The 55,368-nt window shown below is 53.2% G+C and overlaps 1 protein-coding gene and 1 pseudogene across 1 annotated transcript; one reads left to right on the top strand and one right to left on the bottom strand.

Annotated features, from left to right (window-relative positions):
- Positions 1-18,015: 18,015 nt before the first annotated feature.
- LOC132321341 (olfactory receptor 14J1-like) lies at positions 18,016-18,981 on the bottom strand (annotated as a pseudogene).
- A 10,954-nt stretch (positions 18,982-29,935) lies between these two features.
- On the top strand, positions 29,936-49,456 carry LOC132321366 (olfactory receptor 14J1-like). Its single transcript, XM_059834871.1, has 2 exons — positions 29,936-30,351; positions 49,249-49,456. Exons 1-2 carry the CDS (start codon positions 29,936-29,938, stop codon positions 49,454-49,456), a joined length of 624 nt encoding a protein of 207 aa, XP_059690854.1.
- The last annotated feature ends 5,912 nt before the right edge of the window (positions 49,457-55,368 follow it).

The following is a 55,368-nucleotide window of genomic DNA, read 5'->3' as shown; positions in this document are numbered from 1 at the left end:
TCTTTTCCAGCCCCACACACTGTAGTGACTCAGAGCTGCAAAAATCGGGAGGGGGTTTGGTTGCTTTTCCTGCATGGAAAAATCTGCATGACAGGACCCACAGCGCTGGTGTCTCAGCTGAACTTGCATTCTTACCCCCCCTCTTTGTTGTTCAAGCTGCTGGGAAGGCAACAGAAGGCCAAGTGCTTGTGACACTGAGGGTGGAGAGCAATGTTGTGTGGGAGAAGAGACCAGGGAAGGTGCTTGCACTGCAGGGGATGGCAAGGAGGTGCCGAATCCCCCTCCCACTATCTTTCCAGGATCTCCACCTTCTCCCTCTCTGACAATGTCTCTGCTGCCTGGAGCTGTCTCTGGCAGGAACTATTTCTCTGTGCCCAAGTCTCCTCCCTCTCAGTGCTCACAGAGAGAGAGCCCCATCCCACTCACTGTGTGCTCAGCTCTGCCCTGCAAACACCTCCTGGCAGTAGGGAACTGCTCCGGGGGCATCTTGGTCTGTACAGGGGCTAAGGAGCAGCTCAGGTAAGTCCTAAAGAGAATGGGAATCTCTGGGTCTCCTCAAGAGTGGAAAAATAAATTCCCACCGCCCACTTCCCAGCCAGGCAACCAAGAGGACTGATCTCAAAGCACACTGCTTCCCTTTCAAGTCATTCCCCACTTTGACCATCCTCTTGAAAAGTCTCCTTGGAAATGGCCTCAGGGTGATCCCCAGGGGTGCAGGGACCCTCCTCGGAAGGACAGCCTTGGGCACTCCTGGCTGCACATGCAGCTTTGCACCCCTACAGTCATCCCCACGACAAGGAAACCATCATTCCCTGTCCCACTGAGCGTGCAGCTGGGAAGCCCTGCTCAAGAGCACGTCCTCCTCCTCTACACTAGGGAAACTGTGAGAATCCTCCTGCCAGAGCCTACAGACCGTGGGATGAACCAGCTCAAGGAGATCCCTCCAGAAACACGAAGCTCATTGCCCTGCAGCCAGAGACTTACCATGTAGAGGACTGTGAGGATTTCTGCTCGAAGGAGCCCTCATCCTCCTCCCACTGCACACTGCCTTTAAAGTCTCTCTGCCTCCCTCCTCTCCCCTCGCTGCCTTCAGGCAGTGCCCTCAGCCCTGCTGCGCTTTGCAGAGGAGCTGCTCCTGGGCAGAGCTGTCTCTCTGCAGCGCTGCCCGCTTGCCATCAGCTCCCTCCCTCCATCCCAGGAGCCCAGCCCAGCTCAGCAGCAGAGGACCAGCCCAAGGCGGCACTTTCTCTGCCCCCTCTGGGCTCCCTCCAGGTGTCCCTGGGGCTCCAGGGGAACCTGCTGTGAAACAGGCTGAAGGGATCACTCATCTTCCCTCCCACAGCTGGGGAGAGAGACTTCTTTCCAGCAGTGTCACTTCTCCCATCAGAGACACACTTAGGCATGAGAATCCCCGTTCCTTGTCCTATCATTAGACAGGACACCCAGAAACGTACAGGGAGGGATCTCCTCTAACCCTGCTGAGGGAAGGGATTCACCTGAGTCATTCAAGACATCCCATCCTGGGTTTGATGTCCTGAGGCTGGAAGAGGACTTAGCTCGCTCCCAGGCACGCCACAATCCCCCAGGTTATGGGATTTCTCTTGCCCCTGTTCCCCTGTGCACATAGAATAGGCACCTGCATGTGAGCTGTTTGTCTCAGCTCTCACACTAATTAATGGAGATTGAGGGAGTTGTTCAGGTGGGAACATCTGGTGACATCTGAGGTGACACCAGAGCTTGTCCAAGCTATGTGCAGGTGAGTGCAAGCTCTAATGGAGCAATGCTGAGAGACAAGGCAGCATCTGGGGGCATCGTCTTGGAGCCTAGAGGGGAATTCCTTTGGTAGAGGGAAATGACAGCAGATGTTTACAGTTAGGACAACTAAAACCTTCCCTTTCCCTTATGTCCACAGCACCTACAGAGGTAGTCAGCTGCCCAGATGGAGCCAAGTCCCTCTCCTTCTCTTCCCCATCAGCTGTATTTCCTAGATCTCCACTGACTGCAATGGCAGTTGTCTCATGGACATCCCCCAGTGCTTAACCTGGTTCAGGGCAGCTGCTCAATGGCCACACACAGGCCTGGAGTGCTACACGAGATGCCAGGGCTCTCCAGCACAACGGCCTGTGGCTGGCAGGGACAGCACAGGACCTATGGGAAAGCCATTCCCGTTCAGAGGGGATGCGGGACAGACACCCCAGGCAGCGTTGCCGACAGGTTCGCTTCCTTTGTGCAAGCCCAGGTGGCATCTCCGGCAGATTCGGGCTCTGTTGGCCAGCGACTGAATCCCAGCCCTGCAGTGAGGCAAGGTCTGACCCAAGTTCATCCAGCCGATGCAGAGCAGTGCATGAACAGGAAGCCCATCGCACGGGCGGTTCCAATCATTTGGCTGCTCCCAAACTCTCTTGGTGCTTCTTTCAACAAGCCTTTGCTCAGCCCCTTGATGATACAGTCAAGGAAGAGGTGAATGATTGTCACCGTGTTCCTGGATCACAGCGTGTCCAAAGCCAAGGACATTTTCAGCAGCACCTTGTCTTCCTGGAGATCAGCTTCACCTCCACCACAGGCCCTCAGAACCTGCAATCAGGAGAAGGCAGAGGAGAAAGGCTTATTTAAGCAAGCCATGGAAGTCTCCAGATCCATGGCCCCAGGTCTTGTTGGGGACTGTAATGACCCCGACACTCACTGGGAGGGGAGCACAGCAGGATGCAGACTGTGCAGCTGGTGTCTGGGGTCTCTTGGGACCACTTCTTTGCACAGGTGCCAGGCCAACAAAGGTGATCTTTGCCTGAATCTGGTCCTTGCGAAAGAGGCAGTGCTGATGAGGGATGTGAAAACCAGTGTGAGCCTGGGCTGCAGTGACCATGAAATAGTGGGGGAAGAGTTTAGCCTCTTCAGGAGACTTTTAGTGCCAGGCCCATGGGCAGCAGAGCTCCGTACAGCTGGTCTTTCAGGAAAGCATCTTCAAAGCACAAGACATGTCCAGACAAATAAGCAGGAAAACAACCAGCCATTTCAGGAGAGCAGCTTGGCTAAAGAAGGAACTCATTAAGAAGTTCCATAGAAAAACAGAAGCATTCCGGAGGTGGATGCAAGGACTCAGGGACAAATTTAGAAATGGGGATGGCTTTAGGGAAGCCAAAGCTTCCCTGGTGTGGACCCTTGCAAGAGGTTCGAGGGCATCACGTGGAGCTGTTAGTACTTCCAGAAAGAGTTTTAGAAAAAAACAAAGAGAACGTGTGGCCACTGCTGAACTTAGTAAGAGCAGGTGTAGACAGATCTGAGATACTCTATATCCTCTTTGCCTTAGTCTTCCCCAGCAAGGTCTCCCAAGCCTTTGTGCCTTGAGGCAGGACTCTGGAGGAAAAGAACCAGCAGTGGATGTGGATCAAGTCCGGGGTCACTTGAGCAAGCGCAATCCTTTCTGGTCACTGGGGCTGGAGGGGCGGCATCCCAGGGAGCTGAGCGAGCTGGCCTTTGTCACAGGGAGAAAACTCTCCATCACCTCTGAAAGGTCATGGAGACTGGGGAACATCCTGATGACTGGCAGCACCTTTGTACATTGTACGCACCTTTCAAAAATGCCCAAGGGATGAGCAGGGGAACAGAAGGCTGTGCCCCCGAGGACGTCCACTCACGTCCCCTTTCTGGGTGTCTGAAAGGAAGGTGACGGGATTTACCCAGGGAGATTGTGCCTGGCCAGCCTCTTTGCTCTTTCTGAAGAAAGGAGAGGATTGCTGCACGAGGGAGAGCAGTGGTTGTCTTCTACCTGGAGGTCAGCAAGGCTTTCGCCATCATCCCCCACAATATTTGATGTTAGGATATTATGGTCTGCATGGGAGGATAGGTAGATGGGTAAAAACGAGCTGGACAGGTGGGCTCAGAGGTACGTGGTCATCATGTGGTTCTCTGCCTGCAGGCATCTAGCTAGCAGGGTCCTGCTGGGGTCTACCCGGCAACCTGCCCTGTTTAACATCTTTTTGATGACCTGGAGGAGCTGAGAGAGGGATTATTCATAACATTTGTAGCAGAGACCACATTGAGGAGAACCGACACTACACTGGAGGGCAGGGTGGCCATCCCAAGGGACATAGACAGGCTGGAGGGATGGACCAGTAGGAACCTCATGGGGTGACAGCGATGTGGGCAAGCAGGGGTGGTGGATAAAATCTTCAAAGGAAGAGGCAGAGGCATCGGGCAGTGTAGGACAGCCTGTGGTGGGGATGGCCCCGTTGCTGGGGCTGGCACCTCCCAACAGAACTGAAATCCTTGTCCTTTCGACTATGGCTGCTGTCTCTTCCACCGAGGTCCCCAAGAGGGCACCAGGTCCCTACAGCTCCAGCGCTTTCTTGCCTCTTCACCCACCCACTCACTCCATAGAGCCTCAGAGGAGTCCTCCTGCTGTCCTGCACTTGGCATCGCATGCCCCCACATCTCACTGCCCCCAGCAGCAGCCCTGAGCATTCCATATGGAACTGATCCCCATTCCTAGGGGGTCAGGGCTTGAACATCCTGCTTGATCACAGAATAACAGAATCACTAAGGTTGGAAAAGACCTGTAAGAACAGCAGGTCCAACCATCAACCCAACACCACATGCCCACTAAACCATGTCCCGCAGCGCCACATCTACTCGTTCCTTGATGAAATGCATGAAGGCCTTTCACAGTTGCCTCCACATTTGATTTTCCACCTGTAACCAGTGCCTCTGAGTTCCTGCTTCAGCAGTCCCCAGGGATCATCCCTTTTCTGGTCATTCCCTCCATGGCCTCTTCAGGGATGGCCCTCGCTGGGGCCCACTAACACCCTCAGAAACCTGGAGGCTGTGTGCTGACTTTTACTTCTCCAGAGCCTTGTTCAACCTTCCTGCAGTATCTGCAGTTCAGGAACTTGGCACCAGAGGGCTCATTAACATGCAAAACTCACTAACAAGCCAAGGCTCTGCGCATAACTTTCCCTAATTCCTCAGTCCTTGTGGGGTTCATTTGAGAGGTTTGCGGAGTGTAGTCAAAGTGAAAAGTTTTTGATACTCAATATCAGTAAGAAACAATTTCTTCTTTTTCCAATTATTCTTTTTCTGCTTATTCATTAAGTGATGTCAGCAAACTCCAATTCTTATTGACACAGAACACCTCCTGATAGAGTCCTAATACCTATGGAAGTCAAGACCCTGTACGTCAGACACCCTATGGGCAGCCTTTGTCCCTCCCTCCAACCCCACCAGTTCTCTCATCAGCCACCTGGGACTCGCAGCATCTTTCTTCAAATTGGAGCTTTCTCCACTGCAGTCAGTAGCTGCATGTTTCAGCCCATGGACACCAACTCCCACTTGCTTTATTTGGAGAACGAGCTGCACGCAGACACAGAACAATCGTTCTTTATTCCAAAACCCAAAACCAAAAGAAGGCTTGGTTCAATAAAAAATGAAACACACTCCTCTGCTGTACATTAAGTCCACCTGACCTCCTCTGGAGTCCACTTTCCACCGTGGATGGCCTTAGGCCAATAAAAACATATGTGGGAAAGACCTTGGTGTAATAATTGGGTAAGAAGGCTTTGACACTTGTCTGTAAATTCTCATGATTTTTTTACAGGCCATGGCCATGGACCAGCAAGGTAATGACACTTTCTCTCCCTCTATGTAAACACAGATTTATACATCTTGTCCCTTTTGACTGGTAACATTTGGGTTTCCTCAAGTAGCTACTGATTTGGTTCCTATCCACTGATGGCTGTTTTCCTCTCGAGTCCTGCCTTGAGGCACCAAGGCCTGGGAGACCTTGCTGGTGATAGGAGCACATAAAATGTCTCAGGTCTATCTAGACATCCTCTTACTAACTTTAGGAGTGATCCCATATTATCTTTACTTCTTCCTTCAGGTCCCTGAAGTAGTAACAGCTCGTTATGGTGCCCTTGAATTCACTTTCCGGTTTCAACTGAGTTTTGCTATAGACCATTTCTGTGCTTGGAGGACGTTGTACTTGAAAACCAGCTGTACGGAGCTCTGCTGCCCTTCAATGCTGCTGACCATGAGACCCCACTACAACTCCCCACAATAGGCCAAAGTCTGCCCCTCTAAGATCCGGCATCTGCAGTCCCTATTTTCCTTCCTCACTCTCCTCGGGAGTTGGGACCCCACTATTTCAGTGTCACGACAGAAAAGGCTTACGCTGACCTTCAGTTCACTGGCCAGCTCTTCCTTGCTGGCAAGTGTCAGATCCAGGTTGGCATGACCCTTGTTGGCCCATCTGCCAGCGCTGCTAAGACGTTCTCCCAAGACACTCCAGAAGCTGCCTGGACTGTCTGCATGCTGCTGCGTTCCTCTTCCAGAAAATGGCAGGGTCATTCAAGTCCCCAGTGAGGACCAGGCTTCTACATGCCGAGACTTCCTTGGGGTGCTTAGAAAAGTCTATGCCAACTTCCCCACCGTGACTGTGGGTTCCTCGTCTCCCACCACGATGTCACCTTCACTGGCCCCTCCTCTGACCCTCACTCACAAGGGCTCACCCAACTTGTCCCTTGCCCCACAGAGGAGCTCCAGACATCCCAGCAACTTCTTCCCTCTGAGGGAACCCCACCCCAGGTCCTTCCAGCCTGTCTCTCCTGAACAGCCTCTGCCCATCCATTGCAGCACCCCAAGCTGTGTCACTTGTCCCCCCATGCCTTGGCCGTTACTCCACGGATGTCAAAAGCACAGGCTCCAGCTCGTCCTGGCTGTGCCCTGGCTGAGGGCATCAGTGCGCATTTGGGCTGTAGCCCCTCCGGTGTAGCCCCAGGCCAAGCTCTGACTTGTCTTAGGGAAAGCTGGTACCAAGTGTCCAAGACCCCGTCTGTGCAAAGGCTTTGCTTCAGAGCAGAGATGTGCGGGAGTGGACCCCAGATGGAAACATCGAGCTGAAATGGGATGCCAAGAGAGTGAGCAAACCCTGCTGTGCCAAGGCCAGAGAGAAACAAGGCTGGGCAATGCAACCCTGGCAAGAAATGGGTTTTTTGTCAGTGGTGTCTGTGCTGCCCCTGAGGGCCTTTGCCAGAGGTGAAGCTGATCTCCAGGAATGCCAAGGTGCTGCTGACAGGCCCACTGGGAAAACTCTTCCTTGACTATATTATCCAGGGGGAGAGTAAGGGTTGGTGGAGAGAAAAACCAGCAGTTTGGAAGTGTAGGCACACGCGTGGCGACCCCGGTGTGATGAACTTCCTATTCCTGGACTGCCCTACATCGACTGGCTAGAGAAGGGACAGACCTTGCCCCATGGCAGGGGTGGCAATCAGTCTCTTGCACAAAGGCACTGCATCTGTCTGCAATGCTGTCTGGGGAGTCTGACACACACTCGCTCTGAATGGGGATGGCTTTCCTGTGTGGGGCTATTCCTGTCACTGCCAACCGCACGCAGCTGTGTGTGAGAGCTGTGGCATGTCGCGTAACATTACAGGCTTGTAATTGGAATTAAATAGAGTAACTGCCCTGAATTATCCCTATGTGGGGATGTTGTTGAAATCACGCTCGTTATAGTCAACGGAGATCTAGTAAAGCTGGCTCAAAACCTGGCTGATGACAGGTGTGTCAAGGTCCCCTTGGATGGAACCTCCAACAGTGCAGCTTTTAAAGCATGTGTGCCAATGGTCGTCCTGAGTCATGCTGCTTCTAACAAGACCATAATTTCCCCAGTGGGGTCTGTTTTGCCCATGACAGCAACTGGTAAATTAAGTGGTCAATAAATGGCCCTCCTCGGGGTCATGGATAGAGGTGTTACACTGCAGAGGGCCCAGGAGAGTCCCCTCTGCTGCCCCACCATGCCCCAGTACGTCCCACTGGCCTCCAGGTAGGGTATGACCCCTTCACCACTGTGCTCTCAGCCTCATTCTCCACCTGGTGTTTTGCCCATCTGTCTGATCGTCCAGACTGTAAAGGCCTCCCTTGGGTACAAGAATACCGAGGGAGACCATGGCAAAAGTCTTGCTGCAGCTGAGGTAAATGCCATCCACTGGTCTCCCCTCATGCACAAATGCAGTTACTTCATCAGGAAGGCAATCAGGTTGGTGAGGCATGATTTACCCTTGGCAAGTCCATGCTGACTGCTTTTGGACGCATTCCCTGCGTTGCACTTTTGGCCCCTTTCAAAGGTGGGGGCAACGTTGCCTTTCCTCACTTACAAGAGACTCTACCGATCCCATGTCCCTTTCCAAGGGATATTCCAAAGAAATATTGATCTTCCCCTGTAACTTCATTACCGCTTTCCAGCCTGTGACATGGTGTCTTGAATTTCTCTAGTTTTTCATATATTTGCACCTGTCCAGGATACAGTGACCATTTCTAAAGTCAACTTTTAGATGCAGACTGCCCAGACAAAGGCCCTTGCCATGATTCACCATTTTTCTCCTCCCCTTATTCTTTGTCCATCCAGATACCTCTCACCTATGCTGCTGCCTTGAGCTTCAGGGAGTTAAAAGCTTGCCTGTCTTTCAGTAGTCTAATTGTCTCTTTAGCCAAGTCTTTAGTTACGTCCATCTCTGTCTTCTTGTACCTATCAAAAACATTTCTGATCAGATGATCCCTTGTAGAGAGGCAACTTGTACTGAGCATATGGTTACAGAGTGTGTTTTACTGTTTATGAAAAGTCATCATGCTTTAATTTTCTTTCCTTACAAATAGGAAAGACTCTTCTGTGCCTGTGTGCAGCCAGTTCTCGAAGGAGAGCGGGTGGGAGATGGTGCCATGGAGCTGTAACCTCCAGCTGCAGACTTCAGCGGAGAAGTCTGATGCAAGGAACAGTGATGTAAGCCCCAGGAGGCCAAAGACAGAAATGGCGAGGTTGGGGAGGTGAGGAGCAAAGTTGTCCATGCAGTGTCAGACCCCAAGGGACTGCTTTTCCTGCCTGTCCAGACCTCCTGAGGAGACATCCTGGCTCAATAGCACTTGGAGAATGCTGCTATCACCCCTTCTCTAAACTGAAAAGCAATCAAAAATATCCTTGAAAATATTAGATGCACTTTGAAATCTCCCTCCTTAACTACACTATGAAACCTCTCTAATTAGCTGTACAAGTCCTGAAGACTTGAAGAAAATTACAAGAAGAGACATGGCTCGTTAGCGCATTCTGTATTCTAATGAGCCCCACGGTGTATTTGGTGCTGAGTCCGTGAACCTCAGATACTGAGAGAAGATTGAACAAAGTGCTCAAGAAGTCAGAAGCAAAACTCCAAGGGCCTTGAAGCATTAATGGGCCCCACTGAGGGCCATTCCTGACAAAGCCTCCCCAAGGACTTGTTAGAGCAGAGAATTGGAGGCCATGATTGCAGGTAGGCAAAGGCACTGGGCAGGTGCTCTCATGCTGAGAAAACCCTTTGTTTCTTTCATGAAGCAGAAAGACCAAACCCTGGGAAGGCAGATCTTGTCCCTCACCTGTGGCTCAGAGCTCTTCTTGGGGGCAGTGGGATGTGAGGGTGAGCAATGCCAAGTGTAAGAAAATTCTATGACACCTCCTGGCCTCCCCAGGAAGGGGAAACAAAGTCCAGAGCCTCAAAAGAAAGTTTCTGCTGGTAGGCCTCGGTGGAAGAGGCAACTGCCATGGCCAAGGGGACAAAGACCTCGGTCCTGTTGAGGCTTTTAGTCTCTCCAGAGCCCTTGGCCCGTGCCTGCACCTCTTTCCCTTCAGGCTGTAGACACCCATCTTACTTTCCCACCTAGCTCTCACCCCAGCATTTCTGTACCTTCACGGATGTCTCTCCACCCTCACTGGCTTTTCCTTGAAACACAAAGTCATGGGATGGTCCACACTCCCTCTGGATGACCTCTTGCACCACAATGTAACCCTTTGATTAAGACTTCTTTTTCCTCACCTCCAGTATGAACCTTCCAAGCTGCACTTTGTGCAGGTTTCCTTCTCTTCCCACTACCAGCAAAAGCTCCAGCCTCCAAGTTGCAGGCTACAACTGCAGTGCCCTGAGCCTCCACTTCACCAGCCTAAAGAAGCCCAGGACCTTCAGCCTCTCCAAAAAACCCCCCACCCCATCCTGGCAGATTTCCTCTAGAACCTTTCCAGTTCCTCCCCATTCCTCCAGACGGGGGAACCCCACACCCAGGCACTCTAGTCCAGACGTGGCCACAGCAGTGCTGAGTCAAGGGGGATGAGGACTCTCTTGTCTGGGTGGCCACCCTCCTCCTAAGGCAGCCCCGTATGCAGTTGGCCTTATTAACTTTGAGCATGCACCATTGGCTCATATGGCACCCCTTGGAACACCCAGGCCCTTCACCTCAGGGTCACTCCTGAGCTGTTCAGGTCCCAGCCCGCCCTCATGGTTGGGGTTCTTCTGGCCCCAACAAAGGACTCGCAACTTCTGCTTCTAAAACTTCATGAGTTTTCTACTGCCAAATCCGAGAGCTTCTCAAGGTCCCCCTGGAGTCAAGCTCTGTTTGGACAGCTGTCAATGTGTGCATACAGATGGCCCACCAGATTAGTGGTGCCTCCGACAAGATCTCAGCAGGAAGAATTGCAGGACACTAGAGACAATAGAAGACATACTAGTGTAATGGAATCGCTGGCAAAGGTCGAAATATCCCTGGTGACAAGCTCAGAAACACCAAAGGAAGGTACAAAGGAAGCCAAACTGGGGCCAGGGAGGAAAGGGTAAAGAGAGATGGGCTGTCTGCATGGGAGGGTACAAGGATGGTCAAGGGCAAGAGATTGTGAGGAGGAAAAGAGGGAAAAAGGAAAGAAAAAGTGAAGGAAATGAAATGGTCAGGGCTGTTTGGGGTACCTGCCAAGCAGCCCTGCACCTGAGTAATAATGCCTGGAGTGCGACAAGAAAGTCACAGATCACCTGACCAAACTTCCTTCTGTCTGACTTCAGGGGTCACCAGGAACCCGAGTGCTTTGCCTCCCATCCTGAAGGCAAGATCTGTGGTGGATGGAAGCACAGAATCATTCATGCCGGAAGGGACCTCAGGAGGTCTCTAGGCCAACCTCCTGCTCTCAGCAGGGTCAGCTAGGAGGTCAGAGCTGGTTTCTCAGGGGATGAGTCATTGTGGGCTTTAAAAGCTCCAGGGATGGAGATGACACAAGCTCTCTGTGAAATCTGCTCCAGTGCTTGACTGTCTTGATGGGGACAAAGTTTTTCCTGTCTGGTTTCAGCTGATGTCCATTGGCCCTCATCCTCCCATCATGCACAACAGTGAAGAACCTGGCTCCATTTTCTTGCTGGTATCCAAGAAGAAGTGGGAAGGCTGTTATTAGGTCTCCCCAATGCCTTAATTCCTCCTGGCTTTGCACCTTGGGTGGACAAGGGCATCCTGGGCTTCATTAGGAAGAGCACTGCCAGAGGGCTGGTGGAGATCATCCTTCCTCTCCACCCAGCCCTGCTACAATTTGTCTTGCACTCTTCCCTCAGGGTTTTCCACCCTACCCCCTCACTCACACTGCAGCCAAAGCGACCATCCACATCTCCCACCAGTCCTGCCTTGTCTTCTCATGGAAAACATATCCTGGAGAGCATTCTCAGCATGGTGGGCCAGGGATCACTTTCCACCTTCCCTGTAACTGAGGTCTTCTAGCAGAGGTCCATGGTCTTCAAAGGCCCCCGGTGATTACCAGGGCCTAAAATAGTGTCCCTTCCTCCAGCTGCCTGGAGGACACTCATCCTCTTCCCAGCCTTCCTCAGGCAGTGCAGTGATCCTGACCAAAAGACCACTGTACCTCAAGGAGTTGGGGATCCATCTAAGAGGAAACCTGAGTAGACCCAGGCCTGGGCTGTGCTCCACGTACAGCTTGGCCTTCAGGCTCTCTTGTGCAGATCATACTCCTGGGTCGCAGAGTAAATTGGATTGTGATGAGAAGTCTGCAGGAAGCTCCCACCTGGTACCAGTGATTAGGCCAACTGCATGTCCTTACCTATATCTAGAACTGCCACAGCAAATTCACAGGTGAACTGCCTCTTTTGGGGGCAGTAGAAATGAGGACTTGACTTTTTTCCTTCTAAGGAAACACTGAAAGGGATCACAGGATGAAAATGGCATCACCCTCTCCAGACGGCATCTGCAAGACTTGCTGCACCAGCCGACGAGGCAGAAGCGACCTCACCATGACCTCCCAAGCCACATGCCTGCTGCTGGCCTTTCGGCTTCTCCCATAAACACAACCAAACCGTGTGCGTACTGCCGTCCCATCAGGTACTCAGGCGGAAAGGAGATGACAACCCATATCCAAGCCCTCCTCCTGTGTGGGCCTACCAGGTTCTTAGGGAAAGGGATTCCCACAATCAACTTGCCAGCCAGGTGCCTGCTGCTGGTCTGTCAGAGACTCTGGCAGATGTGAGCCTAGAAGCACATGTCCCAGCCACCAGTCAAGGGCTGACCTGTCAGCTACTTGAGAAAGAAGTGACCTCACAGGCCCTTTCCCAGACGTGTTCCTGCTGCTGGCCTGTCAACTCCAGAGACAGAAGTGACCTCACAGCCACCTTCACAGCCTCGTGCCTCCTGCTATCCCGTGAGATCCTGAGGCACAGCTGACCTCACCAGAGCATTCCCACCTAACTAACACTGCTGTGAGCAGAGGTGGGGCTGTCCCCAGTCGGGAAGTTGGCCAGCAGCCGGGACATGCTGGTGGAGCTGTAGCAAGTGTTGCAGTGTTCCACCCCCAGCAGAATGATGAGGGTGTTCCCAACCCCAATCCTAGGACAGGTCATGAGAGAGAGGAGGAAGAGAGTTGTCTAAGAGTTGGGGACATTCCCCATTCCCAGTAAGTTGCCCAGCTCTGCATTCGTGTGAGGTGCCCCACGGCGTGGGGAATGGACACGGGGACCTTGGTTCAAGGAAGCAGATCCCAGTGCTGCATTCAGGTGGTTTCCCAGGGGACATTACAGTCAACGTGAAGTGACCTCGAGACACCGTCTGTTCTATACACCTCCATGGACCCCCCAGGAATAGCTGATGGCATCTGTGCTCATTTGGGTTCCTCACCTCACGTACGTGATGGGCATGCTTGCGTCTCATCCGAACAATGCAAACATGAACTTCTGAGCTACTCACTCGCTGTCCCTCTGAGGGACAGTGAGAGCTGGCAGTGGTGCTGCCACGGTGCATACGGGCTTTTCAGGAGACGCAGGCCGGGAAGATGGGGAGGGGGATGCCCTCCATCTGAGGGAGCTTGTCGTATGCGTGGTGCTCCTCTACGGGATGTGCAACAGGTTGAGTGAGCCCTTGTGGGCGAGGGTCAGAGGAGAGGCCACTGAGTGTGGCATCCTGGTGGGAGATGAAGGGCCTGCAACCAGGGTGAGGAAGTGGACTAAGCCTTGTTTAAGCAACCCAAGGAAGTCTCCAGATGAATGACCCCAGGTCTTGTTGGGGCCTTTAATGACCCTGAAGGGGTCACGGGAAGGGGAATATAGCAGGACGCAGACTGTCCAGCTGGTGTCTGGGTCTCTTGGGACAAGTTCTGTGCACAGGTGCAAAGTGTGGATAGAGCTGAGATTCTCTATGTCCTTCTTGCCTTACTCTGCTCCAGCAAGGTCTCCCAGGCCTTTGTGCCTTGAGGCAGGACTCAACTCAACAAAACTACTACTGGTGAATTTGGATGAAGTCAGGAGTAACTGGAGCAAACTCAATCCTTACCAGTCTATGGGACTGGAGGGGCGGCATCCAAGGGAGCTGATGCCACAGTGAGGCCATTCTCCATCACCTTTGAAAGGCCATGGAGACTGGGAGATCTCCCTGACACCTGGCAGCACCCAAATGCTGCCTGCACTCTCTGAAAAAGGCCCAAATGGTGAGCAGGGGAGCTAAAGGCTGTCCCTGGAGAGTGGGCACCGGGGTCCCATTTCTGGCTGTCTGAAAGAGCAGGTGACTGGATTTACCCAGGGGAGATTGTGCCTGGCCAGCCTCTTTGCTTTCTCTGATGAAAGGACAGCATTGCCGTATGTGTGGAGAGCAGTGGTTGTCTTGACCTGGAAGTCAGCAAAGCTTTCAGCATCGTTCCTCACAATGTTCCTGTGTCCAAGTTAGGTCATTATGGTCTGCACGGGTGAATAAGTAGATGGGTAAAAAAAAGAGTTGGACGGTCAGTCTTGGACGGACGTGGTCAGTGCGTACTACTCTGTGTGGAGGTCTCTAGCTAACAGGGTCCTGCAGGGGTCTGTCCTGTACCTGCCCTGTTTAAAGCATTTTTAATTACCCAGACAGGATGGGGGAGTGCTTTTTCATAACATTTGTAGATGACAGCATTTTGAGGAGAGCAGACACTACACTGACGGGCAGGGCTGCCACCCCAAGGGACATGTGGGACGTGGCTTGATGGGCATGGTGTTGTGTGGTGTGGGTGGGGTTTTTTTTGTTTGTTGTGGTGGTTTGGGTTTTTTTGGTTTTGTTTTTGTTTGGGTTTTTTTCTGTAATGGTTGGACTTGATGATCTTACAGGTCTTTTCCAACCTTAGTGTTTCTGTGTGATTCTGTGATTCTGTGTGACATAGATGAGCTGGAGGGATGGGCTAATAGGAACCTCAAGGTACACAACCAGGACAAATCCCAAGTCCTGCTCTTGAGGTGCACTAAGGCCCTGCAAAGACAGAGGCCTGCGGCTGCCTAGGTGTAGGAAGCAGCTCTGTGGGAAAGGCTCTGGTGGTCCTTGGGTTACCGTAGGCAAAACATGAGCCATTCTGCAGAGAAGGGCAACAGCATCCTGGGCTGCTTGAGCAGGAGCAGAGCCAGGGGCAGTGATGATCTTCCTCTACTCAGCACCTGTTAGACCACATCCAGAACATTATACATGGGTTTGGTGCACCTTGATGGCAGAGAGACATTGTCAAACTGGAGCCAGTTCAGCAGAGGGCCAGAAAGATGGTGAGGGCTGGAGCACTTGCCCTGTTAGGAGGGGCTGAGGGAGCTGGGCTTGTTCAGAGTGGAGAACGGAGGGCTCTCAAGGGAGGATGTAACAGCCTTGCACTGCCTATGGTGAGGTTTCCAAGAAGACACTGTGGTGTAAGGCACAAGTACAAGAAGCAATGGGCGTCTTCGTTCTTGGGGAACAGGAGAGGGTCAGGCTTCTTATAGGGAGAAGCATCGGATGCATGAGGACAGTGAGACATGTGAGGACTCTTCCCAGAGAGTGTGGGCTGCCTCCATCCCTGGAAGTTTCAAAGACCCACATGGATAAAGCCATGAGCAACCCGGTGTGACCCTGCTTTGAGTAGAATGTTGGTCGATAGACGTCTTGCAAGGTCCCTTCCAGCCTGAATGGAACTTTCATCTCTTCTCCTTCATGTCGTCAACATTAGGGAAAGCACTCAGGTTCCCTCTGACTTTGGAAATAATTCACAGTGGGTGCAGGGCTGCACCACAGGAGCCCCCCAGGGTGGATGGTGACAGTTCCCACCAGCTGTCCATGTCAGGAAGATGCAGGTGACGCCACAGAGGGGACACCGACTGGTGGTCACTTCTCTTGCAGGAACAGGATGTAACAGCAGAAGGGAGGCAGGACGAGAGGGCCCATGAGGTGAAAAAGCGCATCAGAGAGTTGGCGCAGTCCCGATGACACCAGAAGGAGAAGGAGATGCAGGTGACCCGGCTGGGACAATGCTTCCGCGGTAACATCTGCCACACGCACACAGAGACAATCAGAGGCATTGGGAGGTGGTGGAGTGGGTGCGAAAGGTGCCTGGGAGGGAGGAGAGCCCGGGGGGGTGGGGGACGGAGATGGAGGGGAAAAATCCGGGCTGTTGGCAGTGAGGACGCTCCTGCTGTGCAGCTGCTTACGTTGTCACTGGTGGCTGAGCAGGCGGTAGGCCAGGAGTATGCAGGTGGCTTGTGGCCCTGCTTGTGATGTCACTGGTGGCTCTGCAGCAGTTATGGCAGGCGCATGCAGCGGGCTTGTGCAGGTGCTTATGACAACACCTTGTCCGACTCTCCTGCTCCAGGCCGGCTGAACTAGAGGAGGTTGTTCAAGGCCGCCACCCAGCTTTGCATCACCCACAAAGGAGCTGGCAGTGCGCCCCGTCCCATCTTACAGGGGGATAAAGAAGACATTCAACAGTGTTGGCCCAAGTGCTGGTCACTGAGGGATGCCGCTAGTAACTGGCTGCACGGAGGACTTTGTACCACTAATGACACCTGGGTCTGATCATCCAGCCAACCTCCCACCCTCCCGAACGTCCAATTTCTCAGCCCAGAGAGCACCAGTCTGGCTATAGGGACCCGACGGGAGACCGTGTCAAAGGCCTTGCAAAGTTCCCTGTGCACAACAGGCCCTTCTTTCCCTTGCCTACTTTGGTTCAGCAATCCCTTTCTTGTCCTTCAAGTACCTGGCAATGGCTGCAGGAGGAGGCGTCCCATCACCTTCCCAGGGACGGAGGTCGGCTGAGCAGCCGGTCATTCTCCCAGTTCTCATTCCTGCCCTTCCTGAAGATGGGTCTGACGTCTGTCTTTTCCAAGGATGCCAGAACCTCTCTGATTGCTCTGGCACTTTTGAGGGCATGGTCCAGAATCACAGGCAAGGGTGATGTAGCAGACAGGAGCATTTGCAATGATCCTCTCCAAGGCAGCTGAGCTGAATCTCACTGGGATGGTGGGAGTTGTTGCTGGAGGCACACACAGAAATGTCAGGGCTCTGTCAGGCGCCCACAGCCGAGCTGGCCTCGTGCACTCATCTTACACACAGGGGTGTTCAGGGGTGCGAGTCTTTCCCAGTGCTGGAAACGGTGGTTGTGAGGGGCTAGTCAGTGATGATTGCCCGGGGCAGTGACGTGGTTTAACCCCAGCTGGCAACTAAGCACCTCACAGCTGCTCACTCCCTACACCTCCAGGTGGGAGAGAGTCAGAAGGGTAAAAGTAAGAAAACGGATTGGTTGAGATAAAAGAGAGTTCAACAGGTAAAGCAAAAGCCGCGCACGCAAGCAAAGCAAAACAAGGAATTCATTCACTACTTCCCATCGGCACGCAGGTGTTCACCGTCTCCAGGTAAGCAGGGCTCCATCACACGTAACCGTTACTTGGGAAGACAAACGCCGTCACTCCAAATGTTCCCCCCTTCCTCCTTCTTCCCCGAGCTTTATATGGTATGGAATATCCCTTTGGTCAGTTGGGGTCAGTTGTCCCGGCTGTGTCCCCTCCCAACTTCTTGTGCACCCCCAGCCTACTCGCTGGTGGGGTGGGGTGAGGAGCAGAAAAGGCCGTGACGCTGTGTAAGCACTGCTCAGCAGTAACTAACACAGCCCTGCTTTATCAACACTGTTTTCAGCACAAAACAAAAACATAGCCCCATGCTAGCTACTATGAAGTAAACGAGCTCTGTCCCAGCCAAAAGCAGCGCAGGCAGCTCTCCCAGGGTGTCCAGCGAACACGGGCACAGAGCAGACCCTGCTCTGCTGGGCCCTCATGTCTGTCCCAGGAGGCCTGGCTGTCCCAGGACACTGCTGCGTGCCCCCACCCTGCACACTCACACTGTTTAGCTGTTCACTGGTGTTTTCATCTGCGGGACACTTTCTTGGGCACGTTCTTGAGCTCAGCTTTGGAAGAAGACCTAAGCCTTCAGGCAGTGCCCTCAGGAGAACCCCTTTCATGATGGAACCGCTCTTAGGGAGGCCAGCTCTGTCACAGAAGTGCCCATTGCCTGTCCCTGCCTGCGGTCACACGACTGCCACGCAGCAGGGCTGTGACCAAGCTGCCAGGGCAATCAGACCTTACACCAAACCCAAGAGATCACAAGGAGCGTGCGGAAGTGAGAAGAGAAAACCTCAGGAAGACCAAGGGCTCCCTGGCAGTGCTGCCATGCTGGGACTCTCTTCCGCTCCACCTCTGCACACAGGAATTCTCCTGCAGATATAAAAACATGTCTTGGAGGAAAGAGCTCCGAAAGCAAACTGTCAGTGCAGGGCCCTTTATTTTCTTTAAACGCAGAGGGAGAGCACGGGTCCACATTGACACAGGCACTTGGTCAGAAAAGAAAAGCAGAGAGTCAACTGGAAAGGGGATGACAAGTAAAACACCACGACCAACAACAAAAAATACAGATGACAGGCTGAGCCTGTAATGAGTCACGTTATAACAGCTGTGCAGAAGAACATGGGCAGTTTATAGCTTCAGAAATACTTCCAGTCATCAGTTTCCACAGTGCATCCTTGAACTCCTGGTTCCTCATGCTGTAGATGAGGGGGTTCACTGCTGGAGGCACCACCGAGTACAGCACTGCCACCACCAGATCCAGGGATGGGGAAGAGATGGAAGGGGGCTTCAGGTAGGCAAACATGGCAGTGCTGATAAACAGGGAGACCACAACCAGGTGAGGGAGGCACGTGGAAAAGGCTTTGTGCTATCCCTGCTCAGAGGGGATCCTCATCACGGCCCTGAAGATCTGCACATAGGACAGCACGATGGAAACAAAACACCCAAGGACTAAACAGACACTAACCACAAGAAGCCCAACTTCCCTGAGGTAGGAGTGTGAGCAGGAGAGCTTGAGGATCTGGGGGATTTCACAGAAGAACTGGTCCACAGCATTGCCCTTGCAGAGTGGTAGTGAAAATGTGTTGGCCGTGTGCAGGAGAGAATTGAGAAACCCACTGCCCCAGACAGCTGCTGCCATGTGGACACAAGCTCTGCTGCCCAGGAGGGTCCCGTAGTGCAGGGGTTTGCAGATGGCAACGTAGCGGTCATAGGCCATGACAGACAGAAGGGCACACTCTGCTCCAAGTAAGAAGAAAAGGAGAAAGACCTGTGCAACACATTCTGGGTAGGAGATGGCCCTGGTGTCCCAGAGGGAATTGGCCATGGCTTTGGGGAGAGTGGTGGAGATGGAGCCCAGGTCGAGGAGGGAGAGGTTGAGGAGGAAGAAGTACATGGGGGTGTGGAGGCGGTGGTCACAGGCTACGGCGGTGATGATGAGGCCGTTGCCCAGGAGGGCAGCCAGGTAGATGCCCAGGAAGAGCCAGAAGTGCAAGAGCTGCAGCTCCCGCGTGTCTGCGAATGCCAGGAGGAGGAACTGGGTGGTGGAGCTGCTGTTGGACATCTGTTTCTTGGCATGGGGGCTCTGTCCCAAGAAGGAAAAGAGAGGGAAAATTCAGGACAGACTTCTCTGAGCAAAACCACTCCATTTTTCATGGAAGCCACCCCCCAATTGACATGCATGTCCCTTCTCTGCTTTGTGCCGGCTGAGTGTGCTGTGAGGAGCAGGACCTCTCCTCTACCAAGGAGTCAGCTTGGCTCTGCTGCAGTGGGTACATGGGAGCTGGTTTGTGACAGCTCCGGTGTTCCCAAGGGATGTCAGCTGTAATCCCCCTTTAATGGAAAAGTTCCATATCTGCTCTCACAACTCTGGGATGCAGAAGAGAGGCTTAGCATGTCCTTATAAGGATTTTCTCTGTGTTTTTTATTTTCCGCCATCACGTCTGGTGAGGGTTAATCTGAGGGGTAGAAATCCTCATTTTTTATGACTGGAAGTGTGAAGAGTCTTAAGACAGGACAGGCAAAAGGGCCCAGCTCTCTGTGGCTCAGTGCAGAGTCAGGAGAGCCGCGGTGTCCACCAGCCTTGCTCCCAGCTGCCCAGTGCTTTCACTTCTGCTACCTCAAGGATGACCGCACACACAAATTGCTCATTAAAAAAACCAAAGAGGACTCTGATGAGAGCAGGGGAGTCTGTTTCAAAGGGCAGGTCTGTGACCTCTTCTTTTTCCAGCACAGACATGTAGTTGGGATGCAGAGGGCAGGACGCAGCCCCTCTCAGAGAGAAGCAAGGGACTCTGAGAGGAGAGTGCCGACCCCCAAGGAAAGGCTCAGCACTCCCTAGGATCCCACAGGAGAGCTGGGCCTTTCTGGGGGGCAGCTCGCAAGCCCAGCAGGACTGGCAAAGCAGACAGTCGGGGTCCCCAAGATGGGATGTCGTAAAGAGAGAGTCAGCTCATTGCCCAGCAGACAGTGCCCAGGAGACATCTACAGTGAGGGACCAAAAGCGAGCTGCCGGAACGCAGCCTCCCCCAGTGCGTGTTTGCAGTCTCCTGCCACTCCTGCCCATGGCTCTGGTGCCTGGAGCTGTCCCTGCCGGGAGCTCTTTCTCGGTCCCCACCTCTCCTCCCTGGCAGTGCTCAGGGAGCCCATCCCACCCGCTGTGTGCTCAGCTCTGCCCTGCAGAGCCCTCCCAGCAGCAGGGCACTGCCCAGGGGCATCTCTGTGTGTGCAGGCTCTGAGGGGAACATCGCACCAGCCCTGAGGAGGATGGAAGAGTGATTCTGATGCTCTCTGTGAGCCAAGGAGTGTTGATTCCTGATACTCCCTGGCTTAATCAGCTCGAGGAGTAACAGACTGGGAATTTCAGTGCCTCCTCCTGAAATGAGACATTAATTTCTATGTCCCATTGCCCACCCAGACAACGCAGAGCAGAAGATTAAAAGAACAGGATCCTTCCCTTTCAGGTAGCCCCTGCCTTGATGTGCAGCTTGAAAAGCAGCCTCTGCCAGTGTCCTGGGGGTGATTTGGAGCTGTGAGCAGCCTTGACCCATGCAGCACCCTCTCAACAGCCGAAGCACCCTGCCCTGATGAGGGTCACTCCTTCCACCCACAGCTTCTCCCCACAGCGCTGTGGGGAGCTCCCCGGGCAGGCTGAGTGCTGACCCTGGCAGACAGCAGCGTCCCTGCCCCAGCACACAGCCCCCGGGACACAGGGACCCTGCTCTGAAGGAGAGCCCTGGGCACCCCTGGCTGCACACCCACCTTCACAGCCCTGCAGCCATCCCTGGGAGAAGGCAGCGAACGCGTCCTGTCCTTCTGACGGTGCAGCAGGGAAGCCCTGCTCTGGAGCACTCATCCTCCTCTACACTGGAGAAACAGAGAGTCCGGACAGATCCCGTCAGCTCTCAGATGTGCCAGGTTCAGGAGATCCCTCCAGGAACTGAAGCTGCACTGCCCTGCACCCAGAGACTTACCATGTAGAGAGAGGGCTGTGACGATCTCTCCCCCAGTCAGCTCTCAGCACCCTGCCGCTACCAACTGCCTTTCAGCTCTCTCTGCCTCCCAGGTCTCCCCTCGGTGCCTGCAGGCAGTGCCCCCAGCCCCGCTCCTGGGCAGAGCTGTCTCTCTGCAGCGCTGCCCGCTTGCCATCAGCTCCCTCCCTCCATCCCAGGAGCCCAGCCCAGCTCAGCAGCAGAGGACCAGCCCAAGGCGGCACTTTCTCTGCCCCCTCTGGGCTCCCTCCAGGTGTCCCTGGGGCTCTGGGGGAACCTGCTGTGAAACAGGCTGAAGGGATCACTCATCTTCCCTCCCATAGCTGGGGAGAGGGACTTCTTTCCAGCTGTGACATTTCTCCTTTCAGAGACACACTTAGGCATGAGAATCCCCTTTCCTTGTCCCATCGTTAGACAGGACACCCAGAAACGTACAGGGAGGGATCTCCTCTAACCCTGCTGAGGGAAGGGATTCACTTGGGTCATTCAAGACATCCCATCCTGGGTTTGAAATCCTGGGGCTAGAAGAGGACTCAGCTCCCTCCAGGCACACCACAATCCCCAAGGATGTGGGATTTCTCTTGCCCCTGTTCCCCTGTGCACATAGAATAGGCACCTGCATGTGAGCTGTTTGTCTCAGCTCTCACACTAATTAATGGAGATTGAGGGAGTTGTTCAGGTGGGAACACCTGGTGACATTTGAGGTGACACCAGAGCTTGTCCAAGCTATGTGCAGGTGAGTGCAAGCTCTAATGGAGCAATGCTGAGAGACAAGGCAGCATCTGGGGGCATCGTCTTGGAGCCTAGAGGGGAATTCCTTTGGTAGAGGGAAATGACAGCAGATGTTTACAGTTAGGACAACTAAAACCTTCCCTTTCCCTTATGTCCACAGCACCTACAGAGGTAGTCAGCTGCCCAGATGGAGCCAAGTCCCTCTCCTCTTCTCCATCAGCTGTATTTCCTAGATCTCCACTGACTGCAATGGCAGTTGTCTCATGGACATCCCCCAGTGCTTAACCTGGTTCAGGGCAGCTGCTCAATGGCCACACACAGGCCTGGAGTGCTACACGAGATGCCAGGGCTCTCCAGCACAACGGCCTGTGGCTGGCAGGGACAGCCCAGGACCTATGGGAAAGCCGTTCCCGTTCAGAGGGGATGCGGGACAGACACCCCAGCCAGCGTTGCCGACAGGTTCGCTTCCTTTGTGCAAGCCCAGGTGGCATCTCCGGCAGATTCGGGCTCTGTTGGCCAGCGACTGAATCCCAGCCCTGCAGTGAGGCAAGGTCTGACCCAAGTTCATCCAGCCGATGCAGAGCAGTGCATGAACAGGAAGCCCATCGCACGGGCGGCTCCAATCATTTGGCTGCTCCCAAACTCTCTTGGTGCTTCTTTCAACAAGCCTTTGCTCAGCCCCTTGATGATACAGTCAAGGAAGAGGGGAATGATTGTCACCGTGTTCCTGGATCACAGCCTGTCCAAAGCCAAGGACATTTTCAGCAGCACCTTGTCTTCCTGGAGATCAGCTTCACCTCCACCACAGGCCCTCAGAACCTGCAATCAGGAGAAGGCAGTGGAGAAAGGCTTATTTAAGCAAGCCATGGAAGTCTCCAGATCCATGGCCCCAGGTCTTGTTGGGGACTGTAATGACCCCGACACTCACTGGGAGGGGAGCACAGCAGGATGCAGACTGTGCAGCTGGTGTCTGGGGTCTCTTGGGACCTCTTCTTTGCACAGGTGCCAGGCCAACAAAGGTGATCTTTGCCTGAATCTGGTCCTTGCGAAAGAGGCAGTGCTGATGAGGGATGTGAAAACCAGTGTGAGCCTGGGCTGCAGTGACCGTGAAATAGTGGGGGAAGAGTTTAGCCTCTTCAAGGGATTTTTAATTGTAAGCCCATGGGCAGGAGAGCTCCGTACAGCTGGTCTTTCAGGAAAGCATCTTCAAAGCACAAGGCGTTTCCAGACCGCTAAGCAGGAAAACAACCAGCCATTTCAGGAGAGCAGCTCCGTTAAAGAAGGAACTCATTAAGAAGTTTCATAGAAAAACAGAAGCATTCCGGAGGTGGATGCAAGGACTCAGGGACAAATTTAGAAATGGGGATGGCTTTAGGGAAGCCAAAGCTTCCCTGGTGTGGACCCTTGCAAGAGGTTCGAGGGCATCAAGTGGAGCTGTTAGCCCTTCCAGAAAGAGTTTTAGGAAAAAACAAAGAGAACGTGTGGCCACTGCTGAACTTAGAAAGAGCAGGTGTAGACAGCTCTGAGATACTCTATATCCTCTTTGTCTTAGTCTTCCCCAGCAAGGTCTCCCAAGCCTTTGCGCCTTGAGGCAGGACTCCGGAGGTAAAGAACCAGCAGTGGATGTGGATCAAGTCAGGGGTCACTCGAGCAAGCGCAATCCTTTCTGGTCACTGGGGCTGGAGGGGCGGCATCCCAGGGAGCTGAGCGAGCTGGCCTTTGTCACAGGGAGAAAACTCTCCATCACCTCTGAAAGGTCAGGGAGACTGGGGAACATCCTGATGACTGGCAGCACCTCTGTACATTGTACGCACCTTTCAAAAATGCCCAAGGGATGAGCAGGGGAACAGAAGGCTGTGCCCCCGAGGACGTCCACTCGCGTCCCCTTTCTGGGTGTCTGAAAGGAAGGTGACGGGATTTACCCAGGGAGATTGTGCCTGGCCAGCCTCTTTGCTCTTTCTGAAGAAAGGAGAGGATTGCTGCACGGGGGAGAGCAGTGGTTGTCTTCTACCTGGAGGTCAGCAAAGCTTTCGCCATCATCCCTCACAATATTCAATGTTAGGATATTATGGTCTGCATGGGGGGATAGGTAGATGGGTAAAAACGAGCTGGACAGGTGGGCTCAGAGGTACGTGGTCAATGCGTGGTTCTCTGCCTGCAGGCATCTAGCTAGCAGGGTCCTGCTGGGGTCTACCCGGCAACCTGCCCTGTTTAACGTCTTTTTGATGACCTGGAGGAGCTGAGAGAGGGATTATTCATAACATTTGTAGCAGAGACCACATTGAGGAGAACAGACACTACACTGGAGGGCAGGGTGGCCATCCCAAGGGGCATAGACAGGCTGGAGGGATGGACCAGTAGGAACCTCATGGGGTGACAGTGATGTGGGCAAGCAGGGGTGGTGGATAAAATCTTCTAAGGAAGAGGCAGAGGCATCGGGCAGTGTAGGACAGCCTGTGGTGGGGATGGCCCCGTTGCTGGGGCTGGCACCTCCCAACAGAACTGAAATCCTTGTACTTTCGACTATGGCTGCTGTCTCTTCCACCGAGGTCCGCAAGAGGACACCAGGTCCCTACAGCTCCAGCGCTTTCCTGTCTCTTCACCCACCCACTCACTCCATAGAGCCTCAGAGGAGTCCTCCTGCTGTCCTGCACTTGGCATCGCATGCCCCCACATCTCACTGCCCCCAGCAGCAGCCCTGAGCATTCCATATGGAACAGATCCCCATTCCTAGGGGGTCAGGGCTTGAACATCCTGCTTGATCACAGAATAACAGAATCACTAAGGTTGGAAAAGACCTGTAAGAACAGCAGGTCCAACCATCAACCCAACACCACATGCCCACTAAACCATGTCCCGCAGTGCCACATCTACTCGTTCCTTGATGAAATGCATGAAGGCCTTTCACAGTTGCCTCCACATTTGATTTTCCACCTGTAACCAGTGCCTCTGAGTTCCTGCTTCAGCAGCCCCCAGGGATCGTCCCTTTTCTGGTCATTCCCTCCATGGCCTCTTCAGCGATGGCCCTCGCTGGGGCCCACTAACACCCTCAGAAACCTGGAGGCTGTGTGCTGACTTTTACTTCTCCAGAGCCTTGTTCAACCTTCCTGCAGTATCTGCAGTTCAGGAACAGTGTCAAGCCTTTGACACTGTTCCCCACAGTATTCTCCTGGAGAAGCTGGCGACTCGTGGTTTAGACAGGTGCACTCTTCGCTGGGTTAAAAACTGGCTGGATGGCTGAGCCCAGAGAGTTGTGGTGAATGGGGTGAAATCCAGCTGGCGGCCGGTCACAAGCGGAGTCCCCCAGGGCTCAGTTTTGGGACCGGTCTTGTTTAATATCTTTATCGATAACCTGGATGAGGGGATAGAGTGCACCCTCAGCAAGTTTGCAGATGACACCAAGTTGGGAGGGAGTGTTGATCTGCTTGAGGGTAGGAAGGCTCTGCAGAGGGATCTGGACAGGCTGGATCGATGGGCACAGGCCAATTGTATGAGGTTCAATAAGGCCAAGTGCCGGGTTCTACACTTTGGCCACAACAACCCCAGGCAACGCTACAGGCTTGGGGACGAGTGGCTGGAAAGCTCCCCCGCAGAAAAGGACCTGGGGGTGCTGGTTGACAGCCGGCTGAATATGAGCCAGCAGTGTGCCCAGGTGGCCAAGAAGGCCAACGGCATCCTGGCCTGTATCAGAAATGGTGTGGCCAGCAGGAGCAGGGAGGTTATCATGCCTCTGTACTCGGCGCTGGTGAGGCCGCACCTCGAATCCTGTGTTCAGTTTTGGGCCCCTCACTCCAAGAAGGACATTGAGGTGCTGGAGCGTGTCCAGAGAAGGGTGACGGAGCTGGTGAGGGGTCTGGAACACAAGTCTTATGAGGAGCGGCTGAGGGAACTGGGGTTGTTTAGCCTGGAGAAGAGGAGGCCGAGGGGAGACCTTATCGCTCTCTACAACTGCCTGAAAGGGGGTTGCAGAGAGGTGGGTGTTGGTCTCTTCTCCCAAGTGACTAGTGACAGGACTAGAGGAAATGGCCTCAAGTTGCGCCAGGGGAGGTTCAGGCTGGATATTAGGAAAAAGTTCTTTACCGAGAGAGTAGTGAAACATTGGAATAGGCTGCCCAGGGAGGTGGTAGAGTCACCCTCCCTGGAGGTATTCAAGGAGCGTGTGGATGTGGCATTGTGGGATGTAGCTTGATGGACATGGTGCTGTGTGGTGTTGGGTGGGTTGGTTTTTGGTGTGTTGTGCCCTGTTGTTGTTGTGTGGTGGTTGGCTTGCGTGGGTTGTTTGTGTGGTTTTTTTTTTGTTTTGTTTTTTGTTTTTTTTTTTTTTTTTTAGGTTGGACTTGATGATCTTACAGGTCTTTTCCAATCGTAGTGATTCTGTGATTCTGTGATTCTGTGAACTTGGCACCAGAGGGCTCCTTAACATGCAAAACTCACTAACAAGCCAAGGCAGTCCAGTTTCCACAGTGGATGCCCTTAGGCCAATAAAAACACATTGCTGTGTCAAGCACAGATCCCAAGAACCCACAAAGCACTCCCTGCCCCACGCTCTGTTCGTCCATATTCACTCACAGCGAGTCTCACACTGAAGCCGTGAGCTCCCAGAAATCACAGAAGGAAGCAAAGGAACAAAGTGAATCAAATGCTCTCTTTTCAATAGACAAATCTGCACTGATCCCAACATATCGGGGTCACAGGAGTGTCTTCAAGTAGACTCTGCAGCATCGAGACCCACTCATTTCTCATTCTCTTCCAATGCTGGAGCCCTTGGGTGCACTTGTCCAGGCTTCCCTTTCTTCTCAAGGGAGAGAAATGAGCTGTCTCAGCTGAGATGCTTTGGCCTATCCTGCCTGTCCACCAGCTCCTGCTCCACAAAGGCTCCCATCAGCCCTGGGTCACATTTCCCAGTAGCATGAGGGGTCTTCAGCTACCCCCGGGAATCTTGGAGGCAGTGGCCACCTCTGTGTGGGCAACTGCATCAACCGCTGAAGGAAGGTGTTAGGCAGAAGCTGAAACATATGTGGGAAAGACCTTGGTGTAATAATTGGGTAAGAAGGCTTTGACACTTGTCTGTAAATTCTCATGATTTTTTTACAGGCCATGGCCATGGACCAGCAAGGTAATGACACTTTCTCTCCCTCTATGTAAACACAGATTTATACATCTTGTCCCTTTTGACTGGTAACATTTGGGTTTCCTCAAGTAGCTACTGATTTGGTTCCTATCCACTGATGGCTGTTTTCCTCTCGAGTCCTGCCTTGAGGCACCAAGGCCTGGGAGACCTTGCTGGTGATAAGAGCACATAAACTATCTCAGGTCTATTTAGACCGACTCTCACTAAATTTAGGGGTGATCCCATGTTATCTGTACTTCTTCCTTCACTGTCCCTGAAGTAGTAACAGCTCGTTATGGTGCCCTTGAATTCACTTTCAGGTTTCAACTGAGTTTTGCTAGAGACCATTTCCGTGCTTGGAGGACGTTGTCCTTGAAGACCAGCTGTACGGAGCTCTGCTGCCCTTCAATGCTAACACTACGGGCCTCTATTTGGACATTAAATACAGTAACTGTCCGGAATTTGATTAGGCAACGTGGGGATGAAAACCGTCATTATAGTGAATGGAGATCTAGTCAACCCAGCTGCTGGAAAAGAGAGAGAAACTTAACTCTGCCTATGATACAGATGGCAACATAGGCTGCCAAGAAAAGAGTAAATAGAGACAAGTGCAGTCGTCTTGCACATGCCTTGGCCAACCTCTGGCACCTCAGATGTCACCAGGCATTTCATCTGAAGAGCCAACTCCTGACCTACATCTTCATTAATTAGCACAGGAGCTGAGACAAGCAGCTCACATGCAGGTGCCTGTTCAATGCACACCGGAACTGAGGCGGAGGAATCCCACCTCCTGTGCGGTTGTGGCAGCCATGGGAGGGAGCTGAGTCCCCTTGCAGTGCTAGCAATAGAAACACAGGATGAGATGCCTCAACTGACTCAGCTGAATCCTATCCCTCAGCAGGAGTAAAGAAGATCCCTGCCTGTCATTGTCTGGGTGTCCTGACTGACAATAAAATATAAACGGTTATTTTTAGACCTAACTCTACCTCTGATGGGAGAAGTGACACTGCTGGAAAGAAGTCCCTCTCCCCAGCTGCGGGAGGGAAGATGAGTGATCCTTCAGCCTGTTTCACAGCAGGTTCCCCTGGAGCCCCAGGGACACCTGGAGGGAGCCCAGAGGGGGCAGAGAAAGTGCCGCCTTGGGCTGGTCCTCTGCTGCTGAGCTGGGCTGGGCTCCTGGGATGGAGGGAGGGAGCTGATGGCAAGCGGGCAGCGCTGCAGAGAGACAGCTCTGCCCAGGAGCAGGGCTGGGGGCACTGCCTGCAGGCACCGAGGGGAGACCTGGGAGGCAGAGAGAGCTGAAAGGCAGTTGGTAGCGGCAGGGTGCTGAGAGCTGACTGGGGGAGAGATCGTCACAGCCCTCTCTCTACATGGTAAGTCTCTGGGTGCAGGGCAGTGCAGCTTCAGTTCCTGGAGGGATCTCCTGGACCTGGTACATCTGAGAGCTGACGGGATCTGTCAGGACTCTCTCAGTTTCTCCAGTGTAGAGGAGGAGGACGTGCTCCAGAGCAGGGCTTCCCTGCTGCACCGTCAGAAGGACAGGACGCGTTCGCTGCCTTCTCCCAGGGATGGCTGCAGGGCTGTGAAGGTGGGTGTGCAGCCAGGGGTGCCCAGGGCTGTCCTTCAGAGCAGGGTCCCTGTGTCCCGGGGGCTGTGTGCTGGGGCAGGGACGCTGCTGTCTGCCAGGGTCAGCACTCAGCCTGCCCGGGGAGCTCCCCACGGCGCTGTGGGGAGAAGCTGTGGGTGGAAGGAGCAACCCTGGCAGGGCAGGGTGCTTCTGCTGTAGATAGGGCGCCGCATGGGCTGCTCACAGCTCCAGATAAGCCTCGGGGCATTTGCAGAGCGTCCTTTTGAAGAAGAACATTGAGGCAGCATTTACTTGAAAGGGAAGGTATCTGTGCTTTCAGTTTCCCACTGTTGGTGGGCTGGGTGGGCAGTGGGAGATATGAATTTATTTCTCTTCTCTGGAGAAGGGACTGAGACCCCAGTTCTTGATAGCACTTGTCTGAGCTGCTTCTTAGCCCCTGCCCACACAGAGATGCCCTTGGGCAGTGCCTCGCTGCCAGGAGGTATCTCAGGGCAGAGCTGAGCTCACAGCGGGTGGGATGGGCTCTGTGAGCAGCGACTGGGAGGAGAAGAGGGCACAGAGAAACAGCTCGGGTGGCAGGGACAGCTCCAGGCAGCAGAGACATGGGCCGGGAGTGAGAGGGAGCTGCTACCAGAAACGCCATGGGAGGAAAGATTTGGGCACCTCCCTGCCATCCCCTGCAGAGCAGGTGCCTCCCCCAGAGCAACCCCCGGTCTCTTCTCCCGCCCAGAAGAGCCTCTGCCCCCAGTCCAGGGCATGCGTTACCTCCTCCACAGCTGGACCTCCAGAAGAGAAAGACGTGGGTCCTGCAATGAATATGCATGTGTGCATGTGTCTGTGAGGTGGAGAGCACAGCCGGGTAAGGAGAAGGCTGCCCTGCATGCCTCTCTGCCTTTCTGTCCCTGCTTCATTTTTTTGGAGCACAGCAGTAGCCTTCCTTTTTTCCGCACCTGCTCGTGGTGCTCTTGCTCTCGGGGCTGGCATGATGGTGCAAGTCAGCTTCTCTTCTAACTCTGACTGGGGTCCTTCAATGGAGGTGTCTTCAAGGGAACTACGTGACCAAGTTGTATTTGAAACTGTGAGGCAGTATGTCATTCAGTTGATAGGGTTGGGGAATGAACTGACTTGTCCCTCATTCAGCTCAGGGACAGGGATTTCTATGAGAAATGGCATGGGATTGTCCTGAGAAGTTTCTCCTAACTTGTCACTGTCGATTCCTTATTGCACAGTGCCCCTTGCCCAGAGGAAGAAAATGTCCAACAGCAGCTCCATCACCCAGTTCCTCCTCCTGGCACTCGCAGACACGCGGGAGCTGCAGCTCTTGCACTTCTGGCTCTTCCTGGGCATCTACCTGGCTGCCCTCCTGGGCAACGGCCTCATCATCACCGCCGTAGCCTGTGACCACCGCCTCCACACCCCCATGTACTTCTTCCTCCTCAACCTCTCCCTCCTCGACCTGGGCTCCATCTCCACCACTCTCCCCAAAGCCATGGCCAATTCCCTGTGGGACACCAGGGCCATCTCCTACTCTGGATGTGCTTCACAGGTCTTTTTTTTCTTTTTCTGTGCTTCAGCAGAGTATTTTCTTCTCACCGTCATGGCCTATGACCGCTACGTTGCCATCTGCAAACCCCTGCACTACGGGACCCTCCTGGGCAGCAGAGCTTGTGTCCACATGGCAGCAGCTGTCTGGGGCGGTGGGTTTATCAATTCTCTCCTGCACACGGCCAACACATTTTCACTACCACTCTGCAAGGGCAATGCTGTGGACCAGTTCTTCTGTGAAATCCCCCAGATCCTCAAGCTCTCCTGCTCACGCTCCTACCTCAGGGAAGTTGGGCTTCTTGTGGTTAGTCTCTGTTTAGCATTTGGGTGTTTTGCTTCCATCGTGCTGTCCTATGTGCAGATCTTCAGGGCTGTGCTGAGGATCCCCTCTGAGCAGGGACGGCACAAAGCCTTTTCCACGTGCCTCCCTCACCTGGTTGTGGTCTCCTTGTTTATCAGTACTGCCATGTTTGCCTACCTGAAGCCCCCTTCCATTTCCTCCCCATCCCTGGATCTGGTGTTGGCAGTGCTGTACTCAGTGTTACCTCCAGCAGTGAACCCCCTCATCTACAGCATGAGGAACCAGGAGCTCAAGGATGCACTGTGGAAATTGATGAGTGGATACTTTTCAAACGCATTAAACTGCTTGTCATCTACTGTCAATCACTCGTAATGTCACTCATTACCGGCCCAGCCCATCCTCTGTAGTTTTGGTTGGTTTTGGTTGTGGGTTTGGGTTTTTTCCCTCTGTTTTTCTTTTTCAAATAGTGTCCAGAAAGAATGTCATTATTTCTGCCATTTCTAATTATGTATCTTTCCAGCTTTGTGTGACCCACAGATGTGTAAATGAGGAGCCATGCTCTCTGTGTTTTTAAAGAAAATAGAGGACCCTGCCGTGACTTGTTTGTCCCAGATCCTTTCTCCAAGAGCTTCTCTGGAGCTGCAGGGCAGTGTCTGTGTGCAGAGGTGGAGGGGAAACGAGTCCCAGCACAGCAGCACTGCCAGGCAGCACCAGCGCTTCACCTTCCCAAGCTGCTCGATTTCAACTTCCACTCTCTTCTTCTGAGCCCTTGTACTGGTGTAACATCTGAGTGCTCTTGGGGCTTGGTCAGAGTCCTGCTGCGTGGCAGTCCTGTGGCTGCAGGCAGGGACAGGCAATGGGCACTTCGGTGACAGATCTGACACCCATCACAGCATTGCTGTCATGAAAGGGGATCTCCTCAAGGCAGTGCCTGAAGGCTTAGGACTTCTTCTAATGTTGTTCTCAAGAACATGCCCAGGAAAGAGTCCTGGAAAGGAAAACACCGTGAGCAGCTAGAGTGTGTGAGTGTGAAGGTTGGGGACACACAGCAGTGTCCTGGCACAGCCAGGTCTCCTGGCAGAGCCCTGAAGGACCAGCAGAGCAGGGTCTGCTCTGTGCCCATGTTTGCTGGAGACCCGGGGGAAGCTGCCCCTGGGCAATCGACACAGACCAGCCAATAAAACCACATTTTCCAGCTCTGACCTCTCACCCCAGCTCAGAGAAGCTTTTGGTCCCTCCACGGAGGGACACTGAATGACTAGGTCAGAAGTCCGTGTTTGCATTGTACAGGTGAGATGTAAGCGTGCCCATGGTGTGCGTGTGGTGAGATGACCCCGAGTGAGCACAAGTGCCATCAGCTATTCCTGGGGGTGCCGTGAAGGCCTGTGGGAGAACCAGTAGCTCGAGGTCACTTCCCGTTGAGAGTAACGTCCCCTGGGAATCCACCTGAAGGCAGCACTGGGATCTGCTTCCTTGAACCAAGGTCCCCGTGTCCATTCCCCATGCCGTGGGGCATCTCACACGAGTGCAGAGCCAGGGGACCCACCGCAGGGCTGAGGTGTCTCCCAGGCTCTGGGAGTGGCAGCAGGAGGCCAGGGAGACACCATGGCTGCTGCAATGCACTGCCTGCGCCTGTGCAAGGGAAGGACTCCTGTCTCCGAACACCCCTCTGTGTGTGCGAGCAGTGCATGAGGCCAGCTCAGCTCTGGACACCTGCACTCAGAAGGGGTTCTGCAAGCGTGGGTGACAATGCCCTCTAGAAGAAGGCATTTCTCACCTTTCCCAAAAGGCGGAGCACATCTAGGCTGTTTGAGTGCCCTCAGAGGCACACACACCTCCAGGTTTCATCTCTCTGAACTTCCTTCACAATATCTTCAAGCAACCAGCAGAGAAACAACTGTCCTTCCTTGTAGGTGTGCTACAAGGAGAGAGGGGACCAGAAGGACCTAAAACCTTCTGTGGAGAAAGGGCAGTGGGACAATCTGACATCATCAATGGCATTTCCCTTACTGGGAATGGGGAATGTCCCCAACTCTTAGACAACTCTCTTCCTCCTCTCTCTCATGACCTGTCCTAGGATTGGGGTTGGGAACACCCTCATCATTCTGCTGGGGGTGGAACACTGGAACACTTGCTACAGCTCCACCAGCATGTCCCGGCTGCTGGCCAGCTTCCCGACTGGGGACAGCCCCATCTCTGCTCACAGCAGTGTTAGTTAGGTGGGAATGCTCTGGTGAGGTCAGCTGTGCCTCAGGATCTCACGGGATAGCAGGAGGCACGAGGCTGTGAAGGTGGCTGTGAGGTCACTTCTGTCTCTGGAGTTGACAGGCCAGCAGCAGGAACACGTCTGGGAAAGGGCCTGTGAGGTCACTTCTTTCTCAAGTAGCTGACAGGTCAGCCCTTGACTGGTGGCTGGGACATGTGCTTCTAGGCTCACATCTGCCAGAGTCTCTGACAGACCAGCAGCAGGCACCTGGCTGGCAAGTTGATTGTGGGAATCCCTTTCCCTAAGAACCTGGTAGGCCCACACAGGAGGAGGGCTTGGATATGGGTTGTCATCTCCTTTCCGCCTGAGTACCTGATGGGACAGCAGTACGCACACGGTTTGGTTGTGTTTATGGGAGAAGCCGAAAGGCCAGCAGCAGGCATGTGGCTTGGGAGGTCATGGTGAGGTCGCTTCTGCCTCGTCGGCTGGTGCAGCAAGTCTTGCAGATGCCGTCTGGAGAGGGTGATCCCATTTTCATCCTGTGATCCCTTTCAGTGTTTCCTTAGAAGGAAAAAAGTCAAGTCCTCATTTCTACTGCCCCCAAAAGAGGCAGTTCACCTGTGAATTTGCTGTGGCAGTTCTAGATATAGGTAAGGACATGCAGTTGGCCTCATCACTGGTATCAGGTGGGAGCTTCCTGCAGACTTCTCATCACAATCCAATTTACTCTGCGACCCAGGAGTATGATCTGCACAAGAGAGCCTGAAGGCCAAGCTGTACGTGGAGCACAGCCCAGGCCTGGGTCTACTCAGGTTTCCTCTTAGATGGATCCCCAACTCCTTCAGGTAACAATGGTCTTTTGGTCAGGATCACTGCACTGCCTGAGGAAGGCTGGGAAGAGGATGAGTGTCCTCCAGGCAGCTGGAGGAAGGGACACTATTTTAGGCCCTGGTAATCACCAGGGGCCTTTGAAGACCATGGACCTCTGCTAGAAGACCTCAGTTACAGGGAAGGTGGAAAGTGATCCCTGGCCCACCATGCTGAGAATGCTCTCCAGGATATGTTTTTCACAAGAAGACAGGGCAGGACTGGTGGGAGATGTGGATGGTAGCTTTGGCTGCAGTGTGAGTGAGGGGGTAGGGTGGAAAACCCTGAGGGAAGAGTGCAAGACAAATTGTGGCAGGGCTGAGTGGAGAGGAAGGATGATCTCCACCAACCCTCTGGCAGTGCTCTTCCTAATGCAGCCCAGGATGCCCTTGTCCACCCAAGGTGCAAAGCCAGGAGGAATTAAGGCATTGGGGAGACCTAATAAGAGCCTTCCCACATCTTCTTGGATACCAGCAAGAAAATGGAGCCAGGTTCTTCACTGTTGTGCATGATGGGAGGATGAGGGCCAATGGACATCAGCTGAAACCAGACAGGAAAAACTTTCTCCCCATCAAGACAGTCAAGCACTGGAGCAGATTTCACAGAGAGCTTGTGTCATCTCCATCCCTGGAGCTTTTAAAGCCCACAATGACTCATCCCTTGAGAAACCAGCTCTGACCTCATAGCTGACCCTGCTGAGAGCGGGAGGTTGGCCTGGAGACCTCCTGAGGTCCCTTCCGGCATGAATGATTCTGTGCTTCCATCCACCACAGATCTTGCCTTCAGGATGGGAGGCAAAGCACTCGGGTTCCTGGTGACCGCTGAAGTCAGACAGAAGGAAGTTTGGTCAGGTGATCTGTGACTTTCTTGTCCCACTCCAGGCATTATTATTCAGGTGCAGGGCTGCTTGGCAGGTACCCCAAACAGCCCTGACCATTTCATTTCCTTCACTTTTTCTTTCCTTTTTCCCTCTTTTCCTCCTCACAAGCTCTTGCCCTTGACCATCCTTGTACCCTCCCATGCAGACAGCCCATCTCTCTTTACCCTTTCCTCCCTGGCCCCAGTTTGGCTTCCTTTGTACCTTCCTTTGGTGTTTCTGAGCTTGTCACCAGGGATATTTCGACCTTTGCCAGCGATTCCATTAAACTAGTATGTCTTCTATTGTCTCTAGTGTCCTGCAATTCTTCCTGCTGAGATCTTGTCAGAGGCACCACTAATCTGGTGGGCCATCTGTATGCACACATTGACAGCTGTCCAAACAGAGCTTGACTCCAGGGGGACCTTGAGAAGCTCTCGGATTTGGCAGTAGAAAACTCATGAAGTTTTAGAAGCAGAAGTTGCGAGTCCTTTTTTTGGGCCAGAATAACCCCAACCATGAGGGCGGGCTGGGACCTGAACAGCTCAGGAGTGACCCTGAGGTGAAGGGCCTGGGTGTTCCAAGGGGTGCCATATGAGCCAATGGTGCATGCTCAAAGTTAATAAGGCCAACTGCATACGGGGCTGCCTTAGGAGGAGGGTGGCCACCCAGACAAGAGAGTCCTCATCCCCCTTGACTCAGCACTGCTGTGGCCACGTCTGGACTAGAGTGCCCTGGTGTGGGGTTCCCCCGTCTGGAGGAATGGGGAGGAACTGGAAAGGATCTGGAGGAAATCTTCCAGGATGGGGTGGGGGGTTTTTTGGAGAGGCTGAAGGTCCTGGGCTTCTTTAGGCTGGTGAAGTGGAGGCTCAGGGTACTGCAGTTGTAGCCTGCAACTTGGAGGCTGGAGCTTTTGTTGGTAGTGGGAAGAGAAAGAAACCTGCACAACGTGCAGCTTGGAACGTTCATACTGGAGGTGAGGAAAAAGAAGTCTTAACCAAAGGGTTACATTGTGGTGCAAGAGGTCATCCAGAGGGAGTGTGGACCATCCCATGACTTTGTATTTCAAGGAAAAGCCAGTGAGGGTGGAGAGACATCCGTGAAGGTATAGAAATGCTGGGGTGAGAGCTAGGTGGGAAAGCAAGATGGGTGTCTACAGCCTGAAGGGAAAGAGGTGCAGGCACGGGCCAAGGGCTCTGGAGAGACTAAAAGGCTCAACAGGACCGAGGTCTTTGTCCCCTTGGCCATGGCAGTTGCCTCTTCCACCGAGGCCTACCAGCAGAAACTTTCTTTTGAGGCTCTGGACTTTGTTTCCCCTGCCTGGGGAGGCCAGGAGGTGTCATAGAATTTTCTTACACTTGGCATTGCTCACCCTCACATCCCACTGCCCCCAAGAAGAGCTCTGAGCCACACGTGAGGGACAAGATCTGCCTTCCCAGGGTTTGGCCTTTCTGCTTCATGAAAGAAACAAAGGGTTTTCTCAGCACGAGAGCCACCTGCCCGGTGCCTTTGCCTACCTGCAATCATGGCCTCCAATTCTCTGCTCTAACAAGTCCTTGGGGAGGCTTTGTCAGGAATGGCCCTCAGTGGGGCCCATTAATGCTTCAAGGCCCTTGGAGTTTTGCTTCTGACTTCTTGAGCACTTTGTTCAATCTTCTCTCAGTATCTGAGGCTCACGGACTCAGCACCAAATACACCGTGGGGCTCATTAGAATACAGAAAGCCCTAACGAGCCATGTCTCTTCTTGTAATTTGCTTCAAGTCTTCAAGACTTGTACAGCTAATTAGAGAGGTGCCATAGTGTAGTTAAGGAGGGAGATTTCAAAGTGCATCTAATATTTTCAAGGATATTTTTGATTGCTTTTCAGTTTAGAGAAGGGGTGATAGCAGCATTCTCCAAGTGCTATTGAGCCAGGATGTCTCCTCAGGAGGTCTGGACAGGCAGGAAAAGCAGTCCCTTGGGGTCTGACACTGCATGGACAACTTTGCTCCTCACCTCCCCAACCTCGCCATTTCTGTCTTTGGCCTCCTGGGGCTTACATCACTGTTCCTTGCATCAGACTTCTCCGCTGAAGTCTGCAGCTGGAGGTTACAGCTCCATGGCACCATCTCCCACCCGCTCTCCTTCGAGAACTGGCTGCACACAGGCACAGAAGAGTCTTTCCTATTTGTAAGGAAAGAAAATTAAAGCATGATGACTTTTCATAAACAGTAAAACACACTCTGTAACCATATGCTCAGTACAAGTTGCCTCTCTACAAGGGATCATCTGATCAGAAATGTTTTTGATAGGTACAAGAAGACAGAGATGGACGTAACTAAAGAGTTGGCTAGAGAGACAATTAGACTACTGAAAGACAGGCAAGCTTTTAACTCCCTGAAGCTCAAGGCAGCAGCATAGGTGAGAGGTATCTGGATGGACAAAGAATAAGGGGAGGAGAAAAATGGTGAATCATGGCAAGGGCCTTTGTCTGGGCAGTCTGCATCTAAAAGTTGACTTTAGAAATGGTCACTGTATCCTGGACAGGTGCAAATATATGAAAAACTAGAGAAATTCAAGACACCATGTCACAGGCAGGAAAGCGGTAATGAAGTTACAGGGGAAGATCAATATTTCTTTGGAATATCCCTTGGGAAGGGGCATGGGATCAATAGAGGTCTCTTGTGAGTGAGGAAAGGCAACGTTGCCCCCACCTTTGAAAGGGGCCAAAAGTGCAACGCAGGGAATGCGTCCAAAAGCAGTCAGCATGGACTTGCCAAGGGTAAATCATGCCTCGCCAACCTGATTGCCTTCCTGATGAAGTAACTGCATTTGTGCATGAGGGGAGACCAGTGGATGGCATTTACCTCAGCTGCAGCAAGACTTTTGCCATGGTCTCCCTCGGTATTCTTGTACCCAAGGGAGGCCTTTACAGTCTGGACGATTAGACAAACAGATGGGCAAAACACCAGGTGGAGAATGAGGCTGAGAGCACAGTGGTGAAGGGGTCATACCCTACGTGGAGGCCAGTGGGACGTACTGGGGCATGGTGGGGCAGCAGAGGGGACTCTCCTGGGCCCTCTGCAGTGTAACACCTCTATCCATGACCCCGAGGAGGGCCATTTATTGACCAATTAATTTACCAATTGCTGTCATGGGCAAAACAGACCCCACTGGGGAAATTATGGTCTTGTTAGAAGCAGCATGACTCAGGACGACCATTGGCACACATGCTTTAAGAGCTGCACTGTTGGAGGTTCCATCCAAGGGGACCTTGACACACCTGTCATCAGCCAGGTTTTGAGCCAGCTTTACTAGATCTCCGTTGACTATAACGAGCGTGATTTCAAGAACATCCCCACATAGGGATAATTCAGGGCAGTTACTCTATTTAATTCCAATTTCAAGCCTGTAATGTTACGCGACATGCCACAGCTCTCACACACAGCTGCGTGCGGTTGGCAGTGACAGGAATAGCCCTACACAGGAAAGCCATCCCCATTCAGAGCGAGTGTGTGTCAGACTCCCCAGACAGCATTGCAGACAGATGCAGTGCCTTTGTGCAAGAGACTGATTGCCACCCCTGCCGTGGGGCAAGCTCTGTCCCTTCTCTAGCCAGTCGATGTAGGGCAGTCCAGGAATAGGAAGTTCATCACACCGGGGTCGCCACGCGTGTGCCTACACTTCCAAACTGCTGGTTTTTCTCTCCACCAACCCTTACTCTCCCCCTGGATAATATAGTCAAGGAAGAGTTTTCCCAGTGGGCCTGTCAGCAGCACCTTGGCATTCCTGGAGATCAGCTTCACCTCTGGCAAAGGCCCTCAGGGGCAGCACAGACACCACTGACAAAAAACCCGTTTCCTTCTGCGCTGCACTGCCCAGCCCTGTTTCTCTCTGGCCTTGGCACAGCAGGGTTTGCTCACTCTCTTGGCATCGAATTTCAGCTTGATGTTTCCATCTGGGGTCCACTCCCGCACATCTCTGCTCTGAAGCAAAGCCTTTGCACAGACGGGGTCTTGGACACTTGGTACCAGCTTTCCCTAAGACAAGTCAGAGCTTGGCCTGGGGCTACACCGGAGGGGCTACAGCCCAAATGCGCACTGATGCCCTCAGCCAGGGCACAGCCAGGACGAGCTGGAGCCTGTGCTTTTGACATCCATGGAGGAACGGCCAAGGCATGGGGGGACAAGTGACACAGCTTGGGGTGCTGCAATGGATGGGCAGAGGCTGTTCAGGAGAGACAGGCTGGAAGGACCTGGGGTGGGGTTCCCTCAGAGGGAAGAAGTCGCTGGGATGTCTGGAGCGCCTCTGTGGGGCAAGGGACAAGTTGGGTGAGCCCTTGTGAGTGAGGGTCAGAGGAGGGGCCAGTGAAGGTGACATCGTGGTGGGAGACGAGGAACCCACAGTCACGATGGGGAAGTTGGCATAGACTTTTCTAAGCACCCCAAGGAAGTCTCGGCATGTAGAAGCCTGGTCCTCACTGGGGACTTGAATGACCCTGCCATTTTCTGGAAGAGGAACGCAGCAGCATGCAGACAGTCCAGGCAGCTTCTGGAGTGTCTTGGGAGAACGTCTTAGCACCGCTGGCAGATGGGCCAACAAGGGTCATGCCAGCCTGGATCTGACACTTGCCAGCAAGGAAGAGCTGGCCAGTGAACTGAAGGTCAGCGTAAGCCTTTTCTGTCGTGACACTGAAATAGTGGGGTCCCAGCTCCCGAGGAGAGTGAGGAAGGAAAATAGAGACTGCAGATGCCGGATCTTAGAGGGGCAGACTTTGGCCTATTGTGGGGAGTTGTAGTGGGGTCTCGTGGTCAGCAGCATTGAAGGGCAGCAGAGCTCCGTACAGCTGGTCTTCAAGGACAACGTCCTCCAAGCACGGAAACGGTCTGTAGCAAAACTCAGTTGAAACCTGAAAGTGAATTCAAGGGCACCATAACGAGCTGTTACTACTTCAGGGACAGTGAAGGAAGAAGTACAGATAACATGGGATCACCCCTAAATTTAGTGAGAGTCGGTCTAAATAGACCTGAGATAGTTTATGTGCTCTTATCACCAGCAAGGTCTCCCAGGCCTTGGTGCCTCAAGGCAGGACTCGAGAGGAAAACAGCCATCAGTGGATAGGAACCAAATCAGTAGCTACTTGAGCAAACCCAAATGTTACCAGTCAAAAGGGACAAGATGTATAAATCTGTGTTTACATAGAGGGAGAGAAAGTGTCATTACCTTGCTGGTCCATGGCCATGGCCTGTAAAAGAATCATGAGAATTTACAGACAAGTGTCAAAGCCTTCTTACCCAATTATTACACCAAGGTCTTTCCCACATATGTTTCAACTTCTGCCTAACACCTTCCTTCAGCGGTTGATGCAGTTGCCCACACAGAGGTGGCCACTGCCTCCAAGATTCCCGGGGGTAGCTGAAGACTCCACATGCTACTGGGAAATGTGACCCAGGGCTGATGGGAGCCTTTGTGGAGCAGGAGCTGGTGGACAGGCAGGATAGGCCAAAGCATCTCAGCTGAGACAGCTCATTTCTCTCCCTTGAGTAGAAAGGGAAGCCTGGACAAGTGCACCCAAGGGCTCCAGCGTTGGAGGAGAATGAGAAATGAGTGGGTCCAGATGCTGCAGAGTCTACTTGAAGACACTCCTGTGACCCAGATATGTTGGGATCAGTGCAGATTTGTCTATTCAAAAGAGAGCATTTGATTCACTTTGTTCCTTTGCTTCCTTCTGTGATTTCCGGGAGCTCACGGCTTCAGTGTGAGACTCGCTGTGAGTGAATATGGACGAACAGAGCGTGGGGCAGGGAGTGCTTTGGGGGTTTCTGGGATCTGTGCTTGACACAGCAATGTGTTTTTATTGGCCTAAGGGCATCCACTGTGGAAAGTGGACTCCAGAGGAGGTCAGGTGGACTTAATGTACAGCAGAGGAGTGTGTTTTATTTTTTATTGAACCAAGCCTTCTTTTGGTTTTGGGTTTTGGAATAAAGAACGATTGTTCTGTGTCTGCATGCAGCTCATTCTCCAAATAAAGCAAGTGGGAATTGGTGTCCATGGGCTGAAACATGCAGCTACTGACTGCAGTGGAGAAAGCTCCAATTTGAAGAAAGGTGCTGCGAGTCCCAGGTGGCTGATGAGAGAACTGGTGGGGTTGGAGGGAGGGACAAAGGCTGCCCATAGGGTGTCTGACATACAGGGTCTTGACTTCCATAGGTATTAGGACTCTATCAGGAGGTGTTCTGTGTCAGTAAGAATTGGAATTTGCTGACATCACTTAATGAATAAGCAGAAAAAGAAAAATTGGAAAGAGAAGAAATTGTTTCTTACTGATATTGAGTATCGAAATCTTTTCACTTTGACTACACTCCGCAAACCTCTCAAATGAACCCCACAAGGACTGAGGAATTAGGGAAAGTTATGCGCAGAGCCTTGGCTTGTTAGTGAGTTTTGCATGTTAAGGAGCCCTCTGGTGCCAAGTTCCTGAACTGCAGATACTGCAGGAAGGTTGAACAAGGCTCTGGAGAAGTAAAAGTCAGCACACAGCCTCCAGGTTTCTGAGGGTGTTAGTGGGCCCCAGCGAGGGCCATCGCTGAAGAGGCCATGGAGGGAATGACCAGAAAAGGGATGATCCCTGGGGGCTGCTGAAGCAGGAACTCAGAGGCACTGGTTACAGGTGGAAAATCAAATGTGGAGGCAACTGTGAAAGGCCTTCATGCATTTCATCAAGGAAGGAGTAGATGTGGCACTGCGGGACATGGTTTAGTGGGCATGTGGTGTTGGGTTGATGGTTGGACCTGCTGTTCTTACAGGTCTTTTCCAACCTTAGTGATTCTGTTATTCTGTGATCAAGCAGGATGTTCAAGCCCTGACCCCCTAGGAATGGGGATCTGTTCCATCATGGCATGCTCAGGGCTGCTGCTGGGGGCAGTGAGATGTGGGGGCATACGATGCCAAGTGCAGGACACCAGGAGGACTCCTCTGAGGCTCTATGGAGTGAGTGGGTGGGTGAAGAGACAGGAAAGCGCTGGAGCTGTAGGGACCTGGTGTTCTCTTGGGGACCTCGGTGGAAGAGACAGCGGCCATAGTCGAAAGGACAAGGATTTCAGTTCATTGGGAGGTGCCAGCCCCAGCAACGGGGCCATCCCCACCACAGGCTGTCCTACACTGCCCGATGCCTCTGCCTCTTCCTTAGAAGATTTTATCCACTGCCCCTGCTTGCCCACATCACTGTCACCCCATGAGGTTCCTACTGGTCCATCCCTCCAGCCTGTCTGTGTCCCTTGGGATGGCCACCCTGCCCTCCAGTGTAGTGTCTGTTCTCCTCAATGTGGTCTCTGCTACAAATGTTATGAATAATCCCTCTCTCAGCTCCTCCAGGTCATCAAAAAGACGTTAAACAGGGCAGGTTGCCGGGTAGACCCCAGCAGGACCCTGCTAGCTAGATGCCTGCAGGCAGAGAACCACGCATTGACCACGTACCTCTGAGCCCACCTGTCCAGCTCGTTTTTACCCATCTAGCTATCCCCCCATGCAGACCATAATATCCTAACATTGAATATTGTGAGGGATGATGGCGAAAGCTTTGCTGACCTCCAGGTAGAAGACAACCACTGCTCTCCCCCGTGCAGCAATCCTCTCCTTTCTTCAGAAAGAGCAAAGAGGCTGGCCAGGCACAATCTCCCCTGGGTAAATCCCATCACCTTCCTTTCAGACACCCAGAAAGGGGACGCGAGTGGACGTCCTCGGGGGCACAGCCTTCTGTTCCCCTGCTCATCCCTTGGGCATTTTTGAAAGGTGCGTACAATGTACAAAGGTGCTGCCAGTCATCAGGATGTTCCCCAGTCTCCATGACCTTTCAGAGGTGATGGAGAGTTTTCTCCCTGTGACAAAGGCCAGCTCGCTCAGCTCCCTGGGATGCCGCCCCTCCAGCCCCAGTGACCAGAAAGGATTGCGCTTGCTCAAGTGACCCCTGACTTGATCCACATCCACTGCTGGTTCTTTTCCTCCAGAGTCCTGCCTCAAGGCGCAAAGGCTTGGGAGACCTTGCTGGGGAAGACTAAGACAAAGAGGATATAGAGTATCTCAGAGCTGTCTACACCTGCTCTTACTAAGTTCAGCAGTGGCCACACGTTCTCTTTGTTTTTTCCTAAAACTCTTTCTGGAAGGGCTAACAGCTCCACTTGATGCCCTCGAACCTCTTGCAAGGGTCCACACCAGGGAAGCTTTGGCTTCCCTAAAGCCATCCCCATTTCTAAATTTGTCCCTGAGTCCTTGCATCCACCTCCGGAATGCTTCTGTTTTTCTATGAAACTTCTTAATGAGTTCCTTCTTTAACGGAGCTGCTCTCCTGAAATGGCTGGTTGTTTTCCTGCTTAGCGGTCTGGAAACGCCTTGTGCTTTGAAGATGCTTTCCTGAAAGACCAGCTGTACGGAGCTCTCCTGCCCATGGGCTTACAATTAAAAATCCCTTGAAGAGGCTAAACTCTTCCCCCACTATTTCACGGTCACTGCAGCCCAGGCTCACACTGGTTTTCACATCCCTCATCAGCACTGCCTCTTTCGCAAGGACCAGATTCAGGCAAAGATCACCTTTGTTGGCCTGGCACCTGTGCAAAGAAGTGGTCCCAAGAGACCCCAGACACCAGCTGCACAGTCTGCATCCTGCTGTGCTCCCCTCCCAGTGAGTGTCGGGGTCATTACAGTCCCCAACAAGACCTGGGGCCATGGATCTGGAGACTTCCATGGCTTGCTTAAATAAGCCTTTCTCCTCTGCCTTCTCCTGATTGCAGGTTCTGAGGGCCTGTGGTGGAGGTGAAGCTGATCTCCAGGAAGACAAGGTGCTGCTGAAAATGTCCTTGGCTTTGGACAGGCTGTGATCCAGGAACACGGTGACAATCATTCCCCTCTTCCTTGACTGTATCATCAAGGGGCTGAGCAAAGGCTTGTTGAAAGAAGCACCAAGAGAGTTTGGGAGCAGCCAAATGATTGGAGCCGCCCGTGCGATGGGCTTCCTGTTCATGCACTGCTCTGCATCGGCTGGATGAACTTGGGTCAGACCTTGCCTCACTGCACGGCTGGGATTCAGTCGCTGGCCAACAGAGCCCGAATCTGCCGGAGATGCCACCTGGGCTTGCACAAAGGAAGCGAACCTGTCGGCAACGCTGCCTGGGGTGTCTGTCCCGCATCCCCTCTGAACGGGAATGGCTTTCCCATAGGTCCTGTGCTGTCCCTGCCAGCCACAGGCCGTTGTGCTGGAGAGCCCTGGCATCTCGTGTAGCACTCCAGGCCTGTGTGTGGCCATTGAGCAGCTGCCCTGAACCCGGTTAAGCACTGGAGGATGTCCATGAGCCAACTGCCATTACAGTCCGTGGAGATCTAGGAAATACAGCTGATGGAGAAGAGAAGGAGAGGGACTTGGCTCCATCTGGGCAGCTGACTACCTCTGTAGGTGCTGTGGACATAAGGAAAAGGGAAGGTTTTAGTTCTCCTAACTGTAAACATCTGCTGTCATTTCCCTCTACCAAAGGAATTCCCCTCCAGGCTCCAAGAGGATCCCCCAGATGCTGCCTTGTCTCTCAGCATTGCTCCATTAGAGCTTGCACTCACCTGCACATAGCTTGGACAAGCTCCGGTGTCACCTCGAATGTCACCAGATGTTCCCACCTGAACAACTCCCTTAATCTCCATTAACTGACATGAGAGCTGAGACAAACAGCTCACATGCAGGTGCCTATTCTATGTGCACAGGGGAACAGGGGCAAGAGGAATTCCACCTCCAGTGAGTTTATAGAGTGCCCGGGAGAGAGCTGAGTCCTCTTCTAGCCCCAGGATTTCAAACCCAGGATGGGATGTCTTGAATGACCCAAGTGAATCCCTTCCCTCAGCAGGGTTAGAGGAGATCCCTCCCTGTACGTTTCTGGGTGTCCTGTCTAATGATGGGACAAGGAACGGGGATTCTCATGCCTAAGTGTGTCTCTGAAAGGAGAAATGTCACAGCTGGAAAGAAGTCTCTCTCCCCAGCTATGGGAGGGAAGATGAGTGATCCCTTCAGCCTGTTTCAGGGCAGGTTCCCCTGGAGCCCCAGGGACACCTGGAGGGAGCCCAGAGGGGGCAGAGAAAGTGCCGCCTTGGGCTGGTCCTCTGCTGCTGAGCTGGGCTGGGCTCCTGGGATGGAGGGAGGGAGCTGATGGCAAGCGGGCAGCGCTGCAGAGAGACAGCTCTGGCCAGGAGCAGCTCCTCTGCAAAGCGCAGCAGGGCTGAGGGCACTGCCTGCAGGCACCGAGGGGAGAGGAGGGAGGCAGAGAGAGATTAAAGGCGGTGTGCAGTGGGAGAATGCTGAGACCTCACCGGCAGCAAATTCTTCACAGTCCTCTATATGGTAAGTCTCTGGGTGCGGGGCATTTATCTCCTAGAGCTGGCACATCCCACGGCCTCTACGATCTGTCAGAAGTAATCTACAGTTTCCATAGCGTAGAGGAGAAGGACTTGCTCCAGAGCAGGGCTTCCCTGCGGCACCGTCAGAAGGACAGGGCACGTTCGCTGCCTTCTCCCAGGGATGGCTGCAGGGCTGTGAAGGTGGGTGTGCAGCCAGGGGTGCCCAGGGCTGTCCTTCAGAGCAGGGTCCCTGTGTCCCGGGGGCTGTGTGCTGGGGCAGGGACGCTGCTGTCTGCCAGGGTCAGCACTCAGCCTGCCCGGGGAGCTCCCCAGAGCGCTGTGGGGAGAAGCTGTGGGTGGAAGGAACAATCCCTGTCAGGGCAGGGTCCTTCTGCTGTCAAGAGGGTGTTGCGTGGGTCAGGGCTTCTCACAACTCCAGATCACCCCCAGGACATTTCCCAGGGGACTTTCAAAAGGAAGGTCAAGGCTGGAGTTACATTAAAGATAGAGCTTTCCACAGTCTGTGTACCTCAGTTACTCAGGAACATGAGCCCGGCCAGTGCCCTGCAAATAGGCAGGTTTCTGTAGGGCCAAGGTCAGTGCACAGTGGTTGGGATGGAGTCTGTGAGTGCTGACAGGGAAAAGATATGGGACAGGATAATTCTCCCAGGAGGAAAATGTCCAGGCAGCAGGGATATGATCAGGCAATGAGAGCAAACTAAAACCTGGCATGTTGCAGGAGCGAGAATTCAGAAAACTCACATCTCCAGATGACCCCCAAGGCATTGCCCAGGAGACTTTTCAAGGGGACGTTCAAGGCTGGGGCTGCCCACATTGGTCTGTGCATTCCTGAGTTAATGCTTTCAGTTTTATGGTGTTTGGACAGGTGGGAATGGAGATGGATCTGTCAGGTGTGGACAAAGCTCTAAGATTCATACATTTCTGCTCTGCAAGATTCCTGCTCCAGCTCACCCAGTCGATGTTTCCAGAAAAGACTCTCCAAAGGGAAGTTCAAGGAAGTTGCTGCTTGAGACAAAAGCTGCCTTTCTGAACGCCTGGTTTCAGTTTTCTGCTATTTCAGAGGGAACGTGAAAATGAAGCAGGCAGAGGTTCCTAAGCCATCTCTGTAAGAGATGTATAGGTTGCAGGGAACCTCAGCATGTCCCTCCCTCCTCCCTCCTCCCTCACGTGTGGACAGACCATCACCTTTCCAGCCTTACTAGGTTTGTTCCCACGTGCCCTGTAGCTTTGTCAAATGCAGAGGTGCCCCTGGGCAGTGCCCTGCAGCTGTGTGGTTTCTGCAGGGCAGAGATGAGTGCACAGGGGCTGCGATGGGGTTTGTCAGCACTGGCGTGGAGGAGATGTGGGGACAGAGAAACAGCTACTGGCAGGGACAACTCCAGGCAGCAAAGACATGGGCAGGGAGGGAGGGAACCGCTGAGGGAAACCCTGTTGCAGGGGAGATATGGGCACCTCCTGGCCATCCCCTGCAGTGCAGATGCAGATACCTTCCCTGAGCAACAGCCCTCATCTCTCCTCTCCCACCCAGCACAGCCATCAGCTCTCATGGCCGTGGGGTAACAGTCATGAGCTGCCTCCTGGACATCCAGACCCCCAGAGGCAATGTGTATCGCTCCTGCCACGTGCCCATTTCCCACTGCCCATCAAAGGGCCAAGAGCGGCTGCTCTGCGGTGTCTCTGCCTGGGAGACAGCTAGTCAAGGTGAAATCTTTTCTGCTTGCCTGTCGGTCTCTGCTCTGCCTTCACCTACCAATATGGTAATGGTATTTATCCTTTTCACTCCACCTAACCGTATGGCTCTTCTCCTTACTCTGGGGCTCTTGGGTATGTCAGTGTGGGGGGGAGCGGGTAGGGTTCAGCTGAGGGTCCTGCAGAGGAGGCGCCTGCATGGGAAAAGGTGCCCAAGACCCCTTCAAACTTGTGGGGCTCTGGTCAGTGCAATCACTGGGGCTGAGAAATGATCTGGCTCTCCCTTCAGGACTCCTGATCTTTACAGCACTTCAGCATCTCCCCAAGCTGTCCTTATAGGCATGGTGCTTCTGTCCAGAAGGGCACAGCTCTCTCACAGGAACCATGAGAGATCCAAGAGCCATTTTGAGAAGCTGCAGAGATGCTAACATCATGAACAGCCTGCTGGGCACCTTCATATGAGTGCAGCTGGCATGGAACCCTGCTTGTCCTTGGCTAGCAGGAAGGGGTGAGGTGTTCCTCAGGTGTTGGCACCCGCATCATGAAGTCCTGGGTCTGATCATTGGAGTCAGGAGCCAGTTCCTGCCCCGCTAGGGCAGGTTCATTCTCCTGTTGACAAGATGCTGCATGGGCTGCTCTCAGCTCCAGCTCACCCTTGTCCTGAGGAGATCTTTCAAGATGACGGAGAAGGCAAGGGCTACACTAGCAGGAGGGAGCCTTCCAGAGGCTGTGATTTCAGGTTCCTAATTGCTGCAAAAAAGAGAAATACTTTTTTTTATTTGTAAAGGGGACAGAGACCGCAGGCAGCTCCAACTTTACCTTTTCAGCCTCATCAGGGTGGGTCTGACCAGCTCCTGAGCAGCTGCAACCACGGAGATGGCCTGGGACAGTGCCATTCCACCAGGAGGTGTCTGCAGGGCAGGGATGAGTGCTCGGCTTGTGGGATGGGGTCTGTGAGCACTGACAGGGAAGAGAGGTGAGGGCACAGGAACAGCTCCCAGGAACAGCTAAAGGCAGCAGAGATGTGGTCGGAGTGAGAGGAAACTGCTAAGAGCGGTGGTATGCCACTCTGTCCTCTCCAACGCAGATGCCTCCCGCTGCGCAAGCCCCCCTTGTCTCTCCTCTCCAGCCCTGCAAAGTTCTCTACCCTCACGGTGTGGGATCTAGTCCACGAGTCACTTGTTGGCAGCTAGACCCCGGCTATTGGAGAGGTGCTCTTCTCCTGCCACGAACCCATCTCCTGCCGCCTGACGAAGGGACGGAGAGCAGCCACCCTGTGTTGTCGCTGCCTGGGAGGTGGCGTGCACCGCTGGGGAAGGTAAATGCTTTCCTGAGGGCCTGGCTGTCTCTCTTTCCTTGCCTCCCTTAAGGAAAAGGATCATGGTATTGCCCCACGTTTCTCCATCCAACCATCCATCCATCCTCGTCCTTGTGTTATAGTTGTTCTTCAAAGGGCTTTCAGACACCAGTCCTGAGGCTCCTGCCATGGAGGTGTCTGTGTGGGAGCATGGTGTCCAAGCCCCCTTCTAGCCTATGAGGCTCCAAGCATGCACTGTGAGAGGGTGGGGATTAGGTGATTCTCCTTTCAGGACACTCCACATTTAGGACCCTTGACTTTCTCCCTGGGGTATTCTGCTGAGAGGCCAGCTATCCTCCAGAAGGTCCTCCAGAAGGACACAGCACTGCTACGTGATATTTCTTTGTATCTGAAAGTTACCTGGAAAAGCTGCAGAGGTGCAAAGGCCGTGGAGATGCTGCCAGGCAGCTGTACGTGGGGAGCCTGAAGAAGAGCCGTGGGTTCTTGCAAGAATGGCAGTGCTGAGACCACCCTCAGCTATCAGCACCCACATCATAGAGCCTCCTCAGTCTGGTCATTGGAGCCAGGAGGTGTGTCAGCCTCTCTCCATCACCCTCTGCAGGTGAGGGCTGAGAAAGAGGAAGGACCTTGGAGACCTGCATTGGAAACTTCACCCTTCCACCCCCTCAAAAGTCTGGTTTCCTTTTCAGGTGACTTGAGAGTCTGATCATCCCTCAGCTGAGAGGGATGTGCAAAGCAGCTGGGAACAAGCCAGAAGGACAGGTCAGGCTTCCAGACTCTGCAGTGAGGCACAGACAGTCCTTCAGTCTCTCAGGACTCACTGGTGTATTCACCAGTGTTTATTCTGAGAGCCATGGACTTTTACCCCTTCCAAAAACATGCTCCTGGTGTGATGGGAACATCTAAAAACATACGTAATTCCATCAGTATGACCCTTTGTTGCAGCCCATCTTCTGGAAAATGGGGCATGAAGCAACTGAGGAGCCTTTCTGCATGATGGGTGCACTTCACCTAGGGGAGGAGGTGTTCACAGTGATGGTGCTGTTTCCTCACCCTCCACCCCCCTTGCTCATATTACTATGCCTGGAGATGCAGTGCAGGTGACAGACTGAAGTGAGAACAGTCTCTTTTTCAGGGGTGGCCGACTCAGACATTTGGCTGTGCAAGAAGTTAAAGGTGAAGAACTTTTATCCCTTGCGGGGATCTTGTCTCTCAGGAGCAGATGGACACGGGTGCCAATGTAAAGACTCACTACAGGGCTTGGAGAGTATTCCCGTATGGTCACTGCTACAAATCCTCCTCTCTCAGCTCAGGGCATCCATCCCCAGGGACCATCCCAAAAACGTGTGGCTGCTTACAGCCTCCATGTATCCACTGCTGTAGAAGAGGGCCGACTCCTCAGAGCCCTGGGGTGAGAAGCACCAGCACCGGGCACTCACCCAGCACAGAGCAGAGCTCAAGCCAGGGAGCTTAAGGTGCATCACCCTGATCAGGACAGACTGAATGTGTGTGTGCAGGGGTCCATGAGAAATGGAGCGTGTGTTGCTCAAGCTCAAGTTATACTGACCTCTATGTATCTTTTCATATTCAGACAGTGCCCAATGCTGAGAGACAGCAAATGTCCAACGGCAGTTCCAACACCCAGTTCCTCCTCCTGAAATTTGCAGACACGCGGGAGCTGCAGCTCTTGCACTTCTGGCTCTTCCTGGGCATCTACCTGGCTGCCCTCCTAAGCAATGGTCTCCCTGTATGTCAGCACTGCCATGTTTGCCTACCTGAAGCCCCCCTCCATCTCCTCCCCATCCCTGGACCTGGTGGTGGCAGTGCTGTACTCAGTGGTGCCTCCAGCAGTGAACCCCCTCATCTACAGCATGAGGAACCAGGAGCTCAAAGATGCCCTGAAGAAAGTGATTTCATGGAAATTTTTCAATACTGATAAACTTCCAGTCGTTCTCCGCAAATGACTCCCATACAGGCCTATGCTTTGTTTTATTACCTTTATTGTTATTGCTATTTGGGGTTGTTTGTTCATAGACCAATATTTGGGTTTCCTGTACTTCGTGTGCTGCATGAACCTACTCTGTCTCACCTGGAGCCCGTATAAAAATGTGTCTGTGTAACACTGGGTCCAGGCTGCCTCCCTCATAGCATCTCTGTAATAAAAAGGGGTCTTGCCCATGCACTGCCTGGTGGTTGGGCTGTTTTTCCAAACCTTGTGTCAGGAAGAGGCCCGAGATGTTGCACCTCAAGAGGGCCCATTGCTCCATGGTTTCAAGACAAAAAAGCTCATTGCCATGTTGTGACCTGGTAGAGGATTGGATTTAGGACTCACCTCTTGGTGCCTAGTGACAGTGGAGATGGTGAATGGTCACTGAAGTACATACCCAGTTCTTTCCCACATGCGAAAGGGCAGAAGACATCTTCCAGGAGGGGACTCTCCAGCTTCCTGGATATCCCAGTGCTTCCCCATGGAAAGAGTGTGCCTGGGGTGTGACTGGAGCTCCACAAAGTGAGAGATTTTCCAGGTAGAATCATGCAAAAGTAAAGAGTGAATTCCAGGTATTCACAGGGAAAGGAGGACTCTGCAATTTCAGGAGAGGCAGTGGGAACCCAGCTGGCACAGGGAAGGGAGCCTGGAGAGATGCAGGAGCTGGCTGAGGAGCTGTCATGCTGTCCTGGAGCATGGGGCTGGTGGGGGCAGAGGAGGGGGAAAATGTATTCAGGGTTGGGCACCACCTACAATAGGAACACAGGAGAGCCAGAGAGTGAGTGGCCTCTGTTTCCTTGTGCCTTTAGGACCAGGTCAAGCCCTGGGACTGATGGGGATCCTGAACCCCCCTCTCTGCCCCCCAAGAGCTGCTGTGCCCTTCAGAAGGTCTGGGGCTGTGGGGTGAGTGCCCAGAGCTCTGCTGCACCCTGCTACAGGCAGTGCCATGGGGCCAGCCCAGACTGTGCCATAGTACTGGGAAGAGGGGAGGAGATTTAGGGAATGCTGGGGTGGGGTTGGGGTGGGTTGGAATGTGGCCGGGAGAGAGAAAACACCAGTGTAGAGCTCAGCTGTGTGAGTGTGCAGGGTGGGGGCACACAGCAGGGTGTTCACGGTGCAGAGCCAAGTGACATGGTGAAGGAAGCAAGGCACCAAAGGTGCAGAAGAGAGGGGCCCAGTCTGTGCCTTTTTCCCTGGACACCCCAGGGAATCTATCCCAGGGTAATTTTCCCTGGCTGTCCCACACACTGGCCATTTCCAACACTGGCCATACACCTCAGCCGTGAGGAAGGGACCTTTGCTGCATGGTCACCCTCATCCTCCTTCACAGCTCTGTGATACCAAACTCCACTGCCATTATTAAGAAAAAAAAAAAAACAAACCCAGTGTCCTTCCGATACTCATTACACACAAGTCCCATAGCTCTTGCCACAGCTGGTCTCTCAGCTAAGCCCGTTCTCAGACAGCCCCAGCTAGATCAGGTGCTCATGGCCTTGTCTTGACAAGTACTGAACATCTCCATGGATTGACATCCCACCAACTAGCCTGGGTCCTTGCTCCAGTGTTTTGCTCTGAAGTATTTCTCTAAACCCAGCTCTCTCGGCCTCTCCTTGTCCAAAATGTGCTCCAGGCCCCAACCATCCTTCTAGCCTCTGCAGGACTCGCTCCAGTCTGTCAGGGCCTTTCTTGTGCTGGGGAGCCCCAAACTGGAAGCAGCAGTCCTGATGTGGTGGTCCTGCAGTGGGTTAGCCATGGCCAGCAGCCAGACACCCACCCAGCTGTTCACTCACACGCCCAACTCAGAAGGACAACAGGAGAATATAAGATGGAATAGCTCATGGATCAAGATAACGAGAGGGCGATCAATTGCTAATTGCTGTCACGGGCAAAGAAGAGCTGACTTGGGGAAGATCAATTTAATTTATTGCCAATTAAAATAGATATTGATAGTGAGAAACTACAAAAAAATATTAAAGACCATTCTGCCACCCCACTCCTTTTTCCCAGCCTCAGCTTATTCCACCATTCCCAATTTTCTACCCACCCTGACTCTGAGAGGTATAGGGGAGGTGCTGAATGGGGGATTACAGTCAGTACAGAATGTCTCTGCCACCCCTTCTTCCTCACACTTTTTCCCTTCTCCTGCATAGGTCCTCTACTCAGCATCCCACCATATTTCTGGTCGAGGCTAGGTACTGTTACTTTCTTTCAGTCTCACTTTTCTCCTTCGTACTCACAGAATCACAGAAACGTTGAGGTTGGGAAGGACGTCTGGAGGTCGTCGAGCCCAGCCCCCCAGCTGGGGCAGGGTCAGCTAGAGCAGGTTGCTCAGCAGCTGTCTAGGTGGGTTTGGAATATCTCCATGGGTGGAGACTCCGTCACCTCTCTGGGTAACATGTTCTCCTGTTTGAACACTCTCACAGACAAAAAGTGTTTTCTTGCTTTCAGATGAACATTTAGGTGTGCTTAGCAGTGTCCATCACCCCTTGTCTTGTCACTGGGAACTGCTGAGAAGAACTAGACTCCTTTGTCTTCATTCCCTCCCATCAGGTATTTATCCATATTGATAAGGTCCCCCTGAGCCTTTTCTTCTCCAGACTGAACAGTCCCACATCTCGCAGCCTTTCCTTCTATGAAAGACGCTCCAGTCCCTTAAACCAGCTTAACGGCCCTTTGCTGGACTTGCTTTAGTAGGTCCAGTTTCCTGTAATGGGGAGCCCAGCACTGGACACCGCACTCCAGATGTGGCCTCACCAGTGCTGACAAAAGGGGAAGGGTCACCTCCCTCCATCTGCCAGCAATGCTTTCCGTAATGCAGCCCAGGAGGCTCTTGGCCTTTGCCGCAGGGGTGCACTGATGGCTCGTGATCAGCTGCTTCTCCTCTGGCACCCCAAGGTGCTTCTCTGCAGAGCTGCTCTCCAGCCGGTCGGCCCCCAGCATGATGTCCACAGCGTGGCTGGATCACAGGCTGTCCTCCCCCTCGGACTTTCTCAGCAGCAGCAGCAGCAGCAGCTTCTCCTTCTTGGAGATGAGCTTCTCCTGTGCCACAGGGCCCGCGGTGCTGCAGAGTCACCTGGAGAGCAAAGCCCTCTCCTGCCGGGGCTGCACAGCCCAGGCCTGTTTCTCTCTGGCCTTGGGGACTGCAGCTTTTGCTCTCCTTGTGGGAACCTCCTTCATGAGTATGTTGCCACCTGCCCCCCACGCCAGCATGATCTGCTGGCAAGCAAAGGGGTCCAACCTCTGGGTACCAGGTTTCCATGTGACACGTCTTTCCTTGGCCCTCGTGCCCCATCTGAGGTTCTGCAGTCCAAACGGGCACCAAAGCCCACAGGCTGCGGCACAGACAGCAGGAGCCCCGTGTGCCATCCCAGAGCTGTGACGTGAGGGGAATAAGAGCTGAGGTGGGGAAGGACAGCTCCCGTGTTTTTTGTGGTGGATGGAGATAGAGCGTCTTGATGAGACACCAACAGGGAAGATGAGAAGTGGGGGATGCCCTGTGCGACGTCAGGGCAGTTCAGATATGTGGAGGTCCTCTATGGGACAGGCAACTGCTTAGGTGAGAGCTTGTGTGTGGGTCAGAGGAGAGGAGAGAAAGGATGACACTGGGGTAAGAGTTTGTTGTGGTTTGTGTCTGGCCAGCAACTAAACACCCAGAATCACTTGCTCACTCCCCCGCTAAAACCCCAAGGCAACAGGGGAGAGAATCAGAAGTGCATAAACAAGTAAGCTGATGGGTCAAGACAAAGACAGTTTAATCAGTGAAGCAAAAGCTGTGTGTGAAAGCAAAGCAATATGAGGAATTCATTCACTACTTCCCATTGGCAGGCAGATGTTTAGCCATTGCCAGAAAAGCATAATGTGTATCATTTATTTGGGAAGACAAATACCATGACCATGAATGTCTCCCCTTCCTCCATCTTTCCTTGAGGATTTTTTTCTGAGCATGACTTCATATGGAATGGAATATCCCTTTGGCCATCTGAGGTCAGCTGTCCCAGCTGTGCCCCTGCCAACTTCTTGCGTACCCCCAGCGTACTTGCTGTGGGGGCAGAGTGTGAGAACGAGAAAGCCTTCGTGCTCTGCAAGGACTGTTCAGCAACAGCCAAACACTGGTGTGTTATCAGTGCTGGTTGAGTAACAGATCCAAAGCACAGCACCCTACGTGCTGCTGTGAGGAGAATTAACTCCATCCCAGCCAGACCCAGGGCAGAGTTACATGTCACCCAGTCAGGGTGAGCAACGAACAATGTCTTTGTTAACTGACCTGAGGAAACCCGTGGGTCACAGACCCTGGCTCTGATGGGGGAATCAGACTCCCCACTATGCAAAGGTTGGGTAATACAGCAAGATGCAAACAGCCCAGGAAGTTTCTCTCAGGTTTTGTGGACAAGCACAGCTGCCGTATCGGTCACCCAGTCTGATTCTCACCTGGACCTGCTATTCCCAAAAGAGGAAAAGCTGGTCAGGGATGTGAAAACCAGTGTCAGCCTTTGCCATAGCGACCATGAAATTGTGGTCTCCCAGGTGCTGCTGGGAAGAGCTAATCTGAAGGCAGGTTTCCCACAGGTCTCGAGGCCAGTCCAGGGGTTCTCCCTGCCCCCAGCTCGGCCACAGGTCCCCCATCTGGCTCCTTCCAGCAGGATTTTGGAAAGCCGGTTACCAGCTGTGAGCAGCAGGCCTAGGGCAAAGGGGAGGAGGAGGGAGAGGAGGAGGAGGAGGAAGCAGCAGGAGACAACAGATGGCGAGGAGGACTAGGCAGCATGACACAAAACCATGACAAGGAGTAAGATGAGGATAAGGAGGAAGAGGAGGAGGAGAATGAGGAAGAGGAGGAGGAGAATGAGGAAGAGGAGGAGCAGACAGCGAGAGACAAAAGCATGACACCCTGCAGATGGAGAGTGACACCTCTGCTGTGCTGCACAGATCCTTTGGCACCAGGACAACCTGAGCAGCTCCTTGTCACAGAGGAGCTGCAGGCAGGTCCCACTCGGTACTGGCCATTATGCCTCCTGTGTGGCCTTGCCTGTACCAAACAGTGCAGCAAAACGTTCTCATGAGAACACCGTTTCTGTCTGCCTGTAGAGATGATGAATAAAGTGGTTTCCTTGTAGGAAAATACAATAAGAGGTTGAAGGACCAAAATGGGAGAATCTCCTCTACGGACGGTCTCTGCATGGCGTGCTGCGTCTGAGTGGGAGGCCCATTCGATGCTACAGCACCCAGACATCCCACCACCTAAAGGGACATAACATCATCTAAAGTATTCTCTCCTATAGTCTTAGCCCTAATAGCATTTTAAAAGATACCTTACAGAGTCTGAGGGCCTTTCTTCCTGGGCTTATAAGGAATCAGCACCTCCTGCTGAAAAATGCTCTCTCAGCACACCTGGGTGCCGCCCCTCCGGTCCCATGGACTGGTAAGGGTGTAGTTTGCACAAGTAGCCCCCGGCTTGATCCCCAACCGCCGTCGGTTGTACTCCTGCAGAGTCCCGCCTCCAGACACCAAGGCCTGGGAGACCTTGCTGGTGGTCACTGATGCCATGTGGGGGAGGCCATGAGACAACTGCCATTACAGTCAACAGAGATCTGACAAATACTGCTGATGGAGAAGCGAAAGAGAAACTTAGCTCTCTCTATGGCACATGATTCCATTTGTTCAGATGAAGACCTCTGCAGCCTTCCCTGAACACAGTTAGTAGAGAAGAGTTTCCTTGGCCTAAAAGTGGGCATCTGCTGTAGGCCACAGGAATTCCCCACCAGCCTCCACGAAGATGCCCCCAGATGCTTTTCTGTCTCTATGAACGGTTCCATTTGAGCTTGCAGTTACCTGCATGTATCTGTGACCACCTCTGGCACATTAAAAGTCACCAGGTGTTTGTGTCTGAACAGC

The sequence above is a fragment of the Gavia stellata genome, unplaced genomic scaffold, assembly GCF_030936135.1.
Source record: "Gavia stellata isolate bGavSte3 unplaced genomic scaffold, bGavSte3.hap2 HAP2_SCAFFOLD_59, whole genome shotgun sequence".
Lineage (NCBI taxonomy): Eukaryota > Metazoa > Chordata > Aves > Gaviiformes > Gaviidae > Gavia > Gavia stellata.
This window is presented reverse-complemented; position numbering and strand designations above follow the sequence as displayed.

What these genes read in the sequence shown, in the direction of transcription:
- LOC132321366 (XM_059834871.1), top strand. Translation starts at nt 29,936, where the DNA reads ATGGCCTATGACCGCTACGTTGCCATCTGCAAACCCCTGCACTACGGG. An exon ending in TTGTTTATCAGTACTGCCAT is followed by an intron (nt 30,352 to 49,248) that starts GTTTGCCTACCT and finishes CCTGTATGTCAG; the next exon opens with CACTGCCATGTTTGCCTACC.